Here is a 72,089-nt window from a genome sequence, read left to right as displayed (position 1 = left end):
ATATCAGAAAAATATCGCTAAATACATGTTGGTACGAATATGTGATCCAACCGTTGTAACTCAAACGGACTGACACCGTTAGAAAGCCAATGAACTGTAGTATTTGAAATTGTCGCTATTTCTTCAGCGCGCGATAACGGCTAGGATTGGTCCCACGATAAATAAATGACTTTTTTGTCTTAATTCTTAAATGAAGCGCTACCACAGAGTTCAGTGTAATCGCTGAGGTCCGGCAACCACGTCAAATTCAGAAAAATGTTATTTCTTTTAGTCCAATTGTCTCATTTATCACAAATATCAGGTCACAGTCCAAAGTTAGTTCAATTCAGTCTCACAGTCAACGTTTCATTGTTAAAAGCGATGCAACCTAGTAATAGCAAAAAAAATATCACTAAATACATGTTGGTACGAATATGTGACACAACCCTTGAAACTGAAACGGACTGACACCGTTAGAATGTCAATGAAATGTAGTTTTTGAAACTGTCGCTATTTCCTCAGCGCGCGATAATTGCTAGGATTGGTCCCACAATAAAAAAATGACTTTTTTTATCATAATTCTTAAATGAAGCGCTACCACAGAGCCCAGTGTAGTCGCTGAGTTTCGGCGATCATGTCAAATTAAGAAGAATGTTTTTTCTTGGAGTCCAATTGTCTCCTTTATCACATTTATCAGGTGACAGTCCAAAGTTAGCCCAATTAAGTCCCACAGTCAATCGTTTCATAGTTAAAAGCGATGCAACCTAGTAATATCAGAAAAATATCGCTAAATACATGTTGGTACGAATATGTGACCCAACCGTTGTAACTCAAACGGACTGACACCGTTAGAAAGTCAATGAAATGTAGTTCTTGAAACTGTCGCTATTTCTTTAGCGCGCGCTAACGGCTAGGATAGGTCCCGCAGTAAAAAAATGACTTCTTTTAGCTTAATTTTTAAATGAAGCGCTACCACAGTGCCCAGTGTAATCGCTGAGTTCCGGCAATCACGTAAAGTTAACAAGAATGTTATTTCTTGGAGTCCAATTGTCTCATTTATCACATTTATCAGGTCACAGTCCAAAGTTAGCGCAATTAAGTCCCACAGTCAATCGTTTCATTGTTAAAAGCCATGCAACCTAGTAATATCAGAAAATTATCGCTAAATACATGTTGGTACGAATATGTGACCCAACCGTTGTAACTCAAACGGACTGACACCGTTAGAAAGTCAATGAAATGTAGTTTTTGAAACTGCCGCTATTTCTTCAGCGCGAGATATTGGCTAGGATTGGTCCCACAATAAAAAAATGACTTTTTATCTTAATTCTTAAATGAAGCGCTACCACAGAGCCCAGTGTTATCGCTGAGTTCCGGCAATCACATCAAATTAAGAAGAATGTTATTTCTTGGAGTCCAATTGTCTCATTTATCACATCTATCAGGTCACAGTCCAAAGTTAGTTCAATTAAGTCCCACAGTCAATGTTTCATTGTTAAAAGCGATGCAACCTAGTAATATCAAAAAAATATCGCTAAATACATGTTGGTACGAATACGTGACACAACCGTTGAAACTCAAACGGACTGACACCGTTAGAAAGTGAATGAAATGTAGTTTTTGAAACTGTCGCTATTTCCTCAGCACGCGATAATGGCTAGGATTGGTCCCACAATAAAAAAATGATTTTTTTTATCATAATTCTTAAATGAAGCGCTACCACAGAACCCAGTGTAATCGCTGAGTTTCGGCAATCATGTCAAATTAAGAAGAATGTTTTTTCTTGAAGTCCAATTGTCTCCTTTATCACATTTATCAGGTGACAGTCCAAAGTTAGCCCAATTAAGTCCCACAGTCAATCGTTTCATAGTTAAAAGCGATGCAACCTAGTAATATCAGAAAAATATCGCTAAATACATGTTGGTACGAATATGTGACCCAACCGTTGTAACTCAAACGGACTGACACCGTTAGAAAGTCGGTGAAATGTAGTTTTTGAAACTGCCGCTATTTCTTCAGCGCGCGATAACGGCTAGGATTGGTCCCACAATGAAAAAATGACTTTTTTGTCTTAATTCTTAAATGAAGCGCTACCACAGAGTTCAGTGTAATCGCTGAGTTCCGGCAACCACGTCAAATTCAGAAAAATGTTATTTCTTGTAGTCCAATTGTCTCATTTATCACAAATATCAGGTCACAGTCCAAAGTTAGTTCAATTAAGTCTCACAGTCAACGTTTCATTGTTAAAAGCGATGCAACCTAGTAATATCAAAAAAAATATCGCTAAATACATGTTGGTACGAATATGTGACACAACCCTTGAAACTCAAACGGACTGACACAGTTAGAAAGTCAATGAAATGTAGTTTTTGAAACTGTCGCTATTTCCTCAGCGCGCGATAATTGCTAGGATTGGTCCCACAATAAAAAAATGACTTTTTTTATCATAATTCTTAAATGAAGCGCTACCACAGAGCCCAGTGTAGTCGCTGAGTTTCTACAATCATGTCAAATTAAGAAGAATGTTTTTTCTTGGAGTCCAATTGTCTCTTTTATCACATTTATCAGGTGACAGTCCAAAGTTAGCCCAATTAAGTCCCACAGTCAATCGTTTCATGGTTAAAAGCGATGCAACCTAGTAATATCAGAAAAATATCGCTAAATACATGTTGGTACGAATATGTGAGCCAACCGTTGTAACTCAAACGGACTGACACCGTTAGAAAGTCAATGAAATGTAGTTCTTTAAAGTGTCGCTTTTTCTTTAGCGCGCGCTAACGGCTAGGATAGGTCCATCAGTAAAAAAATGACTTCTTTTAGCTTAATTTTTAAATGAAGCGCTACCACAGTGCTCAGTGTAATCGCTGAGTTCCGGCAATCACGTAAAGTTAACAAGAATGTTATTTCTTGGAGTCCAATTGTCTCATTTATCACATTTATCAGGTCACAGTCCAAAGTTAGCGCAATTAAGTCCCACAGTCAATCGTTTCATTGTTAAAAGCCATGCAACCTAGTAATATCAGAAAATTATCGCTAAATACATGTTGGTACGAATATATGACCCAACCGTTGTAACTCAAACGGACTGACACCGTTAGAAAGTCAATGAAATGTAGTTTTTGAAACTGCCGCTATTTCTTCAGCGCGCGATAATTGCTAGGATTGGTCCCACAATAAAAAAATGACTTTTTTTAGCTTAATTTTTAAATGAAGCGCTACCGCAGTGCCCAGTGTAACCGCTGAGTTCCGGCAATCACGTCAAAGTAACAAGAATGTTATTTCTTGGAGTCCAATTGTCTTATTTATCACATTTATCAGTTCACAGTCCAAAGTTAGCTCAATTAAGTTCCACAGTCAATCGTTTCATTGTTAAAAGCGATGCAACCTAGTAATATCAGAAAAATATCGCTAAATACATGTTGGTACGAATATGTGACCCAACCGTTGTAACTCAAACGGACTGACACCGTTAGAAAGTCAATGAAATGCAGTTTTTGAAACTGTCGCTATTTCTTCAGCGCGCAATAACGACTAGGATTAATCCCACAATAAAAAAATGACTTTTTTATCTTAATTCTTAAATGAAGCGCTACCACAGAGCCCAGTGTAATCGCTGAGTTCCGGCAATCACGTCAAATTAAGAAAAATGTTATTTCTTGGAGTCCAATTTTCTCATTTATCACAAATATCAGGTCACAGTCCAAAGTTAGTTCAATTAAGTCTCACAGTCAACGTTTCATTGTTAAAAGCGATGCAACCTAGCAATATCAAAAAAATATCGCTAAATACATGTTGGTACGAATATGTGACACAACCCTTGAAACTCAAACGGACTGACACCGTTAGAAAGTCAATGAAATGTAGTTTTTGAAACTGTCGCTATTTCCTCAGCGCGCGATAATTGCTAGGATTGGTCCCACAATAAAAAAATGACTTTTTTTATCATAATTCTTAAATGAAGCGCTACCACAGAACCCAGTGTAATCGCTGAGTTTCGGCAATCATGTCAAATTAAGAAGAATGTTTTTTCTTGAAGTCCAATTGTCTCCTTTATCACATTTATCAGGTGACAGTCCAAAGTTAGCCCAATTAAGTCCCACAGTCAATCGTTTCATAGTTAAAAGCGATGCAACCTAGTAATATCAGAAAAATATCGCTAAATACATGTTGGTACGAATATGTGACCCAACCGTTGTAACACAAACGGACTGACACCGTTAGAAAGTCAATGAAATGTAGTTTTTGAAACTGCCGCTATTTCTTCAGCGCGAGATAATGGCTAGGATTGGTCCCACAGCAAAAAAAATGACTTTTTTTAGCTTAATTTTTAAATGAAGCGCTACCACAGTGCCCAGTGTAACCGCTGAGTTCCGGCAATCACGTCAAATTAACAAGAATGTTATTTCTTGGAGTCCAATTGCCTTATTTATCACATTTATCAGTTCACATTCCAAAGTTAGCTCAATTGAGTTCCACAGTCAACGTTTCATTGTTAAAAGCGATGCAACCTAGTAATATCAGAAAAATATCGCTAAATACATGTTGGTACGAATATGTGACCCAACCGTTGTAACTCAAACGGACTGACACCGTTAGAAAGCCAATGAACTGTAGTTTTTGAAATTGTCGCTATTTCTTCAGCGCGCGATAACGGCTAGGATTGGTCCCACAATAAATAAATGACTTTTTTGTCTTAGTTCTTAAATGAAGCGCTACCACAGAGTTCAGTGTAATCGCTGAGTTCCGGCAACCACGTCAAATTCAGAAAAATGTTATTTCTTGTAGTCCAATTGTCTCATTTATCACAAATATCAGGTCACAGTCCAAAGTTAGTTCAATTCAGTCTCACAGTCAACGTTTCATTGTTAAAAGCGATGCAACCTAGTAATATCAAAAAAAATATCGCTAAATACATGTTGGTACGAATATGTGACACAACCCTTGAAACTGAAACGGACTGACACAGTTAGAAAGTCAATGAAATGTAGTTTTTGAAACTGTCGCTATTTCCTCAGCGCGCGATAATTGCTAGGATTGGTCCCACAATAAAAAAATGACTTTTTTTATCATAATTCTTAAATGAAGCGCTACCACAGAGCCCAGTGTAGTCGCTGAGTTTCTACAATCATGTCAAATTAAGAAGAATGTTTTTTCTTGGAGTCCAATTGTCTCTTTTATCACATTTATCAGGTGACAGTCCAAAGTTAGCCCAATTAAGTCCCACAGTCAATCGTTTCATGGTTAAAAGCGATGCAACCTAGTAATATCAGAAAAATATCGCTAAATACATGTTGGTACGAATATGTGAGCCAACCGTTGTAACTCAAACGGACTGACACCGTTAGAAAGTCAATGAAATGTAGTTCTTTAAAGTGTCGCTTTTTCTTTAGCGCGCGCTAACGGCTAGGATAGGTCCATCAGTAAAAAAATGACTTCTTTTAGCTTAATTTTTAAATGAAGCGCTACCACAGTGCTCAGTGTAATCGCTGAGTTCCGGCAATCACGTAAAGTTAACAAGAATGTTATTTCTTGGAGTCCAATTGTCTCATTTATCACATTTATCAGGTCACAGTCCAAAGTTAGCGCAATTAAGTCCCACAGTCAATCGTTTCATTGTTAAAAGCCATGCAACCTAGTAATATCAGAAAATTATCGCTAAATACATGTTGGTACGAATATATGACCCAACCGTTGTAACTCAAACGGACTGACACCGTTAGAAAGTCAATGAAATGTAGTTTTTGAAACTGCCGCTATTTCTTCAGCGCGCGATAATTGCTAGGATTGGTCCCACAATAAAAAAATGACTTTTTTTAGCTTAATTTTTAAATGAAGCGCTACCGCAGTACCCAGTGTAACCGCTGAGTTCCGGCAATCACGTCAAAGTAACAAGAATGTTATTTCTTGGAGTCCAATTGTCTTATTTATCACATTTATCAGTTCACAGTCCAAAGTTAGCTCAATTAAGTTCCACAGTCAATCGTTTCATTGTTAAAAGCGATGCAACCTAGTAATATCAGAAAAATATCGCTAAATACATGTTGGTACGAATATGTGACCCAACCGTTGTAACTCAAACGGACTGACACCGTTAGAAAGTCAATGAAATGCAGTTTTTGAAACTGTCGCTATTTCTTCAGCGCGCAATAACGACTAGGATTAATCCCACAATAAAAAAATGACTTTTTTATCTTAATTCTTAAATGAAGCGCTACCACAGAGCCCAGTGTAATCGCTGAGTTCCGGCAATCACGTCAAATTAAGAAAAATGTTATTTCTTGGAGTCCAATTTTCTCATTTATCACAAATATCAGGTCACAGTCCAAAGTTAGTTCAATTAAGTCTCACAGTCAACGTTTCATTGTTAAAAGCGATGCAACCTAGCAATATCAAAAAAATATCGCTAAATACATGTTGGTACGAATATGTGACACAACCCTTGAAACTCAAACGGACTGACACCGTTAGAAAGTCAATGAAATGTAGTTTTTGAAACTGTCGCTATTTCCTCAGCGCGCGATAATTGCTAGGATTGGTCCCACAATAAAAAAATGACTTTTTTTATCATAATTCTTAAATGAAGCGCTACCACAGAACCCAGTGTAATCGCTGAGTTTCGGCAATCATGTCAAATTAAGAAGAATGTTTTTTCTTGAAGTCCAATTGTCTCCTTTATCACATTTATCAGGTGACAGTCCAAAGTTAGCCCAATTAAGTCCCACAGTCAATCGTTTCATAGTTAAAAGCGATGCAACCTAGTAATATCAGAAAAATATCGCTAAATACATGTTGGTACGAATATGTGACCCAACCGTTGTAACACAAACGGACTGACACCGTTAGAAAGTCAATGAAATGTAGTTTTTGAAACTGCCGCTATTTCTTCAGCGCGAGATAATGGCTAGGATTGGTCCCACAGCAAAAAAAATGACTTTTTTTAGCTTAATTTTTAAATGAAGCGCTACCACAGTGCCCAGTGTAACCGCTGAGTTCCGGCAATCACGTCAAATTAACAAGAATGTTATTTCTTGGAGTCCAATTGCCTTATTTATCACATTTATCAGTTCACATTCCAAAGTTAGCTCAATTGAGTTCCACAGTCAACGTTTCATTGTTAAAAGCGATGCAACCTAGTAATATCAGAAAAATATCGCTAAATACATGTTGGTACGAATATGTGACCCAACCGTTGTAACTCAAACGGACTGACACCGTTAGAAAGCCAATGAACTGTAGTTTTTGAAATTGTCGCTATTTCTTCAGCGCGCGATAACGGCTAGGATTGGTCCCACAATAAATAAATGACTTTTTTGTCTTAGTTCTTAAATGAAGCGCTACCACAGAGTTCAGTGTAATCGCTGAGTTCCGGCAACCACGTCAAATTCAGAAAAATGTTATTTCTTGTAGTCCAATTGTCTCATTTATCACAAATATCAGGTCACAGTCCAAAGTTAGTTCAATTCAGTCTCACAGTCAACGTTTCATTGTTAAAAGCGATGCAACCTAGTAATATCAAAAAAAATATCGCTAAATACATGTTGGTACGAATATGTGACACAACCCTTGAAACTGAAACGGACTGACACCGTTAGAATGTCAATGAAATGTAGTTTTTGAAACTGTCGCTATTTCCTCAGCGCGCGATAATTGCTAGGATTGGTCCCACAATAAATAAATGACTTTTTTGTCTTAATTCTTAAATGAAGCGCTACCACAGAGTTCAGTATAATCGCTGAGTTCCGGCAACCACGTCAAATTCAGAAAAATGTTATTTCTTGTAGTCCAATTGTCTCATTTATCACAAATATCAGGTCACAGTCCAAAGTTAGTTCAATTCAGTCTCACAGTCAACGTTTCATTGTTAAAAGCGATGCAACCTAGTAATATCAAAAAAAATATCGCTAAATACATGTTGGTACGAATATGTGACACAACCCTTGAAACTGAAACGGACTGACACCGTTAGAATGTCAATGAAATGTAGTTTTTGAAACTGCCGCTATTTCTTCAGCGCGAGATAATGGCTAGGATTGGTCCCACAGCAAAAAAAATGACTTTTTTTAGCTTAATTTTTAAATGAAGCGCTACCACAGTGCCCAGTGTAACCGCTGAGTTCCGGCAATCACGTCAAATTAACAAGAATGTTATTTCTTGGAGTCCAATTGCCTTATTTATCACATTTATCAGTTCACATTCCAAAGTTAGCTCAATTGAGTTCCACAGTCAACGTTTCATTGTTAAAAGCGATGCAACCTAGTAATATCAGAAAAATATCGCTAAATACATGTTGGTACGAATATGTGACCCAACCGTTGTAACTCAAACGGACTGACACCGTTAGAAAGCCAATGAACTGTAGTTTTTGAAATTGTCGCTATTTCTTCAGCGCGCGATAACGGCTAGGATTGGTCCCACAATAAATAAATGACTTTTTTGTCTTAATTCTTAAATGAAGCGCTACCACAGAGTTCAGTGTAATCGCTGAGTTCCGGCAACCACGTCAAATTCAGAAAAATGTTATTTCTTGTAGTCCAATTGTCTCATTTATCACAAATATCAGGTCACAGTCCAAAGTTAGTTCAATTCAGTCTCACAGTCAACGTTTCATTGTTAAAAGCGATGCAACCTAGTAATATCAAAAAAAATATCGCTAAATACATGTTGGTACGAATATGTGACACAACCCTTGAAACTGAAACGGACTGACACCGTTAGAATGTCAATGAAATGTAGTTTTTGAAACTGTCGCTATTTCTTCAGCGCGCGATAATTGCTAGGATTGGTCCCACAATAAAAAAATGACTTTTTTTATCATAATTCTTAAATGAAGCGCTACCACAGAGCCCAGTGTAGTCGCTGAGTTTCGGCAATCATGTCAAATTAAGAAGAATGTTTTTTCTTGGAGTCCAATTGTCTCCTTTATCACATTTATCAGGTTACAGTCCAAAGTTAGCCCAATTAAGTCCCACAGTCAATCGTTTCATAGTTAAAAGCGATGCAACCTAGTAATATCAGAAAAATATCGCTAAATACATGTTGGTACGAATATGTGACCCAACCGTTGTAACTCAAACGGACTGACACCGTTAGAAAGTCAATGAAATGTAGTTCTTGAAACTGTCGCTATTTCTTTAGCGCGCGCTAACGGCTAGGATAGGTCCCGCAGTAAAAAAATGACTTCTTTTAGCTTAATTTTTAAATGAAGCGCTTCCACAGTGCCCAGTGTAATCGCTGAGTTCCGGCAATCACGTAAAGTTAACAAGAATGTTATTTCTTGGAGTCCAATTGTCTCATTTATCACATTTATCAGGTCACAGTCCAAAGTTAGCGCAATTAAGTCCCACAGTCAATCGTTTCATTGTTAAAAGCCATGCAACCTAGTAATATCAGAAAATTATCGCTAAATACATGTTGGTACGAATATGTGACCCAACCGTTGTAACTCAAACTGACTGACACCGTTAGAAAGTCAATGAAATGTAGTTTTTGAAACTGCCGCTAGTTCTTCAGCGCGAGATATTGGCTAGGATTGGTCCCACAATAAAAAAATGACTTTTTATCTTAATTCTTAAATGAAGCGCTACCACAGAGCCCAGTGTAATCGCTGAGTTCCGGCAATCACATCAAATTAAGAAGAATGTTATTTCTTGGAGTCCAATTGTCTCATTTATCACATTTATCAGGTCACAGTCCAAAGTTAGTTCAATTAAGTCCCACAGTCAACGTTTCATTGTTAAAAGCGATGCAACCTGGTAATATCAAAAAAATATCGCTAAATACATGTTGGTACGAATACGTGACACAACCGTTGAAACTCAAACGGACTGACACCGTTAGAAAGTGAATGAAATGTAGTTTTTGAAACTGTCGCTATTTTCTCAGCACGCGATAATGGCTAGGATTGGTCCCACAATAAAAAAATGACTTTTTTTATCATAATTCTTAAATGAAGCGCTACCACAGAACCCAGTGTAATCGCTGAGTTTCGGCAATCATGTCAAATTAAGAAGAATGTTTTTTCTTGAAGTCCAATTGTCTCCTTTATCACATTTATCAGGTGACAGTCCAAAGTTAGCCCAATTAAGTCCCACAGTCAATCGTTTCATAGTTAAAAGCGATGCAACCTAGTAATATCAGAAAAATATCGCTAAATACATGTTGGTACGAATATGTGACCCAACCGTTGTAACTCAAACGGACTGACACCGTTAGAAAGCCAATGAAATGCAGTTTTTGAAACTGCCGCTATTTCTTCAGCGCGAGATAATGGCTAGGATTGGTCCCACAGCAAAAAAAATGACTTTTTTCAGCTTAATTTTTAAATGAAGCGCTACCACAGTGCCCAGTGTAACCCCTGAGTTCCGGCAATCACGTCAAATTAACAAGAATGTTATTTCTTGGAGTCCAATTACCTTATTTATCACATTTATCAGTTCACATTCCCAAGTTAGCTCAATTAAGTTCCACAGTCAATCGTTTCATTGTTAAAAGCGATGCAACCTAGTAATATCAGAAAAATATCGCTAAATACATGTTGGTACGAATATGTGACCCAACCGTTGTAACTCAAACGGACTGACACTGTTAGAAAGTCAATGAAATGTAGTTCTTGAAACTGTCGCTATTTCTTTAGCGCGCGCTAACGGCTAGGATAGGTCCCGCAGTAAAAAAATGACTTCTTTTAGCTTAATTTTTAAATGAAGCGCTACCACAGTGCCCAGTGTAATCGCTGAGTTCCGGCAATCACGTAAAGTTAACAAGAATGTTATTTCTTGGAGTCCAATTGTCTCATTTATCACATTTATCAGGTCACAGTCCAAAGTTAGCGCAATTAAGTCCCACAGTCAATCGTTTCATTGTTAAAAGCCATGCAACCTAGTAATATCAGAAAATTATCGCTAAATACATGTTGGTACAAATATGTGACCCAACCGTTGTAACTCAAACGGACTGACACCGTTAGAAAGTCAATGAAATGTAGTTTTTGAAACTGCCGCTATTTCTTCAGCGCGAGATATTGGCTAGGATTGGTCCCACAATAAAAAAATGACTTTTTATCTTAATTCTTAAATGAAGCGCTACCACAGAGCCCAGTGTAATCGCTGAGTTCCGGCAATCACATCAAATTAAGAAGAATGTTATTTCTTGGAGTCCAATTGTCTCATTTATCACATTTATCAGGTCACAGTCCAAAGTTAGTTCAATTAAGTCCCACAGTCAACGTTTCATTGTTATAAGCGATGCAACCTGGTAATATCAAAAAAATATCGCTAAATACATGTTGGTACGAATACGTGACACAACCGTTGAAACTCAAACGGACTGACACCGTTAGAAAGTGAATGAAATGTAGTTTTTGAAACTGTCGCTATTTCCTCAGCACGCGATAATGGCTATGATTGGTCCCACAGCAAAAAAAATGACTTTTTTTAGCTTAATTTTTAAATGAAGCGCTACCACAGTGCCCAGTGTAATCGCTGAGTTCCGGCAATCACGTCAAATTAACAAGAATGTTATTTTTTGGAGTCCATTTGTCTCATTTATCACAAATATCAGGTCACAGTCCAAAGTTAGTTCAATTAAGTCTCACAGTCAACGTTTCATTGTTAAAAGCGATGCAACCTAGTAATATCAAAAAAAATATCGCTAAATACATGTTGGTACGAATATGTGACACAACCCTTGAAACTCAAACGGACTGACACCGTTAGAAAGTCAATGAAATGTAGTTTTTGAAACTGTCGCTATTTCCTTAGCGTGCGATAATTGCTAGGATTGGTCCCACAATAAAAAAATGACTTTTTTTATCATAATTCTTAAATGAACCGCTACCACAGAGCCCAGTGTAGTCGCTGAGTTTCGACAATCATGTCAAATTAAGAAGAATGTTTTTTCTTGGAGTCCAATTGTCTCCTTTATCACATTTATCAGGTGACAGTCCAAAGTTAGCCCAATTAAGTCCCACAGTCAATCGTTTCATAGTTAAAAGCGATGCAACCTAGTAATATCAAAAAAAATATCGCTAAATACATGTTGGTACGAATATGTGACACAACCCTTGAAACTCAAACGGACTGACACCGTTAGAAAGTCAATGAAATGTAGTTTTTGAAACTGTCGCTATTTCCTCAGCGCGCGATAATTGCTAGGATTGGTCCCACAATAAAAAAATGACTTTTTTTATCATAATTCTTAAATGAAGCGCTACCACAGAGCCCAGTGTAGTCGCTGAGTTTCGGCAATCATGTCAAATTAAGAAGAATGTTTTTTCTTGGAGTCCAATTGTCTCCTTTATCACATTTATCAGGTGACAGTCCAAAGTTAGCCCAATTAAGTCCCACAGTCAATCGTTTCATAGTTAAAAGCGATGCAACCTAGTAATATCAGAAAAATATCGCTAAATACATGTTGGTACGAATATGTGACCCAACCGTTGTAACTCAAACGGACTGACACCGTTAGAAAGTCAATAAAATGTAGTTCTTGAAACTGTCGCTATTTCTTTAGCGCGCGCTAACGGCTAGGATAGGTCCCGCAGTAAAAAAATGACTTCTTTTAGCTTAATTTTTAAATGAAGCGCTACCACAGTGCCCAGTTTAATCGCTGAGTTCCGGCAATCACGTAAAGTTAACAAGAATGTTATTTCTTGGAGTCCAATTGTCTCATTTATCACATTTATCAGGTCACAGTCCAAAGTTAGCGCAATTAAGTCTTACAGTCAATCGTTTCATTGTTAAAAGCCATGCAACCTAGTAATATCAGAAAATTATCGCTAAATACATGTTGGTACGAATATGTGACCCAACCGTTGTAACTCAAACGGACTGACACCGTTAGAAAGTCAATGAAATGTAGTTTTTGAAACTGCCGCTATTTCTTCAGTGCGAGATATTGGCTAGGATTGGTCCCACAATAAAAAAATGACTTTTTATCTTAATTCTTAAATGAAGCGCTACCACAGAGCCCAGTGTAATCGCTGAGTTCCGGCAATCACATCAAATTAAGAAGAATGTTATTTCTTGGAGTCCAATTGTCTCATTTATCACATTTATCAGGTCACAGTCCAAAGTTAGTTCAATTAAGTCCCACAGTCAACGTTTCATTGTTAAAAGCGATGCAACCTGGTAATATCAAAAAAATATCGCTAAATACATGTTGGTACGAATACGTGACACAACCGTTGAAACTCAAACGGACTGACACCGTTAGAAAGTGAATGAAATGTAGTTTTTGAAACTGTCACTATTTCCTCAGCACGCGATAATGGCTAGGATTGGTCCACAATAAAAAAATGACTTTTTTTATCATAATTCTTAAATGAAGCGCTACCACAGAGCCCAGTGTAATCGCTGAGTTTCGGCAATCATGTCAAATTAAGAAGAATGCTTTTTCTTGGATTCCAATTGTCTCTTTTATCACATTTATCAGGTGACAGTTCAAAGTTAGCTCAATTAAGTCCCACAGTCAATCGTTTCATAGTTAAAAGCGATGCAACCTAGTAATATCAGAAAAATATCGCTAAATTTATGTTGGTACGAATATGTGACCCAACCGTTGAAACTCAAACGGACTGACACCGTTAGAAAGTCAATGAAATGTAGTTTTTGAACCTGCCGCTATTTCTTCAGCGCGAGATATTGGCTAGGATTGGTCCCACAATAAAAAAATGACTTTTTATCTTAATTCTTAAATGAAGCGCTACCACAGAGCCCAGTGTAATGGCTGAGTTCCGGCAATCACATCAAATTAAGAAGAATGTTATTTCTTGGAGTCCAATTGTCTCATTTATCACATTTATCAGGTCACAGTCCAAAGTTAGTTCAATTAAGTCCCACAGTCAACGTTTCATTGTTAAAAGCGATGCAACCTAGTAATATCAAAAAAATATCGCTAAATACATGTTGGTACGAATACGTGACACAACCGTTGAAACTCAAACGGACTGACACCGTTAGAAAGTCAATGAAATGTAGTTTTTGAAACTGTCGCTATTTCCTTAGCGCGCGATAATGGCTAGGATTGGTCCCACAATAAAAAAATGACTTTTTTTTATCATAATTCTTAAATGAAGCGCTACCACAGAGCCCAGTGTAATCGCTGAGTTTCGGCAATCATGTCAAATTAAGAAGAATGTTTTTTCTTGGAGTCCAATTGTCTCTTTTATCACATTTATCAGGTGACAGTTCAAAGTTAGCTCAATTAAGTCCCACAGCCAATCGTTTCATAGTTAAAAGCGATGCAACCTAGTAATATCAGAAAAATATCGCTAAATATATGTTGGTACGAATATGTGACCCAACCGTTGAAACTCAAACGGACTGACACCGTTAGAAAGTCAATGAAATGTAGTTTTTGACACTGTCGCTATTTCCTCAGCGCGCGATAATGGCTAGGATTGGTCCCACAATAAAAAAAAAAATTTTTTTAGCTTAATTTTTAAATGAAGCGCTACCACAGTGCCCAGTGTAACCGCTGAGTTCCGGCAATCACGTCAAATTAACAAGAATGTTATTTCTTGGAGTCCAATTGTCTTATTTATCACATTTATCAGTTCACAGTCCAAAGTTAGCTCAATTAAGTTCCACAGTCAATCGTTTCATTGTTAAAAGCGATGCAACCTAGTAATATCAGAAAAATATCGCTAAATACATGTTGGTACGAATATGTGACCCAACCGTTGTAACTCAAACGGACTGACACCGTTAAAAAGCCAATGAACTGTAGTTTTTGATAATGTCGCTATTTCTTCAGCGCGCGATAACGGCTAGGATTGGTCCCACAATAAAAAATGACTTTTTTGTCTTAATTCTTAAATGAAGCGCTACCACAGAGTTCAGTGTAATCGCTGAGTTCCGGCAACCGCGTCAAATTCAGAAAAATGTTATTTCTTGTAGTCCAATTGTCTCATTTATCACAAATATCAGGTCACAGTCCAAAGTTAGTTCAATTAAGTCCCACAGTCAACGTTTCATTGTTAAAAGCGATGCAACCTGGTAATATCAAAAAAATATCGCTAAATACATGTTGGTACGAATACGTGACACAACCGTTGAAACTCAAACGGACTGACACCGTTAGAAAGTGAATGAAATGTAGTTTTTGAAACTGTCACTATTTCCTCAGCACGCGATAATGGCTAGGATTGGTCCCACAATAAAAAAATGACTTTTTTTATCATAATTCTTAAATGAAGCGCTACCACAGAGCCCAGTGTAATCGCTGAGTTTCGGCAATCATGTCAAATTAAGAAGAATGTTTTTTCTTGGATTCCAATTGTTTCTTTTATCACATTTATCAGGTGACAGTTCAAAGTTAGCTCAATTAAGTCCCACAGTCAATCGTTTCATAGTTAAAAGCGATGCAACCTAGTAATATCAGAAAAATATCGCTAAATATATGTTGGTACGAATATGTGACCCAACCGTTGAAACTCAAACGGACTGACACCGTTAGAAAGTCAATGAAATGTAGTTTTTGAACCTGCCGCTATTTCTTCAGCGCGAGATATTGGCTAGGATTGGTCCCACAATAAAAAAATGACTTTTTATCTTAATTCTTAAATGAAGCGCTACCACAGAGCCCAGTGTAATGGCTGAGTTCCGGCAATCACATCAAATTAAGAAGAATGTTATTTCTTGGAGTCCAATTGTCTCATTTATCACATTTATCAGGTCACAGTCCAAAGTTAGTTCAATTCAGTCCCACAGTCAACGTTTCATTGTTAAAAGCGATGCAACCTAGTAATATCAAAAAAATATCGCTAAATACATGTTGGTACGAATACGTGACACAACCGTTGAAACTCAAACGGACTGACACCGTTAGAAAGTCAATGAAATGTAGTTTTTGAAACTGTCGCTATTTCCTTAGCGCGCGATAATGGCTAGGATTGGTCCCACAATAAAAAAATGACTTTTTTTATCATAATTCTTAAATGAAGCGCTACCACAGAGCCCAGTGTAATCGCTGAGTTTCGGCAATCATGTCAAATTAAGAAGAATGTTTTTTCTTGGAGTCCAATTGTCTCTTTTATCACATTTATCAGGTGACAGTTCAAAGTTAGCTCAATTAAAACCCACAGCCAATCGTTTCATAGTTAAAAGCGATGCAACCTAGTAATATCAGAAAAATATCGCTAAATATATGTTGGTACGAATATGTGACCCAACCGTTGAAACTCAAACGGACTGACACCGTTAGAAAGTCAATGAAATGTAGTTTTTGAAACTGTCGCTATTTACTCAGCGCGCGATAATGGCTAGGATTGGTCCAACAATAAAAAAAGACTTTATTTAGCTTAATTTTTAAATGAAGCGCTACCACAGTGCCCAGTGTAACCGCTGAGTTCCGGCAATCACGTCAAATTAACAAGAATGTTATTTCTTGGAATCCAATTGTCTTATTTATCACATTTATCAGTTCACAGTCCAAAGTTAGCTCAATTAAGTTCCACAGTCAATCGTTTCATTGTTAAAAGCGATGCAACCTAGTAATATCAGAAAAATATCGCTAAATACATGTTGGTACGAATATGTGACCCAACCGTTGTAACTCAAACGGACTGACACCGTTAAAGAGCCAATGAACTGTAGTTTTTGATAATGTCGCTATTTCTTCAGCGCGCGATAACGGCTAGAATTGGTCCCACAATAAAAAATGACTTTTTTGTCTTAATTCTTAAATGAAGCGCTACCACAGAGTTCAGTGTAATCGCTGAGTTCCGGCAACCACGTCAAATTCAGAAAAATGTTATTTCTTGTAGTCCAATTGTCTCATTTATCACAAATATCAGGTCACAGTCCAAAGTTAGTTCAATTAAGTCTCACAGTCAACGTTTCATTGTTAAAAGCGATGCAACCTAGTAATATCAAAAAAATATCGCTAAATACATGTTGGTACGAATATGTGACACAACCCTTGAAACTTAAACGGACTGACACCGTTAGAAAGTCAATGAAATGTAGTTTTTGAAACTGTCGCTATTTCCTCAGCGCGCGATAATGGCTAGGATTGGTCCCACAATAAAAAAATGACTTTTTTTATCATAATTCTTAAATGAAGCGCTACCACAGAGCCCAGTGTAATCGCTGAGTTCCGGCAATCACGTAAAGTTAACAAGAATGTTATTTCTTGGAGTCCAATTGTCTCATATATCACATTTACTAAGTCACAGTCCAAAGTTAGCGCAATTAAGTCCCACAGTCAATCGTTTCATTGTTAAAAGCCATGCAACCTAGTAATATCAGAAAATTATCGTTAAATACATGTTGGTACGAATACGTGACACACCCGTTGAAACTCAAACGGACTGACACCGTTAGAAAGTCAATGAAATGTAGTTTTTGAAACTGTCGCTATTTCCTCAGCGCGCGATAATGGCTAGGATTGGTCCCACAATAAAAAAATGACTTTTTTTATCATAATTCTTAAATGAAGCGCTACCACAGAGCCCAGTGTAATCGCCGAGTTTCGGCAATCATGTCAAATTAAGAAGAATGTTTTTTCTTGGATTCCAATTGTCTCTTTTATCAAATTTATCAGGTGACAGTTCAAAGTTAGCTCAATTAAGTCCCACAGTCAATCGTTTCATAGTTAAAAGCGATGCAACCTAGTAATATCAGAAAAATATCGCTAAATATATGTTGGTACGAATATGTGACCCAACCGTTGAAACTCAAACGGACTGACACCGTTAGAAAGTCAATGAAATGTAGTTTTTGAAACTGCCGCTATTTCTTCAGCGCGAGATATTGGCTAGGATTGGTCCCACAATAAAAAAATGACTTTTTATCTTAATTCTTAAATGAAGCGCTACCACAGAGCCCAGTGTAATGGCTGAGTTCCGGCAATCACATCAAATTAAGAAGAGTGTTATTTCTTGGAGTCCAATTGTCTCATTTATCACATTTATCAGGTCACAGTCCAAAGTTAGTTCAATTAAGTCCCACAGTCAACGTTTCATTGTTAAAAGCGATGCAACCTAGTAATATCAGAAAAATATCGCTAAATATATGTTGGTACGAATATGTGACCCAACCGTTGAAACTCAAATGGACTGACACCGTTAGAAAGTCAATGAAATGTAGTTTTTGAAACTGCCGCTATTTCTTCAGCGCGAGATATTGGCTAGGATTGGTCCCACAATAAAAAAATGACTTTTTATCTTAATTCTTAAATGAAGCGCTACCACAGAGCCCAGTGTAATGGCTGAGTTCCGGCAATCACATCAAATTAAGAAGAGTGTTATTTCTTGGAGTCCAATTGTCTCATTTATCACATTTATCAGGTCACAGTCCAAAGTTAGTTCAATTAAGTCCCACAGTCAACGTTTCATTGTTAAAAGCGATGCAACCTAGTAATATCAAAAAAATATCGCTAAATACATGTTGGTACGAATACGTGACACAACCGTTGAAACTCAAACGGACTGACACCGTTAGAAAGTCAATGAAATGTAGTTTTTGAAACTGTCGCTATTTCCTCAGCGCGCGATAATGGCTAGGATTGGTACCACAATAAAAAAATGACTTTTTTTATCATAATTCTTAAATGAAGCGCTACCACAGAGCCCAGTGTAATCGCCGAGTTTCGGCAATCATGTCAAATTAAGAAGAATGTTTTTTCTTGGATTCCAATTGTCTCTTTTATCAAATTTATCAGGTGACAGTTCAAAGTTAGCTCAATTAAGTCCCACAGTCAATCGTTTCATAGTTAAAAGCGATGCAACCTAGTAATATCAGAAAAATATCGCTAAATATATGTTGGTACGAATATGTGACCCAACCGTTGAAACTCAAACGGACTGACACCGTTAGAAAGTCAATGAAATGTAGTTTTTGAAACTGCCGCTATTTCTTCAGTGCGAGATATTGGCTAGGATTGGTCCCACAATAAAAAAATGACTTTTTATCTTAATTCTTAAATGAAGCGCTACCACAGAGCCCAGTGTAATGGCTGAGTTCCGGCAATCACATCAAATTAAGAAGAGTGTTATTTCTTGGAGTCCAATTGTCTCATTTATCACATTTATCAGGTCACAGTCCAAAGTTAGTTCAATTAAGTCCCACAGTCAACGTTTCATTGTTAAAAGCGATGCAACCTAGTAATATCAGAAAAATATCGCTAAATATATGTTGGTACGAATATGTGACCCAACCGTTGAAACTCAAATGGACTGACACCGTTAGAAAGTCAATGAAATGTAGTTTTTGAAACTGCCGCTATTTCTTCAGCGCGAGATATTGGCTAGGATTGGTCCCACAATAAAAAAATGACTTTTTATCCTAATTCTTAAATGAAGCGCTACCACAGAGCCCAGTGTAATGGCTGAGTTCCGGCAATCACATCAAATTAAGAGGAGTGTTATTTCTTGGAGTCCAATTGTCTCATTTATCACATTTATCAGGTCACAGTCCAAAGTTAGTTCAATTAAGTCCCACAGTCAACGATTCATTGTTAAAAGCGATGCAACCTAGTAATATCAAAAAAATATCGCTAAATACATGTTGGTACGAATACGTGACACAACCGTTGAAACTCAAACGGACTGACACCGTTAGAAAGTCAATGAAATGTAGTTTTTGAAACTGTCGCTATTTTCTCAGCGCGCGAAAATGACTAAGATTGGTCCCACAATAAAAAAATGACTTTTTTCATCATAATTCTTAAATGAAGCGCTACCACAGAGCCCAGTGTAATCGCTGAGTTTCGGCAATCATGTCAAATTAAGAAGAATGTTTTTTCTTGGAGTCCAATTGTCTCTTTTATCACATTTATCAGGTGACAGTTCAAAGTTAGCTCAATTAAGTCCCACAGTCAATCGTTTCATAGTTAAAAGCGATGCAACCTAGTAATATCAGAAAAATATCGCTAAATATATGTTGGTACGAATATGTGACCCAACCGTTGAAACTCAAACGGACTGACACCGTTAGAAAGTCAATGAAATGTAGTTTTTGAAACTGCCGCTATTTCTTCAGCGCGAGATATTGGCTAGGATTGGTCCCACAATAAAAAAATGACTTTTTATCTTAATTCTTAAATGAAGCGCTACCACAGAGCCCAGTGTAATGGCTGAGTTCCGGCAATCACATCAAATTAAGAAGAATGTTATTTCTTGGAGTCCAATTGTCTCATTTATCACATTTATCAGGTCACAGTCCAAAGTTAGTTCAATTAAGTCCCACAGTCAACGTTTCATTGTTAAAAGCGATGCAACCTAGTAATATCAAAAAAATATCGCTAAATACATGTTGGAACGAATATGTGACCCAACCGTTGAAACTCAAACGGACTGACACCGTTAGAAAGTCAATGAAATGTAGTTTTTGAAACTGTCGCTATTTCCTCAGCGCGCGATAATGGCTAGGATTGGTCCCACAATAAAAAAATGACTTTTTTTAGCTTAATTTTTAAATGAAGCGCTACCACAGTGCCCAGTGTAACCGCTGAGTTCCGGCAATCACGTCAAATTAACAAGAATGTTATTTCTTGGAGTCCAATTGTCTTATTTATCACATTTATCAGTTCACAGTCCAAAGTTAGCTCAATTAAGTTCCACAGTCAATCGTTTCATTGTTAAAAGCGATGCAACGTAGTAATATCAGAAAAATATCGCTAAATACATGTTGGTACGAATACGTGACACAACCGTTGAAACTCAAACTGACTGACACCGTTAGAAAGTCAATGAAATGTAGTTTTTGAAACTGTCGCTATTTCCTCAGCGCGCGAAAATGACTAGGATTGGTCCCACAATAAAAAAATGACTTTTTTATCATAATTCTTAAATGAAGCGCTACCACAGAGCCCAGTGTAATCGCTGAGTTTCGGCAATCATGTCAAATTAAGAAGAATGTTTTTTCTTGGAGTCCAATTGTCTCTTTTATCACATTTATCAGGTGACAGTTCAAAGTTAGCTCAATTAAGTCCCACAGTCAATCGTTTCATAGTTAAAAGCGATTCAACCTAGTAATATCAGAAAAATATCGCTAAATATATGTTGGTACGAATATGTGACCCAACCGTTGAAACTCAAACGGACTGACACCGTTAGAAAGTCAATGAAATGTAGTTTTTGAAACTGTCGCTATTTCCTCAGCGCCAGATAATGGCTAGGATTGGTCCCGCAATAAAAAAATGACTTTTTTATCTCAATTCTTAAATGAAGCGCTACCACAGGGCCCCGTGTAATCGCTGAGTTCCGGCAATCACGTCAAATTAAGAAGAATGTTATTTCTTGGAGTCCAATTGTCTCATTTATCACATTTATCAGGTCACAGTCCAAAGTTAGTTCAATTAAGTCCCACAGTCAACGTTTCATTGTTAAAAGCGATGCAACCTAGTAATATCAAAAAAATATCGCTAAATACATGTTGGTACGAATATGTGACCCAACCGTTGTAACTCAAACGGACTGACACCGTTAAAAAGCCAATGAACTGTAGTTTTTGATATTGTCGCTATTTCTTCAGCGCGCGATAACGGCTAGGATTGGTCCCACAATAAAAAATGACTTTTTTGTCTTAATTCTTAAATGAAGCGCTACCACACAGTTCAGTGTAATCGCTGAGTTCCGGCAACCACGTCAAATTCAGAAAAATGTTATTTCTTGTAGTCCAATTGTCTCATTTATCACAAATATCAGGTCACAGTCCAAAGTTAGTTCAATTAAGTCTCACAGTCAACGTTTCATTGTTAAAAGCGATGCAACCTAGTAATATCAAAAAAATATCGCTAAATACATGTTGGTACGAATATGTGACACAACCCTTGAAACTCAAACGGACTGACACCGTTAGAAAGTCAATGAAATGTAGTTTTTGAAACTTTCGCTATTTCCTCAGCGCGCGATAATTGCTAGGATTGGTCCCACAATAAAAAAATGACTTTTTTTATCATAATTTTTAAATGAAGCGCTACCACAGAGCCCAGTGTAATTGCTGAGTTTCGGCAATCATGTCAAATTAAGAAGAATGTTTTTTCTTGGAGTCCAATTGTCTCCTTTATCACATTTATCAGGTGACAGTCCAAAGTTAGCCCAATTAAGTCCCACAGTCAATCGTTTCATAGTTAAAAGCGATGCAACCTAGTAATATCAGAAAAATATCGCTAAATACATGTTGGTACGAATATGTGACCCAACCGTTGTAACTCAAACGGACTGACACCGTTAGAAAGTCAATGAAATGTAGTTTTTGAAACTGTCGCTATTTCTTTAGCGCGCGCTAACGGTTAGGATAGGTCCCGCAGTAAAAAATGTCTTTTTTTAGCTCAATTTTTAAATGAAGCGCTACCACAGTGCCCAGTGTAATCGCTGAGTTCCGGCAATCACGTAAAGTTAACAAGAATGTTATTTCTTGGAGTCCAATTGTCTTATTTATCACATTTATCAGTTCACAGTCCAAAGTTAGCTCAATTAAGTTCCACAGTCAATCGTTTCATTGTTAAAAGCGATGCAACCTAGTAATATCAGAAAAATATCGCTAAATGCATGTTGGTACGAATATGTGACCCAACCGTTGTAACTCAAACGGACTGACACCGTTAAAAAGCCAATGAACTGTAGTTTTTGATATTGTCGCTATCTTTTCAGCGCGCGATAACGGCTAGGATTGGTCCCACAATAAAAAATGTCTTTTTTGTCTTAATTCTTAAATGAAGCGCTACCACAGAGTTCAGTGTAATCGCTGAGTTCCGGCAACCACGTCAAATTCAGAAAAATGTTATTTCTTGTAGTCCAATTGTCTCAAATATCACAAATATCAGGTCACAGTCCAAAGTTAGTTCAATTAAGTCTCACAGTCAACGTTTCATTGTTAAAAGCGATGCAACCTAGTAATATCAAAAAAATATCGCTAAATACATGTTGGTACGAATATGTGACACAACCCTTGAAACTCAAACGGACTGACACCGTTAGAAAGTCAATGAAATGTAGTTTTTGAAACTGTCGCTATTTCCTCAGCGCGCGATAATTGCTAGGATTGGTCCCACAATAAAAAAATGACTTTTTTTATCATAATTTTTAAATGAAGCGCTACCACAGAGCCCAGTGTAATGGCTGAGTTCCGGCAATCACATCAAATTAAGAAGAATGTTATTTCTTGGAGTCCAATTGTCTCATTTATCACATTTATCAGGTCACAGTCCAAAGTTAGTTCAATTAAGTCCCACAGTCAACGTTTCATTGTTAAAAGCGATGCAACCTAGTAATATCAAAAAAATATCGCTAAATACATGTTGGAACGAATACGTGACACAACCGTTGAAACTCAAACGGACTGACACAGTTAGAAAGTCAATGAAATGTAGTTTTTGAAACTGTCGCTATTTCCTCAGCGCGCGAAAATGACTAAGATTGGTCCCACAATAAAAAAATGACTTTTTTTATCATAATTCGTAAATGAAGCGCTACCACAGAGCCCAGTGTAATCGCTGAGTTTCGGCAATCATGTCAAATTAAGAAGAATGTTTTTTCTTGGAGTCCAATTGTCTCTTTTATCACATTTATCAGGTGACAGTTCAAAGTTAGCTCAATTAAGTCCCACAGTCAATCGTTTCATAGTTAAAAGCGATGCCACCTAGTAATATCAGAAAAATATCGCTAAATATATGTTGGTACGAATATGTGACCCAACCGTTGAAACTCAAACGGACTGACACCGTTAGAAAGTCAATGAAATGTAGTTTTTGAAACTGTCGCTATTTCCTCAGCGCGCGATAATGGCTAGGATTGGTCCCACAATAAAAAAATGACTTTTTTTAGCTTAATTTTTAAATGAAGCGCTACCACAGTGCCCAGTGTAACCGCTGAGTTCCGGCAATCACGTCAAAATAACAAGAATGTTATTTCTTGGAGTCCAATTGTCTTATTTATCACATTTATCAGTTCACAGTCCAAAGTTAGCTCAATTAAGTTCCACAGTCAATTGTTTCATTGTTAAAAGCGATGCAACCTAGTAATATCAGAAAAATATCGCTAAATACATGTTGGTACGAATACGTGACACAACCGTTGAAACTCAAACTGACTGACACCGTTAGAAAGTCAATGAAATGTAGTTTTTGAAACTGTCGCTATTTCCTCAGCGCGCGAAAATGACTAGGATTGGTCCCACAATAAAAAAATGACTTTTTTATCATAATTCTTAAATGAAGCGCTACCACAGAGCCCAGTGTAATCGCTGAGTTTCGGCAATCATGTCAAATTAAGAAGAATGTTTTTTCTTGGAGTCCAATTGTCTCTTTTATCACATTTATCAGGTGACAGTCCAAAGTTAGCTCAATTAAGTCCCACAGTCAATCGTTTCATAGTTAAAAGCGATGCAACCTAGTAATATCAGAAAAATATCGCTAAATATATGTTGGTACGAATATGTGACCCAACCGTTGAAACTCAAACGGACTGACACCGTTAGAAAGTCAATGAAATGTATTTTTTGAAACTGTCGCTATTTCCTCAGCGCGCGATAATGGCTAGGATTGGTCCCACAATAAAAAAATGACTTTTTTTAACTTAATTTTTAAATGAAGCGCTACCACAGTGCCCAGTGTAACCGCTGAGTTCCGGCAATCACGTCAAATTAACAAGAATGTTATTTCTTGGAGTCCAATTGTCTTATTTATCACATTTATCAGTTCACAGTCCAAAGTTAGCTCAATTAAGTCCCACAGTCAATCGTTTCATTGTTAAAACCGATGCAACCTAGTAATATCAAAAAAATATCGCTAAATACATGTTGAAACGAATACGTGACACAACCGTTGAAACTCAAACGGACTGACACAGTTAGAAAGTCAATGAAATGTAGTTTTTGAAACTGTCGCTATTTCCTCAGCGCGCGAAAATGACTAAGATTGGTCCCACAATAAAAAAATGACTTTTTTTATCATAATTCGTAAATGAAGCGCTACCACAGAGCCCAGTGTAATCGCTGAGTTTCGGCAATCATGTCAAATTAAGAAGAATGTTTTTTCTTGGAGTCCAATTGTCTCTTTTATCACATTTATCAGGTGACAGTTCAAAGTTAGCTCAATTAAGTCCCACAGTCAATCGTTTCATAGTTAAAAGCGATGCATCCTAGTAATATCAGAAAAATATCGCTAAATATATGTTGGTACGAATATGTGACCCAACCGTTGAAACTCAAACGGACTGACACCGTTAGAAAGTCAATGAAATGTAGTTTTTGAAACTGTCGCTATTTCCTCAGCGCGCGATAATGGCTAGGATTGGTCCCACAATAAAAAAATGACTTTTTTTAACTTAATTTTTAAATGAAGCGCTACCACAGTGCCCAGTGTAACCGCTGAGTTCCGGCAATCACGTCAAAATAACAAGAATGTTATTTCTTGGAGTCCAATTGTCTTATTTATCACATTTATCAGTTCACAGTCCAAAGTTAGCTCAATTAAGTTCCACAGTCAATCGTTTCATTGTTAAAAGCGATGCAACCTAGTAATATCAGAAAAATATCGCTAAATACATGTTGGTACGAATACGTGACACAACCGTTGAAACTCAAACTGACTGACACCGTTAGAAAGTCAATGAAATGTAGTTTTTGAAACTGTCGCTATTTCCTCAGCGCGCGAAAATGACTAGGATTGGTCCCACAATAAAAAAATGACTTTTTTATCATAATTCTTAAATGAAGCGCTACCACAGAGCCCAGTGTAATCGCTGAGTTTCGGCAATCATGTCAAATTAAGAAGAATGTTTTTTCTTGGAGTCCAATTGTCTCTTTTATCACATTTATCAGGTGACAGTTCAAAGTTAGCTCAATTAAGTCCCACAGTCAATCGTTTCATAGTTAAAAGCGATGCAACCTAGTAATATCAGAAAAATATCGCTAAATATATGTTGGTACGAATATGTGACCCAACCGTTGAAACTCAAACGGACTGACACCGTTAGAAAGTCAATGAAATGTAGTTTTTGAAACTGTCGCTATTTCCTCAGCGCGCGATAATGGCTAGGATTGGTCCCACAATAAAAAAATGACTTTTTTTAACTTAATTTTTAAATGAAGCGCTACCACAGTGCCCAGTGTAACCGCTGAGTTCCGGCAATCACGTCAAATTAACAAGAATGTTATTTCTTGGAGTCCAATTGTCTCATTTATCACATTTATCAGGTCACAGTCCAAAGTTAGTTCAATTAAGTCCCACAATCAACGTTTCATTGTTAAAAGCGATGCAACCTAGTAATATCAAAAAAATATCGCTAAATACATGTTGGTACGAATATGTGACCCAACCGTTGTAACTCAAACGGACTGACACCGTTAAAAAGCCAATGAACTGTAGTTTTTGATATTGTCGCTATTTCTTCAGCGCGCGATAACGGCTAGGATTGGTCCCACAATAAAAAATGACTTTTTTGTCTTAATTCTTAAATGAAGCGCTACCACACAGTTCAGTGTAATCGCTGAGTTCCGGCAACCACGTCAAATTCAGAAAAATGTTATTTCTTGTAGTCCAATTGTCTCATTTATCACAAATATCAGGTCACAGTCCAAAGTTAGTTCAATTAAGTCTCACAGTCAACGTTTCATTGTTAAAAGCGATGCAACCTAGTAATATCAAAAAAATATAGCTAAATACATGTTGGTACGAATATGTGACACAACCCTTGAAACTCAAACGGACTGACACCGTTAGAAAGTCAATGAAATGTAGTTTTTGAAACTGTCGCTATTTCCTCAGCGCGCGATAATTGCTAGGATTGGTCCCACAATAAAAAAATGACTTTTTTTATCATAATTTTTAAATGAAGCGCTACCAGAGAGCCCAGTGTAATCGCTGAGTTTCGGCAATCATGTCAAATTAAGAAGAATGTTTTTTCTTGGAGTCCAATTGTCTCCTTTATCACATTTATCAGGTGACAGTCCAAAGTTAGCCCAATTAAGTCCCACAGTCAATCGTTTCATAGTTAAAAGCGATGCAACCTAGTAATATCAGAAAAATATCGCTAAATACATGTTGGTACGAATATGTGACCCAACCGTTGTAACTCAAACGGACTGACACCGTTAGAAAGTCAATGAAATGTAGTTTTTGAAACTGTCGCTATTTCTTTAGCGCGCGCTAACGGTTAGGATAGGTCCCGCAGTAAAAAATGTCTTTTTTTAGCTTAATTTTTAAATGAAGCGCTACCACAGTGCCCAGTGTAATCGCTGAGTTCCGGCAATCACGTAAAGTTAACAAGAATGTTATTTCTTGGAGTCCAATTGTCTTATTTATCACATTTATCAGTTCACAGTCCAAAGTTAGCTCAATTAAGTTCCACAGTCAATCGTTTCATTGTTAAAAGCGATGCAACTTAGTAATATCAGAAAAATATCGCTAAATACATGTTGGTACGAATATGTGACCCAACCGTTGTAACTCAAACGGACTGACACCGTTAAAAAGCCAATGAACTGTAGTTTTTGATATTGTCGCTATCTTTTCAGCGCGCGATAACGGCTAGGATTGGTCCCACAATAAAAAATGTCTTTTTTGTCTTAATTCTTAAATGAAGCGCTACCACAGAGTTCAGTGTAATCGCTGAGTTCCGGCAACCACGTCAAATTAACAAGAATGTTATTTCTTGGAGTCCAATTGTCTCATTTATCACATTTATCAGGTCACAGTCCAAAGTTAGTTCAATTAAGTCCCACAATCAACGTTTCATTGTTAAAAGCGATGCAACCTAGTAATATCAAAAAAATATCGCTAAATACATGTTGGTACGAATATGTGACCCAACCGTTGTAACTCAAACGGACTGACACCGTTAAAAAGCCAATGAACTGTAGTTTTTGATATTGTCGCTATTTCTTCAGCGCGCGATAACGGCTAGGATTGGTCCCACAATAAAAAATGACTTTTTTGTCTTAATTCTTAAATGAAGCGCTACCACACAGTTCAGTGTAATCGCTGAGTTCCGGCAACCACGTCAAATTCAGAAAAATGTTATTTCTTGTAGTCCAATTGTCTCATTTATCACAAATATCAGGTCACAGTCCAAAGTTAGTTCAATTAAGTCTCACAGTCAACGTTTCATTGTTAAAAGCGATGCAACCTAGTAATATCAAAAAAATATAGCTAAATACATGTTGGTACGAATATGTGACACAACCCTTGAAACTCAAACGGACTGACACCGTTAGAAAGTCAATGAAATGTAGTTTTTGAAACTGTCGCTATTTCCTCAGCGCGCGATAATTGCTAGGATTGGTCCCACAATAAAAAAATGACTTTTTTTATCATAATTTTTAAATGAAGCGCTACCAGAGAGCCCAGTGTAATCGCTGAGTTTCGGCAATCATGTCAAATTAAGAAGAATGTTTTTTCTTGGAGTCCAATTGTCTCCTTTATCACATTTATCAGGTGACAGTCCAAAGTTAGCCCAATTAAGTCCCACAGTCAATCGTTTCATAGTTAAAAGCGATGCAACCTAGTAATATCAGAAAAATATCGCTAAATACATGTTGGTACGAATATGTGACCCAACCGTTGTAACTCAAACGGACTGACACCGTTAGAAAGTCAATGAAATGTAGTTTTTGAAACTGTCGCTATTTCTTTAGCGCGCGCTAACGGTTAGGATAGGTCCCGCAGTAAAAAATGTCTTTTTTTAGCTTAATTTTTAAATGAAGCGCTACCACAGTGCCCAGTGTAATCGCTGAGTTCCGGCAATCACGTAAAGTTAACAAGAATGTTATTTCTTGGAGTCCAATTGTCTTATTTATCACATTTATCAGTTCACAGTCCAAAGTTAGCTCAATTAAGTTCCACAGTCAATCGTTTCATTGTTAAAAGCGATGCAACTTAGTAATATCAGAAAAATATCGCTAAATACATGTTGGTACGAATATGTGACCCAACCGTTGTAACTCAAACGGACTGACACCGTTAAAAAGCCAATGAACTGTAGTTTTTGATATTGTCGCTATCTTTTCAGCGCGCGATAACGGCTAGGATTGGTCCCACAATAAAAAATGTCTTTTTTGTCTTAATTCTTAAATGAAGCGCTACCACAGAGTTCAGTGTAATCGCTGAGTTCCGGCAACCACGTCAAATTCAGAAAAATGTTATTTCTTGTAGTCCAATTGTCTCATTTATCACAAATATCAGGTCACAGTCCAAAGTTAGTTCAATTAAGTCTCACAGTCAACGTTTCATTGTTAAAAGCGATGCAACCTAGTAATATCAAAAAAATATCGCTAAATACATGTTGGTACGAATATGTGACACAACCCTTGAAACTCAAACGGACTGACACCGTTAGAAAGTCAATGAAATGTAGTTTTTGAAACTGTCGCTATTTCCTCAGCGCGCGATAATTGCTAGGATTGGTCCCACAATAAAAAAATGACTTTTTTTATCATAATTCTTAAATGAAGCGCTACCACAGAGCCCAATGTAATCGCTGAGTTTCGGCAATCATGTCAAATTAAGAAGAATGTTTTTTCTTGGAGTCCAATTGTCTCCTTTATCACATTTATCAGGTGACAGTCCAAAGTTAGCCCAATTAAGTCCCACAGTCAATCGTTTCATAGTTAAAAGCGATGCAACCTAGTAATACCAGAAAAATATCGCTAAATACATGTTGGTACGAATATGTGACCCAACCGTTGTAACTCAAACGGACTGACACCGTTAGAAAGTCAATGAAACGTAGTTTTTGAAACTGTCGCTATTTCTTTAGCGCGCGCTAACAGTTAGGATAGGTCCCGCAGTAAAAAATGTCTTTTTTTAGCTTAATTTTTAAATGAAGCGCTACCACAGTGCCCAGTGTAATCGCTGAGTTCCGGCAATCACGTAAAGTTAACAAGAATGTTATTTCTTGGAGTCCAATTGTCTTATTTATCACATTTATCAGTTCACAGTCCAAAGTTAGCTCAATTAAGTTCCACAGTCAATCGTTTCATTGTTAAAAGCGATGCAACCTAGTAATATCAGAAAAATATCGCTAAATACATGTTGGTACGAATATGTGACCCAACCGTTGTAACTCAAACGGACTGACACCGTTAAAAAGCCAATGAACTGTAGTTTTTGATATTGTCGCTATTTTTTCAGCGCGCGATAACGGCTAGGATTGGTCCCACAATAAAAAATGTCTTTTTTGTCTTAATTCTTAAATGAAGCGCTACCACAGAGTTCAGTGTAATCGCTGAGTTCCGGCAACCACGTCAAATTCAGAAAAATGTTATTTCTTGTAGTCCAATTGTCTCATTTATCACAAATATCAGGTCACAGTCCAAAGTTAGTTCAATTAAGTCTCACAGTCAACGTTTCATTGTTAAAAGCGATGCAACCTAGTAATATTAAAAAAATATCGCTAAATACATGTTGGTACGAATATGTGACCCAACCGTTGTAACTCAAACGGACTGACACCTTTAGAAAGTCAATGAAATGTAGTTCTTGAAACTGTTGCTATTTCTTTAGCGCGCGCTAACGGTTAGGATAGGTCCCGCAGTAAAAAAATGTCTTTTTTTAGCTTAATTTTTAAATGAAGCGCTACCACAGTGCCCAGTGTAATCGCTGAGTTCCGGCAATCACGTCAAATTAAGAAGAATGTTATTTCTTGGAGTCCAATTGTCTCATTTATCACATTTATCAGGCCACAGTCCAAAGTTAGTTCAATTAAGTCCCACAGTCAACGTTTCATTGTTAAAAGCGATGCAACCTAGTAATATCAAAAAATATCGCTAAATACATGTTGGTACGAATATGTGACACAACCGTTAAAACTCAAACGGACTGACACCGTTAGAAAATCAATGAAATGTAGTTTTTGAAACTGCCGCTATTTCTTAAGCGCGAGATAATGGCTAGGATTGGTCCCGCAATAAAAAAATGACTTTTTTTATCATAATTCTTAAATGAAGCGCTACCACAGAGCCCAGTGTAATCGCTGAGTTCCGGCAATCACGTAAAGTTAACAAGAATGTTATTTCTTGGAGTCCAATTGTCTCATATATCACATTTACTAAGTCACAGTCCAAAGTTAGCGCAATTAAGTCCCACAGTCAATCGTTTCATTGTTAAAAGCCATGCAACCTAGTAATATCAGAAAATTATCGTTAAATACATGTTGGTACGAATACGTGACACACCCGTTGAAACTCAAACGGACTGACACCGTTAGAAAGTCAATGAAATGTAGTTTTTGAAACTGTCGCTATTTCCTCAGCGCGCTATAATGGCTAGGATTGGTCCCACAATAAAAAAATGACTTTTTTTATCATAATTCTTAAATGAAGCGCTACCACAGAGCCCAGTGTAATCGCCGAGTTTCGGCAATCATGTCAAATTAAGAAGAATGTTTTTTCTTGGATTCCAATTGTCTCTTTTATCAAATTTATCAGGTGACAGTTCAAAGTTAGCTCAATTAAGTCCCACAGTCAATCGTTTCATAGTTAAAAGCGATGCAACCTAGTAATATCAGAAAAATATCGCTAAATATATGTTGGTACGAATATGTGACCCAACCGTTGAAACTCAAACGGACTGACACCGTTAGAAAGTCAATGAAATGTAGTTTTTGAAACTGCCGCTATTTCTTCAGCGCGAGATATTGGCTAGGATTGGTCCCACAACAAAAAAATGACTTTTTATCTTAATTCTTAAATGAAGCGCTACCACAGAGCCCAGTGTAATGGCTGAGTTCCGGCAATCACATCAAATTAAGAAGAGTGTTATTTCTTGGAGTCCAATTGTCTCATTTATCACATTTATCAGGTCACAGTCCAAAGTTAGTTCAATTAAGTCCCACAGTCAACGTTTCATTGTTAAAAGCGATGCAACCTAGTAGTATCAGAAAAATATCGCTAAATATATGTTGGTACGAATATGTGACCCAACCGTTGAAACTCAAATGGACTGACACCGTTAGAAAGTCAATGAAATGTAGTTTTTGAAACTGCCGCTATTTCTTCAGCGCGAGATATTTGCTAGGATTGGTCCCACAATAAAAAAATGACTTTTTATCTTAATTCTTAAATGAAGCGCTACCACAGAGCCCAGTGTAATGGCTGAGTTCCGGCAATCACATCAAATTAAGAAGAGTGTTATTTCTTGGAGTCCAATTGTCTCATTTATCACATTTATCAGGTCACAGTCCAAAGTTAGTTCAATTAAGTCCCACAGTCAACGTTTCATTGTTAAAAGCGATGCAACCTAGTAATATCAAAAAAATATCGCTAAATACATGTTGGTACGAATACGTGACACAACCGTTGAAACTCAAACGGACTGACACCGTTAGAAAGTCAATGAAATGTAGTTTTTGAAACTGTCGCTATTTCCTCAGCGCGCGATAATGGCTAGGATTGGTACCACAATAAAAAAATGACTTTTTTTATCATAATTCTTAAATGAAGCGCTACCACAGAGCCCAGTGTAATCGCCGAGTTTCGGCAATCATGTCAAATTAAGAAGAATGTTTTTTCTTGGATTCCAATTGTCTCTTTTATCAAATTTATCAGGTGACAGTTCAAAGTTAGCTCAATTAAGTCCCACAGTCAATCGTTTCATAGTTAAAAGCGATGCAACCTAGTAATATCAGAAAAATATCGCTAAATATATGTTGGTACGAATATGTGACCCAACCGTTGAAACTCAAACGGACTGACACCGTTAGAAAGTCAATGAAATGTAGTTTTTGAAACTGCCGCTATTTCTTCAGCGCGAGATATTGGCTAGGATTGGTCCCACAATAAAAAATGACTTTTTATCTTAATTCTTAAATGAAGCGCTACCACAGAGCCCAGTGTAATGGCTGAGTTCCGGCAATCACATCAAATTAAGAAGAGTGTTATTTCTTGGAGTCCAATTGTCTCATTTATCACATTTATCAGGTCACAGTCCAAAGTTAGTTCAATTAAGTCCCACAGTCAACGTTTCATTGTTAAAAGCGATGCAACCTAGTAATATCAGAAAAATATCGCTAAATATATGTTGGTACGAATATGTGACCCAACCGTTGAAACTCAAATGGACTGACACCGTTAGAAAGTCAATGAAATGTAGTTTTTGAAACTGCCGCTATTTCTTCAGCGCGAGATATTGGCTAGGATTGGTCCCACAATAAAAAAATGACTTTTTATCTTAATTCTTAAATGAAGCGCTACCACAGAGCCCAGTGTAATGGCTGAGTTCCGGCAATCACATCAAATTAAGAGGAGTGTTATTTCTTGGAGTCCAATTGTCTCATTTATCACATTTATCAGGTCACAGTCCAAAGTTAGTTCAATTAAGTCCCACAGTCAACGTTTCATTGTTAAAAGCGATGCAACCTAGTAATATCAAAAAAATATCGCTAAATACATGTTGGTACGAATACGTGACACAACCGTTGAAACTCAAACGGACTGACACCGTTAGAAAGTCAATGAAATGTAGTTTTTGAAACTGTCGCTATTTTCTCAGCGCGCGAAAATGACTAAGATTGGTCCCACAATAAAAAAATGACTTTTTTCATCATAATTCTTAAATGAAGCGCTACCACAGAGCCCAGTGTAATCGCTGAGTTTCGGCAATCATGTCAAATTAAGAAGAATGTTTTTTCTTGGAGTCCAATTGTCTCTTTTATCACATTTATCAGGTGACAGTTCAAAGTTAGCTCAATTAAGTCCCACAGTCAATCGTTTCATAGTTAAAAGCGATGCCACCTAGTAATATCAGAAAAATATCGCTAAATATATGTTGGTACGAATATGTGACCCAACCGTTGAAACTCAAACGGACTGACACCGTTAGAAAGTCAATGAAATGTAGTTTTTGAAACTGCCGCTATTTCTTCAGCGCGAGATATTGGCTAGGATTGGTCCCACAATAAAAAAATGACTTTTTATCTTAATTCTTAAATGAAGCGCTACCACAGAGCCCAGTGTAATGGCTGAGTTCCGGCAATCACATCAAATTAAGAAGAATGTTATTTCTTGGAGTCCAATTGTCTCATTTATCACATTTATCAGGTCACAGTCCAAAGTTAGTTCAATTAAGTCCCACAGTCAACGTTTCATTGTTAAAAGCGATGCAACCTAGTAATATCAAAAAAATATCGCTAAATACATGTTGGAACGAATATGTGACCCAACCGTTGAAACTCAAACGGACTGACACCGTTAGAAAGTCAATGAAATGTAGTTTTTGAAACTGTCGCTATTTCCTCAGCGCGCGATAATGGCTAGGATTGGTCCCACAATAAAAAAATGACTTTTTTTAGCTTAATTTTTAAATGAAGCGCTACCACAGTGCCCAGTGTAACCGCTGAGTTCCGGCAATCACGTCAAATTAACAAGAATGTTATTTCTTGGAGTCCAATTGTCTTATTTATCACATTTATCAGTTCACAGTCCAAAGTTAGCTCAATTAAGTTCCACAGTCAATCGTTTCATTGTTAAAAGCGATGCAACGTAGTAATATCAGAAAAATATCGCTAAATACATGTTGGTACGAATACGTGACACAACCGTTGAAACTCAAACTGACTGACACCGTTAGAAAGTCAATGAAATGTAGTTTTTGAAACTGTCGCTATTTCCTCAGCGCGCGAAAATGACTAGGATTGGTCCCACAATAAAAAAATGACTTTTTTATCATAATTCTTAAATGAAGCGCTACCACAGAGCCCAGTGTAATCGCTGAGTTTCGGCAATCATGTCAAATTAAGAAGAATGTTTTTTCTTGGAGTCCAATTGTCTCTTTTATCACATTTATCAGGTGACAGTTCAAAGTTAGCTCAATTAAGTCCCACAGTCAATCGTTTCATAGTTAAAAGCGATGCAACCTAGTAATATCAGAAAAATATCGCTAAATATATGTTGGTACGAATATGTGACCCAACCGTTGAAACTCAAACGGACTGACACCGTTAGAAAGTCAATGAAATGTAGTTTTTGAAACTGTCGCTATTTCCTCAGCGCGAGATAATGGCTAGGATTGGTCCCGCAATAAAAAAATGACTTTTTTATCTCAATTCTTAAATGAAGCGCTACCACAGGGCCCCGTGTAATCGCTGAGTTCCGGCAATCACGTCAAATTAAGAAGAATGTTATTTCTTGGAGTCCAATTGTCTCATTTATCACATTTATCAGGTCACAGTCCAAAGTTAGTTCAATTAAGTCCCACAGTCAACGTTTCATTGTTAAAAGCGATGCAACCTAGTAATATCAAAAAAATATCGCTAAATACATGTTGGTACGAATATGTGACCCAACCGTTGTAACTCAAACGGACTGACACCGTTAAAAAGCCAATGAACTGTAGTTTTTGATATTGTCGCTATTTCTTCAGCGCGCGATAACGGCTAGGATTGGTCCCACAATAAAAAATGACTTTTTTGTCTTAATTCTTAAATGAAGCGCTACCACACAGTTCAGTGTAATCGCTGAGTTCCGGCAACCACGTCAAATTCAGAAAAATGTTATTTCTTGTAGTCCAATTGTCTCATTTATCACAAATATCAGGTCACAGTCCAAAGTTAGTTCAATTAAGTCTCACAGTCAACGTTTCATTGTTAAAAGCGATGCAACCTAGTAATATCAAAAAAATATCGCTAAATACATGTTGGTACGAATATGTGACACAACCCTTGAAACTCAAACGGACTGACACCGTTAGAAAGTCAATGAAATGTAGTTTTTGAAACTTTCGCTATTTCCTCAGCGCGCGATAATTGCTAGGATTGGTCCCACAATAAAAAAATGACTTTTTTTATCATAATTTTTAAATGAAGCGCTACCACAGAGCCCAGTGTAATTGCTGAGTTTCGGCAATCATGTCAAATTAAGAAGAATGTTTTTTCTTGGAGTCCAATTGTCTCCTTTATCACATTTATCAGGTGACAGTCCAAAGTTAGCCCAATTAAGTCCCACAGTCAATCGTTTCATAGTTAAAAGCGATGCAACCTAGTAATATCAGAAAAATATCGCTAAATACATGTTGGTACGAATATGTGACCCAACCGTTGTAACTCAAACGGACTGACACCGTTAGAAAGTCAATGAAATGTAGTTTTTGAAACTGTCGCTATTTCTTTAGCGCGCGCTAACGGTTAGGATAGGTCCCGCAGTAAAAAATGTCTTTTTTTAGCTCAATTTTTAAATGAAGCGCTACCACAGTGCCCAGTGTAATCGCTGAGTTCCGGCAATCACGTAAAGTTAACAAGAATGTTATTTCTTGGAGTCCAATTGTCTTATTTATCACATTTATCAGTTCACAGTCCAAAGTAAGCTCAATTAAGTTCCACAGTCAATCGTTTCATTGTTAAAAGCGATGCAACCTAGTAATATCAGAAAAATATCGCTAAATGCATGTTGGTACGAATATGTGACCCAACCGTTGTAACTCAAACGGACTGACACCGTTAAAAAGCCAATGAACTGTAGTTTTTGATATTGTCGCTATCTTTTCAGCGCGCGATAACGGCTAGGATTGGTCCCACAATAAAAAATGTCTTTTTTGTCTTAATTCTTAAATGAAGCGCTACCACAGAGTTCAGTGTAATCGCTGAGTTCCGGCAACCACGTCAAATTCAGAAAAATGTTATTTCTTGTAGTCCAATTGTCTCATTTATCACAAATATCAGGTCACAGTCCAAAGTTAGTTCAATTAAGTCTCACAGTCAACGTTTCATTGTTAAAAGCGATGCAACCTAGTAATATCAAAAAAATATCGCTAAATACATGTTGGTACGAATATGTGACACAACCCTTGAAACTCAAACGGACTGACACCGTTAGAAAGTCAATGAAATGTAGTTTTTGAAACTGTCGCTATTTCCTCAGCGCGCGATAATTGCTAGGATTGGTCCCACAATAAAAAAATGACTTTTTTTATCATAATTTTTAAATGAAGCGCTACCACAGAGCCCAGTGTAATGGCTGAGTTCCGGCAATCACATCAAATTAAGAAGAATGTTATTTCTTGGAGTCCAATTGTCTCATTTATCACATTTATCAGGTCACAGTCCAAAGTTAGTTCAATTAAGTCCCACAGTCAACGTTTCATTGTTAAAAGCGATGCAACCTAGTAATATCAAAAAAATATCGCTAAATACATGTTGGAACGAATACGTGACACAACCGTTGAAACTCAAACGGACTGACACAGTTAGAAAGTCAATGAAATGTAGTTTTTGAAACTGTCGCTATTTCCTCAGCGCGCGAAAATGACTAAGATTGGTCCCACAATAAAAAAATGACTTTTTTTATCATAATTCGTAAATGAAGCGCTACCACAGAGCCCAGTGTAATCGCTGAGTTTCGGCAATCATGTCAAATTAAGAAGAATGTTTTTTCTTGGAGTCCAATTGTCTCTTTTATCACATTTATCAGGTGACAGTTCAAAGTTAGCTCAATTAAGTCCCACAGTCAATCGTTTCATAGTTAAAAGCGATGCAACCTAGTAATATCAGAAAAATATCGCTAAATATATGTTGGTACGAATATGTGACCCAACCGTTGAAACTCAAACGGACTGACACCGTTAGAAAGTCAATGAAATGTAGTTTTTGAAACTGTCGCTATTTCCTCAGCGCGCGATAATGGCTAGGATTGGTCCCACAATAAAAAAATGACTTTTTTTAGCTTAATTTTTAAATGAAGCGCTACCACAGTGCCCAGTGTAACCGCTGAGTTCCGGCAATCACGTCAAAATAACAAGAATGTTATTTCTTGGAGTCCAATTGTCTTATTTATCACATTTATCAGTTCACAGTCCAAAGTTAGCTCAATTAAGTTCCACAGTCAATCGTTTCATTGTTAAAAGCGATGCAACCTAGTAATATCAGAAAAATATCGCTAAATACATGTTGGTACGAATACGTGACACAACCGTTGAAACTCAAACTGACTGACACCGTTAGAAAGTCAATGAAATGTAGTTTTTGAAACTGTCGCTATTTCCTCAGCGCGCGAAAATGACTAGGATTGGTCCCACAATAAAAAAATGACTTTTTTATCATAATTCTTAAATGAAGCGCTACCACAGAGCCCAGTGTAATCGCTGAGTTTCGACAATCATGTCAAATTAAGAAGAATGTTTTTTCTTGGAGTCCAATTGTCTCTTTTATCACATTTATCAGGTGACAGTCCAAAGTTAGCTCAATTAAGTCCCACAGTCAATCGTTTCATAGTTAAAAGCGATGCAACCTAGTAATATCAGAAAAATATCGCTAAATATATGTTGGTACGAATATGTGACCCAACCGTTGAAACTCAAACGGACTGACACCGTTAGAAAGTCAATGAAATGTATTTTTTGAAACTGTCGCTATTTCCTCAGCGCGCGATAATGGCTAGGATTGGTCCCACAATAAAAAAATGACTTTTTTTAACTTAATTTTTAAATGAAGCGCTACCACAGTGCCCAGTGTAACCGCTGAGTTCCGGCAATCACGTCAAATTAACAAGAATGTTATTTCTTGGAGTCCAATTGTCTTATTTATCACATTTATCAGTTCACAGTCCAAAGTTAGCTCAATTAAGTCCCACAGTCAATCGTTTCATTGTTAAAAGCGATGCAACCTAGTAATATCAAAAAAATATCGCTGAATACATGTTGGAACGAATACGTGACACAACCGTTGAAACTCAAACGGACTGACACAGTTAGAAAGTCAATGAAATGTAGTTTTTGAAACTGTCGCTATTTCCTCAGCGCGCGAAAATGACTAAGATTGGTCCCACAATAAAAAAATGACTTTTTTTATCATAATTCGTAAATGAAGCGCTACCACAGAGCCCAGTGTAATCGCTGAGTTTCGGCAGTCATGTCAAATTAAGAAGAATGTTTTTTCTTGGAGTCCAATTGTCTCTTTTATCACATTTATCAGGTGACAGTTCAAAGTTAGCTCAATTAAGTCCCACAGTCAATCGTTTCATAGTTAAAAGCGATGCAACCTAGTAATATCAGAAAAATATCGCTAAATACATGTTGGTACGAATACGTGACACAACCGTTGAAACTCAAACTGACTGACACCGTTAGAAAGTCAATGAAATGTAGTTTTTGAAACTGTCGCTATTTCCTCAGCGCGCGAAAATGACTAGGATTGGTCCCACAATAAAAAAAAGACTTTTTTATCATAATTCTTAAATGAAGCGCTACCACAGAGCCCAGTGTAATCGCTGAGTTTCGGCAATCATGTCAAATTAAGAAGAATGTTTTTTCTTGGAGTCCAATTGTCTCTTTTATCACATTTATCAGGTGACAGTTCAAAGTTAGCTCAATTAAGTCCCACAGTCAATCGTTTCATAGTTAAAAGCGATGCAACCTAGTAATATCAGAAAAATATCGCTAAATATATGTTGGTACGAATATGTGACACAACCGTTGAAACTCAAACGGACTGACACCGTTAGAAAGTCAATGAAATGTAGTTTTTGAAACTGTCGCTATTTCCTCAGCGCGCGATAATGGCTAGGATTGGTCCCACAATAAAAAAATGACTTTTTTTAACTTAATTTTTAAATGAAGCGCTACCACAGTGCCCAGTGTAACCGCTGAGTTCCGGCAATCACGTCAAATTAACAAGAATGTTATTTCTTGGAGTCCAATTGTCTTATTTATCACATTTATCAGTTCACAGTCCAAAGTTAGCTCAATTAAGTCCCACAGTCAATCGTTTCATTGTTAAAAGCGATGCAACCTAGTAATATCAGAAAAATATCGCTAAATACATGTTGGTAAGAATATGTGACCCAACCGTTGTAACTCAAACGGACTGACACCGTTAGAACGTCAATGAAATGTAGTTTTTGAAACCGCCGCTATTTCTTCAGCGCGAGATAATGGCTAGGATTGGTCCCGCAATAAAAAAATGACTTTTTTATCTCAATTCTTAAATGAAGCGCTACCACAGGGCCCCGTGTAATCGCTGAGTTCCGGCAATCACGTCAAATTAAGAAGAATGTTATTTCTTGGAGTCCAATTGTCTCATTTATCACATTTATCAGGTCACAGTCCAAAGTTAGTTCAATTAAGTCCCACAGTCAACGTTTCATTGTTAAAAGCGATGCAACCTAGTAATATCAAAAAAATATCGCTAAATACATGTTGGTACGAATATGTGACCCAACCGTTGTAACTCAAACGGACTGACACCGTTAAAAAGCCAATGAACTGTAGTTTTTGATATTGTCGCTATTTCTTCAGCGCGCGATAACGGCTAGGATTGGTCCCACAATAAAAAATGACTTTTTTGTCTTAATTCTTAAATGAAGCGCTACCACACAGTTCAGTGTAATCGCTGAGTTCCGGCAACCACGTCAAATTCAGAAAAATGTTATTTCTTGTAGTCCAATTGTCTCATTTATCACAAATATCAGGTCACAGTCCAAAGTTAGTTCAATTAAGTCTCACAGTCAACGTTTCATTGTTAAAAGCGATGCAACCTAGTAATATCAAAAAAATATAGCTAAATACATGTTGGTACGAATATGTGACACAACCCTTGAAACTCAAACGGACTGACACCGTTAGAAAGTCAATGAAATGTAGTTTTTGAAACTGTCGCTATTTCCTCAGCGCGCGATAATTGCTAGGATTGGTCCCACAATAAAAAAATGACTTTTTTTATCATAATTTTTAAATGAAGCGCTACCAGAGAGCCCAGTGTAATCGCTGAGTTTCGGCAATCATGTCAAATTAAGAAGAATGTTTTTTCTTGGAGTCCAATTGTCTCCTTTATCACATTTATCAGGTGACAGTCCAAAGTTAGCCCAATTAAGTCCCACAGTCAATCGTTTCATAGTTAAAAGCGATGCAACCTAGTAATATCAGAAAAATATCGCTAAATACATGTTGGTACGAATATGTGACCCAACCGTTGTAACTCAAACGGACTGACACCGTTAGAAAGTCAATGAAATGTAGTTTTTGAAACTGTCGCTATTTTTTTAGCGCGCGCTAACGGTTAGGATAGGTCCCGCAGTAAAAAATGTCTTTTTTTAGCTTAATTTTTAAATGAAGCGCTACCACAGTGCCCAGTGTAATCGCTGAGTTCCGGCAATCACGTAAAGTTAACAAGAATGTTATTTCTTGGAGTCCAATTGTCTTATTTATCACATTTATCAGTTCACAGTCCAAAGTTAGCTCAATTAAGTTCCACAGTCAATCGTTTCATTGTTAAAAGCGATGCAACTTAGTAATATCAGAAAAATATCGCTAAATACATGTTGGTACGAATATGTGACCCAACCGTTGTAACTCAAACGGACTGACACCGTTAAAAAGCCAATGAACTGTAGTTTTTGATATTGTCGCTATCTTTTCAGCGCGCGATAACGGCTAGGATTGGTCCCACAATAAAAAATGTCTTTTTTGTCTTAATTCTTAAATGAAGCGCTACCACAGAGTTCAGTGTAATCGCTGAGTTCCGGCAACCACGTCAAATTCAGAAAAATGTTATTTCTTGTAGTCCAATTGTCTCATTTATCACAAATATCAGGTCACAGTCCAAAGTTAGTTCAATTAAGTCTCACAGTCAACGTTTCATTGTTAAAAGCGATGCAACCTAGTAATATCAAAAAAATATCGCTAAATACATGTTGGTACGAATATGTGACACAACCCTTGAAATTCAAACGGACTGACACCGTTAGAAAGTCAATGAAATGTAGTTTTTGAAACTGTCGCTATTTCCTCAGCGCGCGATAATTGCTAGGATTGGTCCCACAATAAAAAAATGACTTTTTTTATCATAATTCGTAAATGAAGCGCTACCACAGAGCCCAGTGTAATCGCTGAGTTTCGGCAGTCATGTCAAATTAAGAAGAATGTTTTTTCTTGGAGTCCAATTGTCTCTTTTATCACATTTATCAGGTGACAGTTCAAAGTTAGCTCAATTAAGTCCCACAGTCAATCGTTTCATAGTTAAAAGCGATGCAACCTAGTAATATCAGAAAAATATCGCTAAATATATGTTGGTACGAATATGTGACCCAACCGTTGAAACTCAAACGGACTGACACCGTTAGAAAGTCAATGAAATGTAGTTTTTGAAACTGTCGCTATTTCCTCAGCGCGCGATAATGGCTAGGATTGGTCCCACAATAAAAAAATGACTTTTTTTAACTTAATTTTTAAATGAAGCGCTACCACAGTGCCCAGTGTAACCGCTGAGTTCCGGCAATCACGTCAAAATAACAAGAATGTTATTTCTTGGAGTCCAATTGTCTTATTTATCACATTTATCAGTTCACAGTCCAAAGTTAGCTCAATTAAGTTCCACAGTCAATCGTTTCATTGTTAAAAGCGATGCAACCTAGTAATATCAGAAAAATATCGCTAAATACATGTTGGTACGAATACGTGACACAACCGTTGAAACTCAAACTGACTGACACCGTTAGAAAGTCAATGAAATGTAGTTTTTGAAACTGTCGCTATTTCCTCAGCGCGCGAAAATGACTAGGATTGGTCCCACAATAAAAAAAAGACTTTTTTATCATAATTCTTAAATGAAGCGCTACCACAGAGCCCAGTGTAATCGCTGAGTTTCGGCAATCATGTCAAATTAAGAAGAATGTTTTTTCTTGGAGTCCAATTGTCTCTTTTATCACATTTATCAGGTGACAGTTCAAAGTTAGCTCAATTAAGTCCCACAGTCAATCGTTTCATAGTTAAAAGCGATGCAACCTAGTAATATCAGAAAAATATCGCTAAATATATGTTGGTACGAATATGTGACCCAACCGTTGAAACTCAAACGGACTGACACCGTTAGAAAGTCAATGAAATGTAGTTCTTGAAACTGTCGCTATTTCCTCAGCGCGCGATAATGGCTAGGATTGGTCCCACAATAAAAAAATGACTTTTTTTAACTTAATTTTTAAATGAAGCGCTACCACAGTGCCCAGTGTAACCGCTGAGTTCCGGCAATCACGTCAAATTAACAAGAATGTTATTTCTTGGAGTCCAATTGTCTTATTTATCACATTTATCAGTTCACAGTCCAAAGTTAGCTCAATTAAGTCCCACAGTCAATCGTTTCATTGTTAAAAGCGATGCAACCTAGTAATATCAGAAAAATATCGCTAAATACATGTTGGTAAGAATATGTGACCCAACCGTTGTAACTCAAACGGACTGACACCGTTAGAACGTCAATGAAATGTAGTTTTTGAAACCGCCGCTATTTCTTCAGCGCGAGATAATGGCTAGGATTGGTCCCGCAATAAAAAAATGACTTTTTTATCTCAATTATTAAATGAAGCGCTACCACAGGGCCCCGTGTAATCGCTGAGTTCCGGCAATCACGTCAAATTAAGAAGAATGTTATTTCTTGGAGTCCAATTGTCTCATTTATCACATTTATCAGGTCACAGTCCAAAGTTAGTTTAATTAAGTCCCACAGTCAACGTTTCATTGTTAAAAGCGATGCAACCTAGTAATATCAAAAAAATATCGCTAAATACATGTTGGTACGAATATGTGACCCAACCGTTGTAACTCAAACGGACTGACACCGTTAAAAAGCCAATGAACTGTAGTTTTTGATATTGTCGCTATTTCTTCAGCGCGCGATAACGGCTAGGATTGGTCCCACAATAAAAAATGACTTTTTTGTCTTAATTCTTAAATGAAGCGCTACCACACAGTTCAGTGTAATCGCTGAGTTCCGGCAACCACGTCAAATTCAGAAAAATGTTATTTCTTGTAGTCCAATTGTCTCATTTATCACAAATATCAGGTCACAGTCCAAAGTTAGTTCAATTAAGTCTCACAGTCAACGTTTCATTGTTAAAAGCGATGCAACCTAGTAATATCAAAAAAATATAGCTAAATACATGTTGGTACGAATATGTGACACAACCCTTGAAACTCAAACGGACTGACACCGTTAGAAAGTCAATGAAATGTAGTTTTTGAAACTGTCGCTATTTCCTCAGCGCGCGATAATTGCTAGGATTGGTCCCACAATAAAAAAATGACTTTTTTTATCATAATTTTTAAATGAAGCGCTACCAGAGAGCCCAGTGTAATCGCTGAGTTTCGGCAATCATGTCAAATTAAGAAGAATGTTTTTTCTTGGAGTCCAATTGTCTCCTTTATCACATTTATCAGGTGACAGTCCAAAGTTAGCCCAATTAAGTCCCACAGTCAATCGTTTCATAGTTAAAAGCGATGCAACCTAGTAATATCAGAAAAATATCGCTAAATACATGTTGGTACGAATATGTGACCCAACCGTTGTAACTCAAACGGACTGACACCGTTAGAAAGTCAATGAAATGTAGTTTTTGAAACTGTCGCTATTTCTTTAGCGCGCGCTAACGGTTAGGATAGGTCCCGCAGTAAAAAATGTCTTTTTTTAGCTTAATTTTTAAATGAAGCGCTACCACAGTGCCCAGTGTAATCGCTGAGTTCCGGCAATCACGTAAAGTTAACAAGAATGTTATTTCTTGGAGTCCAATTGTCTTATTTATCACATTTATCAGTTCACAGTCCAAAGTTAGCTCAATTAAGTTCCACAGTCAATCGTTTCATTGTTAAAAGCGATGCAACTTAGTAATATCAGAAAAATATCGCTAAATACATGTTGGTACGAATATGTGACCCAACCGTTGTAACTCAAACGGACTGACACCGTTAAAAAGCCAATGAACTGTAGTTTTTGATATTGTCGCTATCTTTTCAGCGCGCGATAACGGCTAGGATTGGTCCCACAATAAAAAATGTCTTTTTTGTCTTAATTCTTAAATGAAGCGCTACCACAGAGTTCAGTGTAATCGCTGAGTTCCGGCAACCACGTCAAATTCAGAAAAATGTTATTTCTTGTAGTCCAATTGTCTCATTTATCACAAATATCAGGTCACAGTCCAAAGTTAGTTCAATTAAGTCTCACAGTCAACGTTTCATTGTTAAAAGCGATGCAACCTAGTAATATCAAAAAAATATCGCTAAATACATGTTGGTACGAATATGTGACACAACCCTTGAAACTCAAACGGACTGACACCGTTAGAAAGTCAATGAAATGTAGTTTTTGAAACTGTCGCTATTTCCTCAGCGCGCGATAATTGCTAGGATTGGTCCCACAATAAAAAAATGACTTTTTTTATCATAATTCTTAAATGAAGCGCTACCACAGAGCCCAGTGTAATCGCTGAGTTTCGGCAATCATGTCAAATTAAGAAGAATGTTTTTTCTTGGAGTCCAATTGTCTCCTTTATCACATTTATCAGGTGACAGTCCAAAGTTAGCCCAATTAAGTCCCACAGTCAATCGTTTCATAGTTAAAAGCGATGCAACCTAGTAATACCAGAAAAATATCGCTAAATACATGTTGGTACGAATATGTGACCCAACCGTTGTAACTCAAACGGACTGACACCGTTAGAAAGTCAATGAAACGTAGTTTTTGAAACTGTCGCTATTTCTTTAGCGCGCGCTAACGGTTAGGATAGGTCCCGCAGTAAAAAATGTCTTTTTTTAGCTTAATTTTTAAATGAAGCGCTACCACAGTGCCCAGTGTAATCGCTGAGTTCCGGCAATCACGTAAAGTTAACAAGAATGTTATTTCTTGGAGTCCAATTGTCTTATTTATCACATTTATCAGTTCACAGTCCAAAGTTAGCTCAATTAAGTTCCACAGTCAATCGTTTCATTGTTAAAAGCGATGCAACCTAGTAATATCAGAAAAATATCGCTAAATACATGTTGGTACGAATATGTGACCCAACCGTTGTAACTCAAACGGACTGACACCGTTAAAAAGCCAATGAACTGTAGTTTTTGATATTGTCGCTATTTTTTCAGCGCGCGATAACGGCTAGGATTGGTCCCACAATAAAAAATGTCTTTTTTGTCTTAATTCTTAAATGAAGCGCTACCACAGAGTTCAGTGTAATCGCTGAGTTCCGGCAACCACGTCAAATTCAGAAAAATGTTATTTCTTGTAGTCCAATTGTCTCATTTATCACAAATATCAGGTCACAGTCCAAAGTTAGTTCAATTAAGTCTCACAGTCAACGTTTCATTGTTAAAAGCGATGCAACCTAGTAATATTAAAAAAATATCGCTAAATACATGTTGGTACGAATATGTGACCCAACCGTTGTAACTCAAACGGACTGACACCTTTAGAAAGTCAATGAAATGTAGTTCTTGAAACTGTTGCTATTTCTTTAGCGCGCGCTAACGGTTAGGATAGGTCCCGCAGTAAAAAAATGTCTTTTTTTAGCTTAATTTTTAAATGAAGCGCTACCACAGTGCCCAGTGTAATCGCTGAGTTCCGGCAATCACGTCAAATTAAGAAGAATGTTATTTCTTGGAGTCCAATTGTCTCATTTATCACATTTATCAGGCCACAGTCCAAAGTTAGTTCAATTAAGTCCCACAGTCAACGTTTCATTGTTAAAAGCGATGCAACCTAGTAATATCAAAAAATATCGCTAAATACATGTTGGTACGAATATGTGACACAACCGTTAAAACTCAAACGGACTGACACCGTTAGAAAATCAATGAAATGTAGTTTTTGAAACTGCCGCTATTTCTTAAGCGCGAGATAATGGCTAGGATTGGTCCCGCAATAAAAAAATGACTTTTTTATCTTAATTCTTAATTGAAGCGCTACCACAGAGCCCAGTGTAATCGCTGAGTTTCGGCAATCATGTCAAATTAAGAAGAATGTTTTTTCTTGGAGTCCAATTGTCTCTTTTTTCTCATTTATCAGGTGACAGTTCAAAGTTAGCTCAATTAAGTCCCACAGTCAATCGTTTCATAGTTAAAAGCGATGCAACCTGGTAATATCAGAAAAATATCGCTAAATACATGTTGGTACGAATATGTGACCCAACCGTTGTAACTCAAACGGACTAACACCGTTAGAACGTCAATGAAATGTAGTTTTTGAAACTGCCGCTATTTCTTCAGCGCGAGATAATGGCTAGGATTGGTCCCGCAATAAAAAAATGACTTTTTTTATCTTAATTCTTAATTGAAGCGCTACCACAGAGCCCAGTGTAATCGCTGAGTTCCGGCAATCACGTCAAATTAAGAAGAATGTTATTTCTTGGAGTCCAATTGTCTCATTTATCACATTTATCAGGTCACAGTCCAAAGTTAATTCAATTAAGTCCCACAGTCAACGTTTCATTGTTAAAAGCGATGCAACCTAGTAATATCAAAAAAATATCGCTAAATACATGTTGGTATGAATATGTGACCCAAATGTTGTAACTCAAACGGACTGACACGTTAGAAAGTCAAAAAATGACTTTTTTATCTTAATTCTTAATTGAAGCGGTACCACAGAGCCCAGTGTAATCGCTGAGTTCCGGCAATCACGGCAAATTAAGAAGAATGTTATTTCTTGGAGTCCAATTGTCTCATTTATCACATTTATCAGGTCACATTCCAAAGTTAATTCAATTAAGTCCCACAGTCAACGTTTCATTGTTAAAAGCGATGCAACCTAGTAATATCAAAAAAATATCGCTAAATACATGTTGGTACGAATATGTGACACAACCGTTAAAACTGAAACGGACTGACACCGTTAGAAATTCAATGAAATGTAGTTTTTGAAACTGCCGCTATTTCTTCAGCGCGAGATAATGGCTAGGATTGGTCCCGCAATAAAAAAATGACTTTTTTATCTTAATTCTTAATTGAAGCGCTACCACAGAGCCCAGTGTAATCGCTGAGTTTCGGCAATCATGTCAAATTAAGAAGAATGTTTTTTCTTGGAGTCCAATTGTCTCTTTTATCTCATTTATCAGGTGACAGTCCAAAGTTAGCTCAATTAAGTCCCACAGTCAATCGTTTCATAGTTAAAAGCGATGCAACCTGGTAATATCAGAAAAATATCGCTAAATACATGTTGGTACGAATATGTGACCCAACCGTTGTAACTCAAACGCACTAACACCGTTAGAACGTCAATGAAATGTAGTTTTTGAAACTGCCGCTATTTCTTCAGCGCGAGATAATGGCTAGGATTGGTCCCGCAATAAAAAGATGACTTTTTGTATCTTAATTTTTAAATGAAGCGCTACCACAGTGCCCAGTGTAATCGCTGAGTTCCGGCAATCACGTCAAATTAACAAGAATGTTATTTCTTGGAGTCCAATTGTCTCATTTATCACATTTATCAGGTGACAGTACACAGTTAGCTCAATTAAGTCCAACAGTCAATCGTTTCATTGTTAAAAGCGATGCAACCTAGTAATATCAGAAAAATATCGCTAAATACATGTTGGTACGAATATCTGGCACAACCGTTGAAACTCAAACGGACTGACACCGTTAGAAAGTCAATGAAATGTAGTTTTTGAAACTGTCGCTATTTCATCAGCGCAGGATAATGGCTAGGAATGGTCCCACATTAAAAAAATGACTTTTTTTAACATAATACTTAAATGAAGCGCTACCACAGAGCCCAGTGTAATCGCTGAGTTTCAGCAATCATGTCAAATTAAAAAGAGTGTTTTTTCTTGGAGTCCAATTTTCTCTTTTATCACATTTATCAGGTGACAGTCCAAAGTTAGCTCAATTAAGTCCCACAGTCAATCGTTTTATAGTTAAAAGCGATGCAACTTAGTAATATCAGAAAAATATCGCTAAATATATGTTGGTACGAATATGTCACCCAACCGTTGTAACTCAAACGGACTGACACGTTAAAAAGTCAAAAAATGACTTTTTTATCTTAATTCTTAATTGAAGCGCTACCACAGAGCCCAGTGTAATCGTTGAGTTCCGGCAATCACGGCAAATTAAGAAGAATGTTATTTCTTGGAGTCCAATTGTGTCATTTATCACATTTATCAGGTCACAGTCCAAAGTTAGTTCAATTAAGTCCCACAGTCAACGTTTCATTGTTAAAAGCGATGCAACCTAGTAATATCAAAAAAATATCGCTAAATACATGTTGGTACTAATATGTGACACAACCGTTAAAACTCAAACGGACTGACACTGTTAGAAAGTCAATGAAATGTAGTTTTTGAAACTGCCGCTATTTCTTCAGCGCGAGATAATGGCTAGGATTGGTCCCGCAATAAAAAAATGACTTTTTTATCTTAATTCTTAATTGAAGCGCTACCACAGAGCCCAGTGTAACCGCTGAGTTTTGGCAATCATGTCAAATTAAGAAGGATGTTTTTTCTTGGAGGCCAATTGTCTCTTTTATCTCATTTATCAGGTGACAGTCCAAAGTTAGCTCAATTAAGTCCCACAGTCAATCGTTTCATAGTTAAAAGCGATGCAACCTGGTAATATCAGAAAAATATCGCTAAATACATGTTGGTACGAATATGTGACCCAACCGTTGTAACTCAAACGGACTAACACCGTTAGAACGTCAATGAAATGTAGTTTTTAAAACTGCCGCTATTTCTTCAGCGCGAGATAATGGCTAGGATTGGTCCCGCAATAAAAAATGACTTTTTGAATCTTAATTTTTAAATGAATCGCTACCACAGTGCCCAGTGTAATCGCTGAGTTCCGGCAATCACGTCAAATTAACAAGAATGTTATTTCTTGGAGTCCAATTGTCTCATTTATCACATTTATCAGGTGACAGTACACAGTTAGCTCAATTAAGTCCAACAGTCAATCGTTTCATTGTTAAAAGCGATGCAACCTAGTAATATCAGAAAAATATCGCTAAATACATGTTGGTACGAATATGTGACACAACCGTTGAAACTCAAACGGACTGACACCGTTAGAAAGTCAATGAAATGTAGTTTTTGAAACTGTCGCTGTTTCATCAGCGCAGGATAATGGCTAGGATTTGTCCCGCAATAAAAAAATGACTTTTTTATCTTAATTCTTAATTGAAGCGCTACCACAGAGCCCAGTGTAATCGCTGAGTTTCGGCAATCATGTCAAATTAAGAAGAATGTTTTTTCTTGGAGTCCAATTGTCTCTTTTATCTCATTTATCAGGTGACAGTCCAAAGTTAGCTCAATTAAGTCCCACAGTCAATCGTTTCATAGTTAAAAGCGATGCAACCTGGTAATATCAGAAAAATATCGCTAAATACATGTTGGTACGAATATGTGACCCAACCGTTGTAACTCAAACGCACTAACACCGTTAGAAAGTCAATGAAATGTAGTTTTTGAAACTGTCGCTATTTCATCAGCGCAGGATAATGGCTAGGAATGGTCCCACATTAAAAAAATGACTTTTTTTAACATAATACTTAAATGAAGCGCTACCACAGAGCCCAGTGTAATCGCTGAGTTTCGGCAATCATGTCAAATTAAAAAGAGTGTTTTTTCTTGGAGTCCAATTTTCTCTTTTATCACATTTATCAGGTGACAGTCCAAAGTTAGCTCAATTAAGTCCCACAGTCAATCGTTTCATAGTTAAAAGCGATGCAACTTAGTAATATCAGAAAAATATCGCTAAATATATGTTGGTACGAATATGTCACCCAACCGTTGTAACTCAAACGGACTGACACGTTAAAAAGTCAAAAAATGACTTTTTTATCTTAATTCTTAATTGAAGCGCTACCACAGAGCCCAGTGTAATCGTTGAGTTCCGGCAATCACGGCAAATTAAGAAGAATGTTATTTCTTGGAGTCCAATTGTGTCATTTATCACATTTATCAGGTCACAGTCCAAAGTTAGTTCAATTAAGTCCCACAGTCAACGTTTCATTGTTAAAAGCGATGCAACCTAGTAATATCAAAAAAATATCGCTAAATACATGTTGGTACTAATATGTGACACAACCGTTAAAACTCAAACGGACTGACACTGTTAGAAAGTCAATGAAATGTAGTTTTTGAAACTGCCGCTATTTCTTCAGCGCGAGATAATGGCTAGGATTGGTCCCGCAATAAAAAAATGACTTTTTTATCTTAATTCTTAATTGAAGCGCTACCACAGAGCCCAGTGTAACCGCTGAGTTTTGGCAATCATGTCAAATTAAGAAGGATGTTTTTTCTTGGAGTCCAATTGTCTCTTTTATCTCATTTATCAGGTGACAGTCCAAAGTTAGCTCAATTAAGTCCCACAGTCAATCGTTTCATAGTTAAAAGCGATGCAACCTGGTAATATCAGAAAAATATCGCTAAATACATGTTGGTACGAATATGTGACCCAACCGTTGCAACTCAAACGGACTAACACCGTTAGAACGTCAATGAAATGTAGTTTTTAAAACTGCCGCTATTTCTTCAGCGCGAGATAATGGCTAGGATTGGTCCCGCAATAAAAAATGACTTTTTGAATCTTAATTTTTAAATGAATCGCTACCACAGTGCCCAGTGTAATCGCTGAGTTCCGGCAATCACGTCAAATTAACAAGAATGTTATTTCTTGGAGTCCAATTGTCTCATTTATCACATTTATCAGGTGACAGTACACAGTTAGCTCAATTAAGTCCAACAGTCAATCGTTTCATTGTTAAAAGCGATGCAACCTAGTAATATCAGAAAATTATCGCTAAATACATGTTGGTACGAATATGTGACACAACCGTTGAAACTCAAACGGACTGACACCGTTAGAAAGTCAATGAAATGTAGTTTTTGAAACTGTCGCTGTTTCATCAGTGCAGGATAATGGCTAGGATTTGTCCCGCAATAAAAAAATGACTTTTTTATCTTAATTCTTAATTGAAGCGCTACCACAGAGCCCAGTGTAATCGCTGAGTTCCGGCAATCACGTCAAATTAAGAAGAATGTTATTTCTTGGAGTCCAATTGTCTCATTTATCACATTTATCAGATCAAAGTCCAAAGTTAATTCAATTAAGTCCCACAGTCAACGTTTCATTGTTAAAAGCGATGCAACCTAGTAATATCAAAAAAATATCGCTAAATACATGTTGGTACGAATATGTGACCCAACCGTTGTAACTCAAACGGACTGACACGTTAGAAAGTCAAAAAATGACTTTTTTTATCTTAATTCTTAATTGAAGCGCTACCACAGAGCCCAGTGTAATCGCTGAGTTCCGGCAATCACGGCAAGTTAAGAAGAATGTTATTTCTTGGAGTCCAATTGTCTCATTTATCACATTTATCAGGTCACAGTCCAAAGTTAGTTCAATTAAGTCCCACAGTCAACGTTTCATTGTTAAAAGCGATGCAACCTAGTAATATCAAAAAAATATCGCTAAATACATGTTGGTACGAATATGTGACACAACCGTTAAAACTCAAACGGACTGACACCGTTAGAAAGTCAATGAAATGTAGTTTTTGAAACTGCCGCTATTTCTTCAGCGCGAGATAATGGCTAGGATTGGTCCCGCAATAAAAAAATGACTTTTTTATCTTAATTCTTATTTGAAGCGCTACCACAGGGCCCAGTGTAATCGCTGAGTTTCGGCAATCATGTCAAATTAAGAAGAATGTTTTTCTTGGAGTCCAATTGTCTCTTTTATCTCATTTATCAGGTGACAGTCCAAAGATAGCTCAATTAAGTCCCACAGTCAATCGTTTCATAGTTAAAAGCGATGCAACCTGGTAATATCAGAAAATTATCGCTAAATACAAGTTGGTACGAATATGTGACCCAACCGTTGTAACTCAAACGGACTAACACCGTTAGAACGTCAATGAAATGTAGTTTCTGAAACTGCCGCTATTTCTTCAGCGCGAGATAATGGCTAGGATTGGTCCCGCAATAAAAAAATGACTTTTTGTATCTTAATTTTTAAATGAAGCGCTACCACAGTGCCCAGTGTAATCGCTGAGTTCCGGCAATCACGTCAAATTAACAAGAATGTTATTTCTTGGAGTCCAATTGTCTCATTTATCACATTTATCAGGTGACAGTACACAGTTAGCTCAATTAAGTCCAACAGTCAATCGTTTCATTGTTAAAAGCGATGCAACCTAGTAATATCAGAAAAATATCGCTAAATACATGTTGGTACGAATATGTGACACAACCGTTGAAACTCAAACGGACTGACACCGTTAGAAAGTCAATAAAATGTAGTTTTTGAAACTGTCGCTATTTCATCAGCGCAGGATAATGGCTAGGATTGGTCCCACAATAAAAAAATGACTTTTTTATCTTAATTCTTAATTGAAGCGCTACCACAGGGCCCAGTGTAATCGCTGAGTTCCGGCAATCACGTCAAATTAAGAAGAATGTTATTTCTTGGAGTCCAATTGTCTCATTTATCACATTTATCAGGTCACAGTCCAAAGTTAGTTCAATTAAGTCCCACAGAAAACGTTTCATTGTTAAAAGCGATGCAACCTAGTAATATCAAAAAAATATCGCTAAATACATGTTGGTACGAATATGTGACACAACCATTAAAACTCAAACGGACTGACACCGTTAGAAAGTCAATGAAATGTAGTTTTTGAAACTGCCGCTATTTCTTCAGCGCAAGATAATGGCTAGGATTGGTCCCGCAATAAAAAAATGACTTTTTTATCTTAATTCTTAATTGAAACGCTACCACAGGGCCCAGTGTAATCGCTGAGTTTCGGCAATCATGTCAAATTAAGAAGAATGTTTTTTCTTGGAGTCCAATTGTCTCTTTTATCTCATTTATCAGGTGACAGTCCAAAGATAGCTCAATTAAGTCCCACAGTCAATCGTTTCATAGTTAAAAGCGATGCAACCTGGTAATATCAGAAAAATATCGCTAAATACATGTTGGTACGAATATGTGACTCAACCGTTGTAACTCAAACGGACTAACACCGTTAGAACGTCAATGAAATGTAGTTTCCGAAACTGCCGCTATTTCTTCAGCGCGAGATAATGGCTAGGATTGGTCCCGCAATAAAAAAATGACTTTTTGTATCTTAATTTTTAAATGAAGCGCTACCACAGTGCCCAGTGTAATCGCTGAGTTCCGGCAATCACGTCAAATTAACAAGAATGTTATTTCTTGGAGTCCAATTGTCTCATTTATCACATTTATCAGGTGACAGTACACAGTTAGCTCAATTAAGTCCCACAATCAATCGTTTCATTGTTAAAAGCGATGCAACCTAGTAATATCAGAAAAATATCGCTAAATACATGTTGGTACGAATATGTGACACAACCGTTGAAACTCAAACGGACTGACACCGTTAGAAAGTCAATAAAATGTAGTTTTTGAAACTGTCGCTGTTTCATCAGCGCAGGATAATGGCTAGAATTGGTCCCACAATAAAAAAATGACTTTTTTATCTTAATTCTTAATTGAAGCGCTACCACAGGGCCCAGTGTAATCGCTGAGTTTCGGCAATCATGTCAAATTAAGAAGAATGTTTTTTCTTGGAGTCCAATTGTCTCTTTTATCTCATTTATCAGGTGACAGTCCAAAGATAGCTCAATTAAGTCCCACAGTCAATCGTTTCATAGTTAAAAGCGATGCAACCTGGTAATATCAGAAAAATATCGCTAAATACATGTTGGTACGAATATGTGACCCAACCGTTGTAACTCAAACGGACTAACACCGTTAGAACGTCAATGAAATGTAGTTTTTGAAACTGCCGCTATTTCTTCAGCGCGAGATAATGGCTAGGATTGGTCCCGCAATAAAGAAATGACTTTTTGTATCTTAATTTTTAAACGAAGCGCTACCACAGTGCCCAGTGTAATCGCTGAGTTCCGGCAATCACGTCAAATTAACAAGAATGTTATTTCTTGGAGTCCAATTGTCTCATTTATCACATTTATCAGGTGACAGTACACAGTTAGCTCAATTAAGTCCAACAGTCAATCGTTTCATTGTTAAAAGCGATGCAACCTAGTAATATCAGAAAAATATCGCTAAATACATGTTGGTACGAATATGTGACACAACCGTTGAAACTCAAACGGACTGACACCGTTAGAAAGTCAATGAAATGTAGTTTTTGAAACTGTCGCTATTTCATCAGCGCAGGATAATGGCTAGGATTGGTCCCACAATAAAAAAATGACTTTTTTTAACATAATTCTTAAATGAAGCGCTACCACAGAGCCCAGTGTAATCGCTGAGTTTCGGCAATCATGTCAAATTAAAAAGAGTGTTTTTTCTTGGAGTCCAATTTTCTCTTTTATCACATTTATCAGGTGACAGTCCAAAGTTAGTTCAATTAAGTCCCACAGTCAATCGTTTCATAGTTAAAAGCGATGCAACCTAGTAATATCAGAAAAATATCGCTAAATATATGTTGGTACGAATATGTGACCCAACCGTTGTAACTCAAACGGACTGACACGTTAAAAAGTCAAAAAATGACTTTTTTATCTTAATTCTTAATTGAAGCGGTACCACAGAGCCCAGTGTAATCGTTGAGTTCCGGCAATCACGGCAAATTAACAAGAATGTTATTTCTTGGAGTCCAATTGTCTCATTTATCACATTTATCAGGTGACAGTACACAGTTAGCTCAATTAAGTCCAACAGTCAATCGTTTCATTGTTAAAAGCGATGCAACCTAGTAATATCAGAAAAATATCGCTAAATACATGTTGGTACGAATATGTGACACAACCGTTGAAACTCAAACGGACTGACACCGTTAGAAAGTCAATGAAATGTAGTTTTTGAAACTGTTGCTGTTTCATCAGCGCAGGATAATGGCTAGGATTTGTCCCGCAATAAAAAAATGACTTTTTTATCTTAATTCTTAATTGAAGCGCTACCACAGAGCCCAGTGTAATCGCTGAGTTTTGGCAATCACGTCAAATTAAGAAGAATGTTATTTCTTGGAGTCCAATTGTCTCATTTATCACATTTATCAGATCACAGTCCAAAGTTAATTCAATTAAGTCCCACAGTCAACGTTTCATTGTTAAAAGCGATGCAACCTAGTAATATCAAAAAAATATCGCTAAATACATGTTGGTACGAATATGTGACACAACCATTAAAACTCAAACGGATTGACACCGTTAGAAAGTCAATGAAATGTAGTTTTTGAAACTGCCGCTATTTCTTCAGCGCGAGATAATGGCTAGGATTGGTCCCGCAATAAAAAAATAACTTTTTTATCTTAATTCTTAATTGAAGCGCTACCACAGGGCCCAGTGTAATCGCTGAGTTTCGGCAATCATGTCAAATTAAGAAGAATGTTTTTTCTTGGAGTCCAATTGTCTCTTTTATCTCATTTATCAGGTGACAGTCCAAAGATAGCTGAATTAAGTCCCACAGTCAATCGTTTCATAGTTAAAAGCGATGCAACCTGGTAATATCAGAAAAATATCGCTAAATACATGTTGGTACGAATATGTGACTCAACCGTTGTAACTCAAACGGACTAACACCGTTAGAACGTCAATGAAATGTAGTTTCCGAAACTGCCGCTATTTCTTCAGCGCGAGATAATGGCTAGGATTGGTCCCGCAATAAAAAAATGACTTTTTGTATCTTAATTTTTAAATGAAGCGCTACCACAGTGCCCAGTGTAATCGCTGAGTTCCGGCAATCACGTCAAATTAACAAGAATGTTATTTCTTGGAGTCCAATTGTCTCATTTATCACATTTATCAGGTGACAGTACACAGTTAGCTCAATTAAGTCCCACAATCAATCGTTTCATTGTTAAAAGCGATGCAACCTAGTAATATCAGAAAAATATCGCTAAATACATGTTGGTACGAATATGTGACACAACCGTTGAAACTCAAACGGACTGACACCGTTAGAAAGTCAATAAAATGTAGTTTTTGAAACTGTCGCTATTTCATCAGCGCAGGATAATGGCTAGAATTGGTCCCACAATAAAAAAATGACTTTTTTATCTTAATTCTTAATTGAAGCGCTACCACAGGGCCCAGTGTAATCGCTGAGTTTCGGCAATCATGTCAAATTAAGAAGAATGTTTTTTCTTGGAGTCCAATTGTCTCTTTTATCTCATTTATCAGGTGACAGTCCAAAGATAGCTCAATTAAGTCCCACAGTCAATCGTTTCATAGTTAAAAGCGATGCAACCTGGTAATATCAGAAAAATATCGCTAAATACATGTTGGTACGAATATGTGACCCAACCGTTGTAACTCAAACGGACTAACATCGTTAGAACGTCAATGAAATGTAGTTTTTGAAACTGCCGCTATTTCTTCAGCGCGAGATAATGGCTAGGATTGGTCCCGCAATAAAAAAATGACTTTTTGTATCTTAATTTTTAAACGAAGCGCTACCACAGTGCCCAGTGTAATCGCTGAGTTCCGGCAATCACGTCAAATTAACAAGAATGTTATTTCTTGGAGTCCAATTGTCTCATTTATCACATTTATCAGGTGACAGTACACAGTTAGCTCAATTAAGTCCAACAGTCAATCGTTTCATTGTTAAAAGCGATGCAACCTAGTAATATCAGAAAAATATCGCTAAATACATGTTGGTACGAATATGTGACACAACCGTTGAAACTCAAACGGACTGACACCGTTAGAAAGTCAATGAAATGTAGTTTTTGAAACTGTCGCTATTTCATCAGCGCAGGATAATGGCTAGGATTGGTCCCACAATAAAAAAATGACTTTTTTTAACATAATTCTTAAATGAAGCGCTACCACAGAGCCCAGTGTAATCGCTGAGTTTCGGCAATCATGTCAAATTAAAAAGAGTGTTTTTTCTTGGAGTCCAATTTTCTCTTTTATCACATTTATCAGGTGACAGTCCAAAGTTAGCTCAATTAAGTCCCACAGTCAATCGTTTCATAGTTAAAAGCGATGCAACCTAGTAATATCAGAAAAATATCGCTAAATATATGTTGGTACGAATATGTGACCCAACCGTTGTAACTCAAACGGACTGACACGTTAAAAAGTCAAAAAATGACTTTTTTATCTTAATTCTTAATTGAAGCGGTACCACAGAGCCCAGTGTAATGGTTGAGTTCCGGCAATCACGGCAAATTAACAAGAATGTTATTTCTTGGAGTCCAATTGTCTCATTTATCACATTTATCAGGTGACAGTACACAGTTAGCTCAATTAAGTCCAACAGTCAATCGTTTCATTGTTAAAAGCGATGCAACCTAGTAATATCAGAAAAATATCGCTAAATACATGTTGGTACGAATATGTGACACAACCGTTGAAACTCAAACGGACTGACACCGTTAGAAAGTCAATGAAATGTAGTTTTTGAAACTGTCGCTGTTTCATCAGCGCAGGATAATGGCTAGGATTTGTCCCGCAATAAAAAAATGACTTTTTGTATCTTAATTTTTAAACGAAGCGCTACCACAGTGCCCAGTGTAATCGCTGAGTTCCGGCAATCACGTCAAATTAACAAGAATGTTATTTCTTGGAGTCCAATTGTCTCATTTATCACATTTATCAGGTGACAGTACACAGTTAGCTCAATTAAGTCCAACAGTCAATCGTTTCATTGTTAAAAGCGATGCAACCTAGTAATATCAGAAAAATATCGCTAAATACATGTTGGTACGAATATGTGACACAACCGTTGAAACTCAAACGGACTGACACCGTTAGAAAGTCAATGAAATGTAGTTTTTGAAACTGTCGCTATTTCATCAGCGCAGGATAATGGCTAGGATTGGTCCCACAATAAAAAAATGACTTTTTTTAACATAATTCTTAAATGAAGCGCTACCACAGAGCCCAGTGTAATCGCTGAGTTTCGGCAATCATGTCAAATTAAAAAGAGTGTTTTTTCTTGGAGTCCAATTTTCTCTTTTATCACATTTATCAGGTGACAGTCCAAAGTTAGCTCAATTAATTCCCACAGTCAATCGTTTTATAGTTAAAAGCGATGCAACCTAGTAATATCAGAAAAATATCGCTAAATATATGTTGGTACGAATATGTGACCCAACCGTTGTAACTCAAACGGACTGACACGTTAAAAAGTCAAAAAATGACTTTTTTATCTTAATTCTTAATTGAAGCGGTACCACAGAGCCCAGTGTAATCGTTGAGTTCCGGCAATCACGGCAAATTAACAAGAATGTTATTTCTTGGAGTCCAATTGTCTCATTTATCACATTTATCAGGTGACAGTACACAGTTAGCTCAATTAAGTCCAACAGTCAATCGTTTCATTGTTAAAAGCGATGCAACCTAGTAATATCAGAAAAATATCGCTAAATACATGTTGGTACGAATATGTGACACAACCGTTGAAACTCAAACGGACTGACACCGTTAGAAAGTCAATGAAATGTAGTTTTTGAAACTGTCGCTGTTTCATCAGCGCAGGATAATGGCTAGGATTTGTCCCGCAATAAAAAAATGACTTTTTTATCTTAATTCTTAATTGAAGCGCTACCACAGAGCCCAGTGTAATCGCTGAGTTTCGGCAATCATGTCAAATTAAGAAGAATGTTTTTTCTTGGAGTTCAATTGTCTCTTTTATCACATTTATCAGGTGACAGTTCAAAGTTAGCTCAATTAAGTCCCACAGTCAATCGTTTCATAGTTAAAAGCGATGCAACCTAGTAATATCAAAAAAATATCGCTAAATACATGTTGGTACGAATATGTGACCCAACCGTTGTAACTCAAACGGACTGACACGTTAGAAAGTCAAAAAATGACTTTTTTTATCCTAATTCTTAATTGAAGCGCTACCACAGAGCCCAGTGTAATCGCTGAGTTCCGGCAATCACGGCAAATTAAGAAGAATGTTATTTCTTGGAGTCCAATTGTCTCATTTATCACATTTGTCAGGTCACAGTCCAAAGTTAGTTCAATTAAGTCCCACAGTCAACGTTTCATTGTTAAAAGCGATGCAACCTAGTAATATCAAAAAAATATCGCTAAATACATGTTGGTACGAATATGTGACACAACCGTTAAAACTCAAACGGACTGACACCGTTAGAAAGTCAATGAAATGTAGTTTTTGAAACTGCCGCTATTTCTTCAGCGCGAGATAATGGCTAGGATTGGTCCCGCAATAAAAAAATGACTTTTTTATCTTAATTCTTATTTGAAGCGCTACCACAGGGCCCAGTGTAATCGCTGAGTTTCGGCAATCATGTCAAATTAAGAAGAATGTTTTTCTTGGAGTCCAATTGTCTCTTTTATCTCATTTATCAGGTGACAGTCCAAAGATAGCTCAATTAAGTTCCACAGTCAATCGTTTCATAGTTAAAAGCGATGCAACCTGGTAATATCAGAAAATTATTGCTAAATACATGTTGGTACGAATATGTGACACAACCATTAAAACTCAAACGGACTGACACCGTTAGAAAGTCAATGAAATGTAGTTTTTGAAACTGCCGCTATTTCTTCAGCGCGAGATAATGGCTAGGATTGGTCCCGCAATAAAAAAATGACTTTTTTATCTTAATTCTTATTTGAAGCGCTACCACAGGGCCCAGTGTAATCGCTGAGTTTCGGCAATCATGTCAAATTAAGAAGAATGTTTTTCTTGGAGTCCAATTGTCTCTTTTATCACATTTATCAGGTCACAGTCCAAAGTTAGTTCAATTAAGTCCCACAGTCAACGTTTCATTGTTAAAAGCGATGCAACTTAGTAATATCAAAAAAATATCGCTAAATACATGTTGGTACGAATATGTGACACAACCATTAAAACTCAAACGGACTGACACCGTTAGAAAGTCAATGAAATGTAGTTTTTGAAACTGCCGCTATTTCTTCAGCGCGAGATAATGGCTAGGATTGGTCCCGCAATAAAAAAATGACTTTTTTATCTTAATTCTTAATTGAAGCGCTACCACAGGGCCCAGTGTAATCGCTGAGTTTCGGCAATCATGTCAAATTAAGAAGAATGTTTTTTCTTGGAGTCCAATTGTCTCTTTTATCTCATTTATCAGGTGACAGTCCAAAGATAGCTCAATTAAGTCCCACAGTCAATCGTTTCATAGTTAAAAGCGATGCAACCTGGTAATATCAGAAAAATATCTCTAAATACATGTTGGTACGAATATGTGACCCAACCGTTGTAACTCAAACGGACTAACACCGTTAGAACGTCAATGAAATGTAGTTTCCGAAACTGCCGCTATTTCTTCAGCGCGAGATAATGGCTAGGATTGGTCCCGCAATAAAAAAATGACTTTTTGTATCTTAATTTTTAAATGAAGCGCTACCACAGTGCCCAGTGTAATCGCTGAGTTCCGGCAATCACGTCAAATTAACAAGAATGTTATTTCTTGGAGTCCAATTGTCTCATTTATCACATTTATCAGGTGACAGTACACAGTTAGCTCAATTAAGTCCCACAATCAATCGTTTCATTGTTAAAAGCGATGCAACCTAGTAATATCAGAAAAATATCGCTAAATACATGTTGGTACGAATATGTGACACAACCGTTGAAACTCAAACGGACTGACACCGTTAGAAAGTCAATAAAATGTAGTTTTTGAAACTGTCGCTATTTCATCAGCGCAGGATAATGGCTAGAATTGGTCCCACAATAAAAAAATGACTTTTTTATCTTAATTCTTAATTGAAGCGCTACCACAGGGCCCAGTGTAATCGCTGAGTTTCGGCAATCATGTCAAATTAAGAAGAATGTTTTTTCTTGGAGTCCAATTGTCTCTTTTATCTCATTTATCAGGTGACAGTCCAAAGATAGCTCAATTAAGTCCCACAGTCAATCGTTTCATAGTTAAAAGCGATGCAACCTGGTAATATCAGAAAAATATCGCTAAATACATGTTGGTACGAATATGTGACCCAACCGTTGTAACTCAAACGGACTAACACCGTTAGAACGTCAATGAAATGTAGTTTTTGAAACTGCCGCTATTTCTTCAGCGCGAGATAATGGCTAGGATTGGTCCCGCAATAAAAAAATGACTTTTTGTATCTTAATTTTTAAACGAAGCGCTACCACAGTGCCCAGTGTAATCGCTGAGTTCCGGCAATCACGTCAAATTAACAAGAATGTTATTTCTTGGAGTCCAATTGTCTCATTTATCACATTTATCAGGTGACAGTACACAGTTAGCTCAATTAAGTCCAACAGTCAATCGTTTCATTGTTAAAAGCGATGCAACCTAGTAATATCAGAAAAATATCGCTAAATACATGTTGGTACGAATATGTGACACAACCGTTGAAACTCAAACGGACTGACACCGTTAGAAAGTCAATGAAATGTAGTTTTTGAAACTGTCGCTATTTCATCAGCGCAGGATAATGGCTAGGATTGGTCCCACAATAAAAAAATGACTTTTTTTAACATAATTCTTAAATGAAGCGCTACCACAGAGCCCAGTGTAGTCGCTGAGTTTCGGCAATCATGTCAAATTAAAAAGAGTGTTTTTTCTTGGAGTCCAATTTTCTCTTTTATCACATTTATCAGGTGACAGTCCAAAGTTAGCTCAATTATGTCCCACAGTCAATCGTTTCATAGTTAAAAGCGATGCAACCTAGTAATATCAGAAAAATATCGCTAAATATATGTTGGTACGAATATGTGACCCAACCGTTGTAACTCAAACGGACTGACACGTTAAAAAGTCAAAAAATGACTTTTTTATCTTAATTCTTAATTGAAGCGGTACCACAGAGCCCAGTGTAATCGTTGAGTTCCGGCAATCACGGCAAATTAAGAAGAATGTTATTTCTTGGAGTCCAATTGTGTCATTTATCACATTTATCAGGTCACAGTCCAAAGTTAGTTCAATTAAGTCCCACAGTCAACGTTTCATTGTTAAAAGCGATGCAACCTAGTAATATCAAAAAAATATCGCTAAATACATGTTGGTACGAATATGTGACACAACCGTTAAAACTCAAAAGGACTGACACCGTTAAAAAGTCAATGAAATGTAGTTTTTGAAACTGCCGCTATTTCTTCAGCGCGAGATAATGGCTAGGATTGGTCCCGCAATAAAAAAATGACTTTTTTATCTTAATTCTTAATTGAAGCGCTACCACAGGGCCCAGTGTAATCGCTGAGTTTCGGCAATCATGTCAAATTAAGAAGAATGTTTTTTCTTGGAGTCCAATTGTCTCTTTTATCTCATTTATCAGGTGACAGTCCAAAGATAGCTCAATTAAGTCCCACAGTCAATCGTTTTATAGTTAAAAGCGATGCAACCTGGTAATATCAGAAAAATATCGCTAAATACATGTTGGTACGAATATGTGACCCAACCGTTGTAACTCAAACGGACTAACACCGTTAGAACGTCAATGAAATGTAGTTTTTGAAACTGCCGCTATTTCTTCAGCGCGAGATAATGGCTAGGATTGGTCCCGCAATAAAAAAAATGACTTTTTGTATCTTAATTTTTAAATGAAGCGCTACCACAGTGCCCAGTGTAATCGCTGAGTTCCGGCAATCACGTCAAATTAACAAGAATGTTATTTCTTGGAGTCCAATTGTCTCATTTATCACATTTATCAGGTGACAGTACACAGTTAGCTCAATTAAGTCCAACAGTCAATCGTTTCATTGTTAAAAGCGATGCAACCTAGTAATATCAGAAAAATATCGCTAAATACATGTTGGTACGAATATGTGACACAACCGTTGAAACTCAAACGGACTGACACCGTTAGAAAGTCAATGAAATGTAGTTTTTGAAACTGTCGCTATTTCATCAGCGCAGGATAATGGCTAGGATTGGTCCCACAATAAAAAAATGACTTTTTTTAACATAATTCTTAAATGAAGCGCTACCACAGAGCCCAGTGTAATCGCTGAGTTTCGGCAATCATGTCAAATTAAAAAGAGTGTTTTTTCTTGGAGTCCAATTGTCTCTTTTATCACCTTTATCAGGTGACAGTCCAAAGTTAGCTCAATTAAGTCCCACAGTCAATCGTTTCATAGTTAAAAGCGATGCAACCTAGTAATATCAGAAAAATATCGCTAAATACATGTTGGTACGAATATGTGACCCAACCGTTGTAACTCAAACGGACTGACACCGTTAGAAAGTCAATGAGATGTAGTTCTTAAAACTGCCGCTATTTCTTTAGCGCGCGCTAACGGCTAGGATAGGTGCCACAGTAAAAAAATGTCTTTTTTTAGCTTAATTTTTAAATGAAGCGCTACCACAGTGCCCAGTGTAATCGCTGAGTTCCGGCAATCACGTCAAATTAAGAAGAATGTTATTTCTTGGAGTCCAATTGTCTCATTTATCACATTTATCAGGTCACAGTCCAAAGTTAGCTCTATTAAGTCCCACAGTCAATCGTTTCATTGTTAAAACCATGCAACCTAGTAATATCAGAAAATTATCGCTAAATACATGTTGGTACGAATATGTGACACAACCGTTGTAACTCAAACGGACTGACACCGTTAGAAAGTCAATGAAATGTAGTTCTTGAAACTGTCGCTATTTCTTTAGCGCGCGATAACGGCTAGGATTGGTACCACAATAAAAAAATGACTTTTTTTATCTTAATTCTTAATTGAAACGCTACCACAGAGCCCAGTGTAATCGCTGAGTTCCGGCAATCACGGCAAATTAAGAAGAATGTTATTTCTTGGAGTCCAATTGTCTCATTTATCACATTTATCAGGTCACAGTCCAAAGTTAGTTCAATTAAGTCCCTCAGTCAACGTTTCATTGTTAAAAGCGATGCAACCTAGTAATATCAAAAAAATATCGCTAAATACATGTTGGTACGAATATGTGACACAACCGTTAAAACTCAAACGGACTGACGCCGTTAGAAAGTCAATGAAATGTAGTTTTTGAAACTGCCGCTATTTCTTCAGCGCGAGATAATGGCTAGGATTGGTCCCGCAATAAAAAAATGACTTTTTTATCTTAATTCTTAATTGAAGCGCTACCACAGGGCCCAGTGTAATCGCTGAGTTTCGGCAATCATGTCAAATTAAGAAGAATGTTTTTTCTTGAAGTCCAATTGTCTCCTTTATCACATTTATCAGGTGACAGTCCAAAGATGGCTCAATTAAGTCCCACAGTCAATCGTTTCATAGTTAAAAGCGATGCAACCTGGTAATATCAGAAAAATATCGCTAAATACATGTTGGTACGAATATGTGACCCAACCGCTGTAACTCAAACGGACTAACACCGTTAGAACGTCAATGAAATGTAGTTTTTGAAACTGGCGCTATTTCTTCAGTGCGAGATAATGGCTAGGATTGGTCCCGCAATAAAAAAATGACTTTTTGTATCTTAATTTTTAAATGAAGCGCTACCACACTGCCCAGTGTAATCGCTGAGTTCCGGCAATCACGTCAAATTAACCAGAATGTTATTTCTTGGAGTCCAATTGTCTCATTTATCACATTGATCAGGTGACAGTACACAGTTAGCTCAATTAAGTCCAACAGGCAATCGTTTCATTGTTAAAAGCGATGCAACCTAGTAATATCAGAAAAATATCGCTAAATACATGTTGGTACGAATATGTGACACAACCGTTGAAACTCAAACGGACTGACACCGTTAGAAAGTCAATGAAAAGTAGTTTTTGAAACTGTCGCTATTTCATCAGCGCAGGATAATGGCTAGGATTGGTCCCACAATAAAAAAATGACTTTTTTTAACATAATTCTTAAATGAAGCGCTACCACAGAGCCCAGTGTAATCGCTGAGTTTCGGCAATCATGTCAAATTAAAAAGAGTGTTTTTTCTTGGAGTCCAATTGTCTCTTTTATCACATTTATCAGGTGACAGTCCAAAGTTAGCTCAATTAAGTCCCACAGTCAATCGTTTCATAGTTAAAAGCGATGCAACCTAGTAATATCAGAAAAATATCGCTAAATACATGTTGGTACGAATATGTGACCCAACCGTTGTAACTCAAACGGACTGACACCGTTAGAAAGTCAATGAGATGTAGTTCTTAAAACTGCCGCTATTTCTTTAGCGCGCGCTAACGGCTAGGATAGGTGCCACAGTAAAAAAATGTCTTTTTTTAGCTTAATTTTTAAATGAAGCGCTACCACAGTGCCCAGTGTAATCGCTGAGTTCCGGCAATCACGTCAAATTAAGAAGAATGTTATTTCTTGGAGTCCAATTGTCTCATTTATCACATTTATCAGGTCACAGTCCAAAGTTAGCTCAATTAAGTCCCACAGTCAATCGTTTCATTGTTAAAACCATGCAACCTAGTAATATCAGAAAATTATCGCTAAATACATATTGGTACGAATATGTGACACAACCGTTGTAACTCAAACGGACTGACACCGTTAGAAAGTCAATGAAATGTAGTTCTGGAAACTGTCGCTATTTCTTTAGCGCGCGATAACGGCTAGGATTGGTACCACAATAAAAAAATGACTTTTTGTATCTTAATTTTTAAATGAAGCGCTACCACAGTGCCCAGTGTAATCGCTGAGTTCCGGCAAGCACGTCAAATTAACAAGAATGTTATTTCTTGTAGTCCAATTGTCTCATTTATCACAAATATCAGGTCACAGTCCAAAGTTAGTTCAATTAAGTCTCACAGTCAACGTTTCATTGGTAAAAGCGATGCAACCTAGTAATATCAGAAAAATATCGCTAAATACATGTTGGTACGAATATGTGACACAACCGTTGAAACTCAAACGGACTGACACCGTTAGAAAGTCAATGAAAAGTAGTTTTTGAAACTGTCGCTATTTCATCAGCGCAGGATAATGGCTAGGATTGGTCCCACAATAAAAAAATGACTTTTTTTAACATAATTCTTAAATGAAGCGCTACCACAGAGCCCAGTGTAATCGCTGAGTTTCGGCAATCATGTCAAATTAAAAAGAGTGTTTTTTCTTGGAGTCCAATTGTCTCTTTTATCACATTTATCAGGTGACAGTCCAAAGTTAGCTCAATTAAGTCCCACAGTCAATCGTTTCATAGTTAAAAGCGATGCAACCTGGTAATATCAGAAAAATATCGCTAAATACATGTTGGTACGAATATGTGACCCAACCGCTGTAACTCAAACGGACTAACACCGTTAGAACGTCAATGAAATGTAGTTTTTGAAACTGGCGCTATTTCTTCAGCGCGAGATAATGGCTAGGATTGGTCCCGCAATAAAAAAATGACTTTTTGTATCTTAATTTTTAAATGAAGCGCTACCACAGTGCCCAGTGTAATCGCTGAGTTCCGGCAATCACGTCAAATTAACCAGAATGTTATTTCTTGGAGTCCAATTGTCTCATTTATCACATTGATCAGGTGACAGTACACAGTTAGCTCAATTAAGTCCAACAGGCAATCGTTTCATTGTTAAAAGCGATGCAACCTAGTAATATCAGAAAAATATCGCTAAATACATGTTGGTACGAATATGTGACACAACCGTTGAAACTCAAACGGACTGACACCGTTAGAAAGTCAATGAAAAGTAGTTTTTGAAACTGTCGCTATTTCATCAGCGCAGGATAATGGCTAGGATTGGTCCCACAATAAAAAAATGACTTTTTTTAACATAATTCTTAAATGAAGCGCTACCACAGAGCCCAGTGTAATCGCTGAGTTTCGGCAATCATGTCAAATTAAAAAGAGTGTTTTTTCTTGGAGTCCAATTGTCTCTTTTATCACATTTATCAGGTGACAGTCCAAAGTTAGCTCAATTAAGTCCCACAGTCAATCGTTTCATAGTTAAAAGCGATGCAACCTAGTAATATCAGAAAAATATCGCTAAATACATGTTGGTACGAATATGTGACCCAACCGTTGTAACTCAAACGGACTGACACCGTTAGAAAGTCAATGAGATGTAGTTCTTAAAACTGCCGCTATTTCTTTAGCGCGCGCTAACGGCTAGGATAGGTGCCACAGTAAAAAAATGTCTTTTTTTAGCTTAATTTTTAAATGAAGCGCTACCACAGTGCCCAGTGTAATCGCTGAGTTCCGGCAATCACGTCAAATTAAGAAGAATGTTATTTCTTGGAGTCCAATTGTCTCATTTATCACATTTATCAGGTCACAGTCCAAAGTTAGCTCAATTAAGTCCCACAGTCAATCGTTTCATTGTTAAAACCATGCAACCTAGTAATATCAGAAAATTATCGCTAAATACATATTGGTACGAATATGTGACACAACCGTTGTAACTCAAACGGACTGACACCGTTAGAAAGTCAATGAAATGTAGTTCTGGAAACTGTCGCTATTTCTTTAGCGCGCGATAACGGCTAGGATTGGTACCACAATAAAAAAATGACTTTTTGTATCTTAATTTTTAAATGAAGCGCTACCACAGTGCCCAGTGTAATCGCTGAGTTCCGGCAAGCACGTCAAATTAACAAGAATGTTATTTCTTGTAGTCCAATTGTCTCATTTATCACAAATATCAGGTCACAGTCCAAAGTTAGTTCAATTAAGTCTCACAGTCAACGTTTCATTGGTAAAAGCGATGCAACCTAGTAATATCAGAAAAATATCGCTAAATACATGTTGGTACGAATATGTGACACAACCGTTAAAACTCAAACGGACTGACGCCGTTAGAAAGTCAATGAAATGTAGTTTTTGAAACTGCCGCTATTTCTTCAGCGCGAGATAATGGCTAGGATTGGTCCCGCAATAAAAAAATGACTTTTTTATCTTAATTCTTAATTGAAGCGCTACCACAGGGCCCAGTGTAATCGCTGAGTTTCGGCAATCATGTCAAATTAAGAAGAATGTTTTTTCTTGAAGTCCAATTGTCTCCTTTATCACATTTATCAGGTGACAGTCCAAAGATGGCTCAATTAAGTCCCACAGTCAATCGTTTCATAGTTAAAAGCGATGCAACCTGGTAATATCAGAAAAATATCGCTAAATACATGTTGGTACGAATATGTGACCCAACCGCTGTAACTCAAACGGACTAACACCGTTAGAACGTCAATGAAATGTAGTTTTTGAAACTGGCGCTATTTCTTCAGCGCGAGATAATGGCTAGGATTGGTCCCGCAATAAAAAAATGACTTTTTGTATCTTAATTTTTAAATGAAGCGCTACCACACTGCCCAGTGTAATCGCTGAGTTCCGGCAATCACGTCAAATTAACCAGAATGTTATTTCTTGGAGTCCAATTGTCTCATTTATCACATTGATCAGGTGACAGTACACAGTTAGCTCAATTAAGTCCAACAGGCAATCGTTTCATTGTTAAAAGCGATGCAACCTAGTAATATCAGAAAAATATCGCTAAATACATGTTGGTACGAATATGTGACACAACCGTTGAAACTCAAACGGACTGACACCGTTAGAAAGTCAATGAAAAGTAGTTTTTGAAACTGTCGCTATTTCATCAGCGCAGGATAATGGCTAGGATTGGTCCCACAATAAAAAAATGACTTTTTTTAACATAATTCTGAAATGAAGCGCTACCACAGAGCCCAGTGTAATCGCTGAGTTTCGGCAATCATGTCAAATTAAAAAGAGTGTTTTTTCTTGGAGTCCAATTGTCTCTTTTATCACATTTATCAGGTGACAGTCCAAAGTTAGCTCAATTAAGTCCCACAGTCAATCGTTTCATAGTTAAAAGCGATGCAACCTAGTAATATCAGAAAAATATCGCTAAATACATGTTGGTACGAATATGTGACCCAACCGTTGTAACTCAAACGGACTGACACCGTTAGAAAGTCAATGAGATGTAGTTCTTAAAACTGCCGCTATTTCTTTAGCGCGCGCTAACGGCTAGGATAGGTGCCACAGTAAAAAAATGTCTTTTTTTAGCTTAATTTTTAAATGAAGCGCTACCACAGTGCCCAGTGTAATCGCTGAGTTCCGGCAATCACGTCAAATTAAGAAGAATGTTATTTCTTGGAGTCCAATTGTCTCATTTATCACATTTATCAGGTCACAGTCCAAAGTTAGCTCAATTAAGTCCCACAGTCAATCGTTTCATTGTTAAAACCATGCAACCTAGTAATATCAGAAAATTATCGCTAAATACATATTGGTACGAATATGTGACACAACCGTTGTAACTCAAACGGACTGACACCGTTAGAAAGTCAATGAAATGTAGTTCTGGAAACTGTCGCTATTTCTTTAGCGCGCGATAACGGCTAGGATTGGTACCACAATAAAAAAATGACTTTTTGTATCTTAATTTTTAAATGAAGCGCTACCACAGTGCCCAGTGTAATCGCTGAGTTCCGGCAAGCACGTCAAATTAACAAGAATGTTATTTCTTGTAGTCCAATTGTCTCATTTATCACAAATATCAGGTCACAGTCCAAAGTTAGTTCAATTAAGTCTCACAGTCAACGTTTCATTGGTAAAAGCGATGCAACCTAGTAATATCAGAAAAATATCGCTAAATACATGTTGGTACGAATATGTGACACAACCGTTGAAACTCAAACGGACTGACACCGTTAGAAAGTCAATGAAAAGTAGTTTTTGAAACTGTCGCTATTTCATCAGCGCAGGATAATGGCTAGGATTGGTCCCACAATAAAAAAATGACTTTTTTTAACATAATTCTTAAATGAAGCGCTACCACAGAGCCCAGTGTAATCGCTGAGTTTCGGCAATCATGTCAAATTAAAAAGAGTGTTTTTTCTTGGAGTCCAATTGTCTCTTTTATCACATTTATCAGGTGACAGTCCAAAGTTAGCTCAATTAAGTCCCACAGTCAATCGTTTCATAGTTAAAAGCGATGCAACCTGGTAATATCAGAAAAATATCGCTAAATACATGTTGGTACGAATATGTGACCCAACCGCTGTAACTCAAACGGACTAACACCGTTAGAACGTCAATGAAATGTAGTTTTTGAAACTGGCGCTATTTCTTCAGCGCGAGATAATGGCTAGGATTGGTCCCGCAATAAAAAAATGACTTTTTGTATCTTAATTTTTAAATGAAGCGCTACCACAGTGCCCAGTGTAATCGCTGAGTTCCGGCAATCACGTCAAATTAACCAGAATGTTATTTCTTGGAGTCCAATTGTCTCATTTATCACATTGATCAGGTGACAGTACACAGTTAGCTCAATTAAGTCCAACAGGCAATCGTTTCATTGTTAAAAGCGATGCAACCTAGTAATATCAGAAAAATATCGCTAAATACATGTTGGTACGAATATGTGACACAACCGTTGAAACTCAAACGGACTGACACCGTTAGAAAGTCAATGAAAAGTAGTTTTTGAAACTGTCGCTATTTCATCAGCGCAGGATAATGGCTAGGATTGGTCCCACAATAAAAAAATGACTTTTTTTAACATAATTCTTAAATGAAGCGCTACCACAGAGCCCAGTGTAATCGCTGAGTTTCGGCAATCATGTCAAATTAAAAAGAGTGTTTTTTCTTGGAGTCCAATTGTCTCTTTTATCACATTTATCAGGTGACAGTCCAAAGTTAGCTCAATTAAGTCCCACAGTCAATCGTTTCATAGTTAAAAGCGATGCAACCTAGTAATATCAGAAAAATATCGCTAAATACATGTTGGTACGAATATGTGACCCAACCGTTGTAACTCAAACGGACTGACACCGTTAGAAAGTCAATGAGATGTAGTTCTTAAAACTGCCGCTATTTCTTTAGCGCGCGCTAACGGCTAGGATAGGTGCCACAGTAAAAAAATGTCTTTTTTTAGCTTAATTTTTAAATGAAGCGCTACCACAGTGCCCAGTGTAATCGCTGAGTTCCGGCAATCACGTCAAATTAAGAAGAATGTTATTTCTTGGAGTCCAATTGTCTCATTTATCACATTTATCAGGTCACAGTCCAAAGTTAGCTCAATTAAGTCCCACAGTCAATCGTTTCATTGTTAAAACCATGCAACCTAGTAATATCAGAAAATTATCGCTAAATACATATTGGTACGAATATGTGACACAACCGTTGTAACTCAAACGGACTGACACCGTTAGAAAGTCAATGAAATGTAGTTCTGGAAACTGTCGCTATTTCTTTAGCGCGCGATAACGGCTAGGATTGGTACCACAATAAAAAAATGACTTTTTGTATCTTAATTTTTAAATGAAGCGCTACCACAGTGTCCAGTGTAATCGCTGAGTTCCGGCAAGCACGTCAAATTAACAAGAATGTTATTTCTTGTAGTCCAATTGTCTCATTTATCACAAATATCAGGTCACAGTCCAAAGTTAGTTCAATTAAGTCTCACAGTCAACGTTTCATTGGTAAAAGCGATGCAACCTAGTAATATCAGAAAAATATCGCTAAATACATGTTGGTACGAATATGTGACACAACCGTTGAAACTCAAACGGACTGACACCGTTAGAAAGTCAATGAAAAGTAGTTTTTGAAACTGTCGCTATTTCATCAGCGCAGGATAATGGCTAGGATTGGTCCCACAATAAAAAAATGACTTTTTTTAACATAA

This window comes from Hydractinia symbiolongicarpus, chromosome 14, assembly GCF_029227915.1.
Source record: "Hydractinia symbiolongicarpus strain clone_291-10 chromosome 14, HSymV2.1, whole genome shotgun sequence".
Taxonomy (NCBI): Eukaryota; Metazoa; Cnidaria; class Hydrozoa; order Anthoathecata; family Hydractiniidae; genus Hydractinia; species Hydractinia symbiolongicarpus.
Note: the sequence above shows the minus strand (reverse complement) of the source record.